The sequence below is a fragment of the Ziziphus jujuba genome, chromosome 6 (assembly GCF_031755915.1).
Source record: "Ziziphus jujuba cultivar Dongzao chromosome 6, ASM3175591v1".
NCBI classification, from domain to species: domain Eukaryota; kingdom Viridiplantae; phylum Streptophyta; class Magnoliopsida; order Rosales; family Rhamnaceae; genus Ziziphus; species Ziziphus jujuba.
Genome location: NC_083384.1, coordinates 17,044,976 through 17,117,064, shown reverse-complemented (window position 1 = coordinate 17,117,064; position 72,089 = coordinate 17,044,976). Strand labels below are relative to the sequence as shown.

At 31.5% G+C, this 72,089-nt stretch overlaps 4 protein-coding genes, 2 long non-coding RNA genes and 1 other non-coding gene across 14 annotated transcripts; 4 read left to right on the top strand and 3 right to left on the bottom strand.

Annotated features, from left to right (window-relative positions):
• Positions 1-27,813: 27,813 nt before the first annotated feature.
• LOC107407398 (GATA transcription factor 26) lies at positions 27,814-35,290 on the top strand. The gene is made up of 8 exons (XM_016014679.4): positions 27,814-28,368; positions 30,825-31,196; positions 31,845-32,268; positions 32,795-32,867; positions 33,152-33,255; positions 33,639-33,825; positions 33,917-34,028; positions 34,681-35,290. The coding sequence occupies exons 1-8, from the start codon at positions 28,329-28,331 to the stop codon at positions 34,989-34,991; spliced, it is 1,623 nt and encodes a 540-aa protein (XP_015870165.2). The 5' UTR covers positions 27,814-28,328; the 3' UTR covers positions 34,992-35,290.
• A 1,295-nt stretch (positions 35,291-36,585) lies between these two features.
• On the bottom strand, positions 36,586-38,465 carry LOC125419007 (uncharacterized). Its single transcript, XM_048463797.2, has one exon. The coding sequence runs from the start codon at positions 38,346-38,348 to the stop codon at positions 37,101-37,103; it is 1,248 nt and encodes a 415-aa protein (XP_048319754.1). The 5' UTR covers positions 38,349-38,465; the 3' UTR covers positions 36,586-37,100.
• A 234-nt stretch (positions 38,466-38,699) lies between these two features.
• On the top strand, positions 38,700-38,772 carry TRNAK-CUU (transfer RNA lysine (anticodon CUU)). The gene has a single exon. It is a non-coding gene; the product is annotated as a tRNA-Lys (tRNA).
• An 8,823-nt stretch (positions 38,773-47,595) lies between these two features.
• LOC125419159 (probable (S)-N-methylcoclaurine 3'-hydroxylase isozyme 2) lies at positions 47,596-48,354 on the top strand. Its single transcript, XM_048464537.1, has one exon. It carries the CDS (start codon positions 47,730-47,732, stop codon positions 48,099-48,101), a length of 372 nt encoding a protein of 123 aa, XP_048320494.1. The 5' UTR covers positions 47,596-47,729; the 3' UTR covers positions 48,102-48,354.
• A 2,081-nt stretch (positions 48,355-50,435) lies between these two features.
• On the bottom strand, positions 50,436-53,519 carry LOC125418989 (uncharacterized). 2 transcript variants are annotated; one of them, XR_007237898.2, is made up of 2 exons: positions 53,234-53,519; positions 50,436-51,695 (listed from the first exon to the last, which is right to left on the bottom strand). It is a non-coding gene; the product is annotated as an uncharacterized LOC125418989 (long non-coding RNA). The 2 variants fall into 2 exon arrangements; XR_007237899.2 differs by having other exon boundaries at positions 53,301-53,519.
• Positions 53,520-55,813: 2,294 nt separating this feature from the next.
• Positions 55,814-57,298, bottom strand: LOC125418841 (uncharacterized). Of its 2 annotated transcripts, none has more exons than XR_007237859.2 (2): positions 56,523-57,298; positions 55,814-56,418 (listed from the first exon to the last, which is right to left on the bottom strand). It is a non-coding gene; the product is annotated as an uncharacterized LOC125418841 (long non-coding RNA). The 2 variants fall into 2 exon arrangements; XR_007237858.2 differs by having other exon boundaries at positions 55,883-56,305.
• A 2,248-nt stretch (positions 57,299-59,546) lies between these two features.
• Positions 59,547-71,267, top strand: LOC107404291 (histone-lysine N-methyltransferase, H3 lysine-9 specific SUVH6). 6 transcript variants are annotated; one of them, XR_007238014.2, is made up of 4 exons: positions 59,547-59,779; positions 60,629-64,163; positions 66,313-66,404; positions 70,336-71,267. XR_007238014.2 is itself a non-coding variant. In XM_048464029.2 (2 exons), the coding sequence occupies exon 2, from the start codon at positions 60,653-60,655 to the stop codon at positions 64,109-64,111; it is 3,459 nt and encodes a 1,152-aa protein (XP_048319986.2). In that variant the 5' UTR covers positions 59,547-59,779; positions 60,629-60,652; the 3' UTR covers positions 64,112-64,282. The 6 variants fall into 6 exon arrangements, 1 of the variants encoding a protein (XP_048319986.2); XR_007238011.2 differs by having other exon boundaries at positions 66,260-66,404; positions 70,336-71,266; XR_007238013.2 differs by lacking the exon at positions 70,336-71,267 and having other exon boundaries at positions 66,313-66,732.
• The last annotated feature ends 822 nt before the right edge of the window (positions 71,268-72,089 follow it).

Sequence of the window (72,089 nt, the reverse complement as noted above, 5' to 3'; positions counted from 1 at the left end):
TATGTTTGCTGAATTTTACCTATCATTTTTAGGGTTTGATTTTTTGTAATTTTAGCCTCTATAAGGGCTTATTTTTCAATCGAATGGCAGCTTAGATTATTATTCAAAAATTATTTATGAGAAAAATTCTCTTTGTTCTCTTTGAACACTTAAAATTCCGAATAGAGATCGAATCGACTTATCAATAGGATATCCATAACCTATTATGGCGTCTTCATCATATACCAAGTTTTCTAATCATAAGTTGATTAGGGGTCAAGGTGACAATTAGAATCTGAACTTAATTTCGATCCGAGCTAGTATAATACAGGTTTAGGAGTAAGTCGACCTAGGTTAGTATCATTTGGTATCAGAGCCAAATTTTGTTTAGGTTTAATCTATCTTATTTGATTTGTTTTGTTTTTGTGTTACTGTGCAATTTTAACATTAGGTTAAGGTTGTTTCCTACTCATACACATTCTGCATAAAAATAAAAAATCATAGCCGAATCAGGTTTCTTTTGTTAGCCGAATTTTTGCTTTCTCGTTTGTTGGTTGGTTTTGCATATTAGTTCTTAGTAATTTGGTTTATTGTTGATTGTTATTTGCTGTTTTAATCTTAATTATTTGCATTCATATATTCAAAAAAAATAAGGGAAATTTGGAAAGCATATTGCATAATCATATTTTGCAATTTGTTTTTCTTGGAAGTCAGGAAAGGTTTTGAGAAGTTGTTTGTCATTGGAGTTGCAATTTTTGTTGTAAATGTGCTGCTGGAAATTGAGTGATATTATTTTGTTTGTAATATTTAAAAAAAAAAAAGAAGAAGAAGAAGAAAAAAAGCTAAATTTAAAAAAAAAATTATGTAAAAGGCAGAGTTTGAGAAGTTGGTTTGGATTTGGAAATTCAATTGTGTTTGTTGAAGTTGCTGTTTGATTATTCAATATTGGTTGCTGGACATTAGAATATTGTGTGCTAAATTGATTGGATTAAAATTGGTTTAAGGAATTGATACAAAGACTTAAATTACTAGAACTAAAACCAACAACTATCTCATATCTTTGTTCGAATTGAGTTCTTGTTAATTGTTGAATCCTTTTCTAAATTTATCCTTGAATTTTTGGTTTCTTAATATTCTAGTATATTCCTTTATTGAATCTGAAAATTGCTTTGTTATTTTTCCTTCTTTTTGGTTAGTAAAGCCGAGAATTAGGTATTAAAATTCACTCGGTATTTGCTTACTTTTGTTGCTATTTTATTGATAAGTTTAATTAGGACATACTTATGATCTAGCTACTATTTTAAATGTGTTTTAAAATAACTTTGAGATATTCTTTTGAGTTTAAAAAAAAAAAAAAAGGCAAGAGAGTGTGAGCTTAAAAAAGGGTCAAAAGCTGAAACTAGTATGTAAACATGAGTGAACGAGACCTTGTTTTAGTGATACACATAAGGGAGTGAATTTGGTAAGGTTTCCTTGTATTATTTCATTAACATGACGGTGACTCTTCAAGAGATCTTGGAGATGAATCTGTGGGATTCAAAGGAGAATCTAGAGCAGCGGGAAGTGGAGGAGAACCTACCGACATGTTGGCGATATTGGAGCAATTACAAAGGATGAATGCTTGCTTTGAACAACTTGATCAAAGAAATGACAGATTTGAAAATTCACAAGGAGGACCGAACCCAAAGATGGAATTACATGGAGGCCGTGGTCGAGGCCGAGGAGGCCGCAGACGCTTTAGGGAAGAAGTTCGAGGAGGTGACTTTAAAGATAACCTTGAGGAGGAGTACAAGGACATATTTGCACTCCAAGGAAGGCAAAACTGTGGAAGACAAGCCCGAGCTGAAGATGATGACCTTGGAAATATTAAGATCAACATACTACCATTTTTAGGAAAGAGTGATCTGGAGGCTTACTTAAAATGCAAAGAATGAATGGAGATGATCTTCGATTGTTATAACTATTCGGAGGCTAAACGGGTTACGTTGGCTACATTGGAATTTAGATATGCATTATAATGGTAGAATAATGAGCAAGGTACCTGAAAGAGAGTTGGTGATAAACCAATAACCACTTGGCGATAAATGAAATGAGCCATGAGGAAGAGATTTATGTCGAACCATTACCGTGGGATGTTGCATAAAAGACTACAATCTTTATTACAAGGAAGTAGGACCGTGGAGGACTACTGCAAGAAGATGGAGACGCTCATGATGAGGTTGAGCATGAATGAAGACCGTGAGGCAAAAATGGCACAGTTTTTTGGAGGCCTAAACCGAAAGATTACTAACCAAGTGGAGTTACAACAATATGTGGAGTTGGAAGAAATATTGCATTTTGCCATCAAAATTGAGAACTAATTCAAGAGGAGGGGTACTAGCTCATAGTTTGGAGGAGTTTCAAATAGCAAGAGGACTAGTTCAAGTGGTTGGAGAAGCAATCCCACATTGGTTAAAACCGAAACAAGATAAGGAAAACTCTAATCGGCCAAGGAGGGACAATCTGGCCAAATCCACACAAACACCAAAATCGAGTGGTAAGTTTTTTTTCTAAACCATCTTAACCCATGATATTGTGTGTTTAAGTGTCAGGGATGAGGACATGTTGCCAACCAATGTCCAAACCGAAGAATTATGGTGTTGAAGGACAATGGAGAGTTGGAGTCCGATAGTGATGAAGCCGAAGTTGAAACCGAACATGATGAAGGATAGTTCGAAGAGGAAGAACATGGTGAACCCGAGACACAAGAAACTCCAAGGGCCAAATTAAGTTTGATGGCAAGAAGGGTTTTGACCGTGTTTAAAGATAAAGATCAAGTCCAAAGAGAAAACAATTTCCATACTGGTTGTGACATTTAAGGTAATATTTGTAGTATTATTATTGATAATGGAAGTTGTGCCAATGTTATTAGTAATGTTGTGGTGGAGAAATTAGGTTTAACAACAATCAAACATCTTAAACCATATAGACTTCAATGGCCTAATGATAGTGGAGAGATGAAGGTAAATAAACAAGCCAAGGTAAAGTTTAGTATTGATAATTATGTGAATGTGGTTTTATGTGATGTTGTACCTATGCATGCTGGACATATTTTGTTGGGAAGATCATGGCAATTTGATAAGGATACCATACATTATGGTTGAGAAAATGTCATTGCATTCCAATTTAAAAACAAATTAAGCTTGAGCCATTGACACCAAAAGATGTATTCAGAGATCAATTATAAATGCAACAAAGGAGGGAGGCCAAACGGCAAAGGGAAAAGATTAGCATGCCACCGATGGCTTCAACTAGTAACCAAGTGAGGAAGCCTGAACAACATCACTCAGGTAAGTTTTCTAAACCCGAGAGTGAGAGGAAAAAGAAAGAGAAAACTGAGAGTGAAAAAAAGAAAGAAAAACCTGAAAGTGAAAGAGAAAAGAAAGAGAAGAAAGAGAAGAAAAAGAATAATTTTTTTCTTAGCCTAGGTAAGGTTCAAAAGGCATTTTTGAGTAATAAACCTATGCTGGTCATGATGTATAAAGATACTTATTTAAATCATCTAGCTAACCTTGAAGAGCTTGTATTGCCAAGTTCTATTGCTAATCCTTTACAGGAATTTGATGACATGTTTCTGGAAGAGAGTTCTAGTGGTTTACTATATATTCGAAGGATCGAACATCAAATAGATTTATTTCCGGAGCTGCAATTCCTAATAGACCTGCATATAGAAATAATCCCGAGGAAACAAAGGAACTACAAAGCCAGATAAGTGAATTGATTGAAAAAGGATACATTAGGGAAAGTATGAGTCCATGTACTATCCCTATTTTATGTGTATCTAAGAAATATGGTTTATGGTGCATGTGTGTAGATTGTAGGGCCATTAATAATATAATCATTAAGTATAGGCATCCTATTCCTAGATTAGATGATATGCTTGATAAATTATATGGTGTATTCATATTCTCTAAAATTAATCTTAGGAGTGGGTATCATCAAATTAGAATGAAAAAGGGAGATGAGTAAAAAACCACATTTAAAACTAAGTATGGTTTGTATGGGTGGTTAGTAATGCCTTTTGGCTTAACTAATACACCTAGTACTTTTATGAGGCTAATGAACCATGTCATGCATCAATTCATTTGAAAATTTATAGTTGTTTATTTTGATAATATTCTCGTATATAGCTGAAACATAGATGATCATGTAGAACACCTTAGGTTAGTTTCAGGAGTACTTAGGGAAGAAAGATTGTATGCTAATCCTAAAAAGTGTGCTTTTTTCCAAGATGAGCTTGTATTTCTAGGATTTCTTGTGAGTGCTGCAGGAATTAAAGTTGACCAATCCAAGGTCAAGGCAATTCAAGATGGCTGAAACATACTACCATTATCCAGGTAAGGAGTTTTCATGGTTTTCCTACCTTTTACAGGAGATTGATCAAAGCTTTTATTACCAGTGCACCACCATCGACTGAAATTGTCAAGAAGAATATGTGATTCCAACAGGGAGAAGTATAAGAGAAGTCATTTAATTTGTTGAAGGAAAAATTAATTAATACTCGTTTATTGGTTTTATCAAAATTTTCTAAAACTTTTGAAATTGAATATGATGCTTCAGGTATAGGTATTGGAGCTGTATTGATGCAAGAAGGAAGACCTATAGCATACTTTAGTGAGAAGTTGAATGGGGCTATATTGAATTATCCAACCTATGACAAAGAGATGTATGCTTTGGTTCGAGTTTTGAAGACATGGCAACATTATTTAATTCCAAAGGAATTTATGATTCACACAGATCATGAATCTTTAAAGCATATTAAAGGCCAAGGAAAGCTTAACCGAAGGAATGGACGGTGGATTAAATTGATCGAGACTTTTCCTTATGTCATCGGTTACAAGAAAGGTAAGGAAAACGTGGTTGCCAATATTTTATCCCAAAGGTATATTTTGTTTTCAACCTTAGATGCTAGATTGCTTAGTTTTGAACGATTAAAAGAAATTTATAAGCATGATAGTGACTTTGGTGAAATATATAGAAATTGTGCTAAGCATGGCTATAATAAATTCTATATCTTTGAGGGGTATTTGTTTCGGAAAAGTCAACTTTGTGTGCCTTGTTGGAGCATTAAGGAATTGTTAGTTAGGGAAGGTCATGATGGGGGCTTAATGGGACACTTTGGTGTTGCAAAGACTTTATCAATATTACAAAAACATTTCTATTGGCCAAATATGAGGAGAGAGTACAGAGGATTTGTGAGAGGTGTATTACGAGTCGGAAATCAAAGTCCAAGTATGCCATTACCTATTCCTTCTCATCCGTGGGTTGATTTGTCTATGGATTTTGTACTTGGTTTACTTATGTCTAGGATGGGAAAAGATTTAATTTTTGTGGTTGTTGATAGATTTTCTAAGATGGCACATTTCACTGTCCATCAAAACCGATGATGCATCTCATGTAGCTAACTTGTTATTTAAGGAAGTGATGAGAGTTCATGGTATGCTTAGGATTATTGTTTCTGATAGGGATGCTAAGTTCTTAAGCTATTTTTGGAAAACATTGTGGGCTAAGTTAGGCACTAAAATTTTATTTTCAACTACTTATTATCCACAAACAGATGGTCAAACTGAAGTAGTGAATAAAACTTTAGCTGCATTGTAAGAGCATTAATTAACAAAAATTTGAGAGCTGGGGAGGAATATTTGCTGCATGTTGAATTTTCTTATAATAGAACAATACATTCTGCTACTAAATATTCACCTTTTGAAATTATTTATCATTTTAATCCTCTAACTCCATTGGATTTAACACATTTTCCTTTAAGTGAACATGCTAATCTAGATTGGAAAACAAAAAGATGAATTTGTTAAGCAAATTCATGAGAAGACTAAAGCAAACATTGAAAGGCGAACTGAGCAATATGCAAAAGTTTCTAATCAAGGCTAAATTAAGGTTGTATTTGAACCCAGAGATTGGGTATAGTTGCATTTAAGAAATGAGAGGTTTCTGAAACAACATAACTCAAAACTTATGCCCTAAGGAGATGAACATTTTCATGCATTGGAGAGGGTCAATGAAAATGTCTACAAACTCGACTTAACAAGTGAGTATACCATGAGTGCTACATTTAGTATTGCTGATTTATCTTCTTTTTCAGCAGGTGATGATTTCAGTTTGAGGACAAATCCTTTTCAAGAGGATAAGAATGATGAGAACCCACCTACACCCATGAAAACTACAATTGCTAGTATGCTGATCCGGTGCAACTGAAGACGGAGCCAATTACAAGGGCACAAGTTAAGAGATTTAAAAACAATCTGGTTAGCTTCATTCAAGGTGTTATTAAATTTCTAGAAGGCATGATTATACTTGAAGATTCAAAGCCCGTACTGTGCATCCAAGTTATAAAGGCAAAAATGGATCCGAGAAGCTGTTTCGGTGCATCTATGGACTCCGGGCAGCAATAGATGGGTTTGTTAGCTTATAAATGAGATTGAGCTCACCAAGAGTCCAGAAATCATGCTAAGGTAGAAGAAAAGGTGTTCAAGCATGACCAAATGCACATAAGCTTCAACATGGCCGGTTTTGGTGGTTTTGGTGACTTTATTGGCATTTCAAGCAAGGTTTTATCATTCCAATCAATGACAACGTATGGGAACCAGTTGTAATCCTATTTTGAATCCTTCATGGCATATGAGATTTGATTTAGAGCTTAAAGTAGCTGGTGATTGGAAAAAGATAGCTTATTTAGAAAACTAATTAACTAGTTTTCTAATCTGAAATTTGAATTTTATTTTAGGAAATAATCTTTTAATTTAGTTTTTATTTAATTATTTGCTGGAAAAATTAATTTAGAAAGGTTGATATTTATTATTTTGATTGTAAATTAATTAATTTTTAATTCAAATTGGTTTAGGAAACTTGGAAAATTCAGCACTTTCCTTTTCTTTTTCTATGTTGGCTGAATTTTACCTATTACTTTTAAGGTTTTTTTTTTGTAACTTCAGTCTATCTAAGGGCTTATTTTTCAATGGAACGACATTTTAGATTATTATTCAAAAATTATTTGTGAGAACAATTCTTTTGTTCTCTTTGAACACCTAAAACACCGAATAAAGATCGAGTGTTTTAGATTGACTTATTAATAGGAAATCCATAATCTGATGTGGATCTTCATCATATATCAAAGTTTCTAATCACAAGTTGATTAGGGTCAAAGTGACCATTAGAATATGAACTTAATTTCGATCCGGCCTAGTAATACGGATTTAAGAGTAAGTCGATTTAGGCTCGTATCACTACCACGACCATCACCTCCTGTCTTAGACTCCAAAATTTTCAAATGCTAACAATTCAAATTCCAATCCAAAGAAACAACAATATCAACACTCTCAAGGCAAGGCACAACTAGCTTACTATAAAACAAAAATAGTAACAAGAACACAATTCCCCTCCATCTTCAATATAAAACCCCATTCAACAAAAAATTCCAAGCAAAGCATAGTTATATACCATAATCAACAATCTCACAAGATAAAGCAATCTAGCATTATCAATAAGCAAAATTAGTCAACAATAAAGCTAAATTGCTACCACTATAATTTCACATACCAAAACATTCATAATACATTATTAGCAAAATCACAAAACCTTAGCTCCAAAAATGGTAACTTCATAAATACCCACCCATAATTCTTAGACTAGGTACCAAGAGAAAGTTCATCAAACAAAGGATACAATACTGACTTTCATTAAACTTAATGTCATCAATGGTGGCCAAATTTCCCATCAAAAGCCGCTACCAAACTTGCTGCCTTCGTACACCATAAATGAGCTCTAATTAAGGTAAACAGAGGCCACCATCAGCTTTAAAAGGCTTGAATTAAAGGGAAAGGACTGAAAAATTGATTTAAAATGGCCAAAATCTGGCGAGTAGATGATGAGGTCATTGTCGGCTTCCATGGCCCCTTTTTTTATGCCTACTTGATCGTATCGGTGAACAGAAAAACCCAAGGTGCCACTTGTGTGATGGGTCATTAGTTGGAGGTGGCAATGAGGCTCTAGCTAGCCAATGATGCAACGATTTTCTATTGGAAGCCTCGACCATGCAAGGAGAAGGGGATGAAGTAGTGTCATGCCTGCTGAGGGGGGAGGAGAAAGAGAGAGAGAGAAAGAAAGGAAAGAAAAAGAAAAAGGAATTGAAATATAGTTTTTAAGTGCCATGTGGCCTTCACAGACTGTGACACATGGCACCTACCAATTAGTGACATATGGCACTTGTCAATGATCTCTTTAAATATTCTACTACCCAGTAAAATTAGTCTTTGAAAAATAAGCACAACTTTACAAAAAGCTTTTCAACCATAGATCCAAATTAAGCATGCTGTCTCGTGGTACATAAGTGAAAATCAAAATCCATACAAATAGAAGGTCATCCTCGAGCTTGCTCGATCAATTCAGACCATACTTTGTTACAACCATAACTTTCTAATTTCAGCTCTGATTTTGGTGTACTACTAATCTACGAACTCAAATCGTCAAGTACTTTACCATGATGCCTTGGTCAATATGTAATTCTTCTCACAGCAGAAAATCAACCTTGAAACCCACTTAGTTAACCTAGTCAACCCTAATCAAACTTGGTCAAAAGTTTAAATTCAAAGCATTTTCTTTAGTCATGGTGTTATAGCAATGGCAGAGCAAGCCTCGAGGTAGCTTGATGTGCAAAGGTCATTATTTTCCATTGGCACACGGCATTTGATATGTAGCAGCACTAGCCATTTTCATATATTTAACATTGGAGGCGGTTCTGGACAAACTTTTAGAATTTGTGGCAAACTACTCAGTGGGTCATATGAGTAGGATGGTGTATGCTTTCAGTGCGGACAAATCAGGCCATATAAAGAGAGACTGCTCCTATCTACATGGTGGTACCGGAGCACTAGGATCGGTCCACAAGCTTAACAGGCCATTGGTTACTAGGGTTAGAGTTCAAAAGCAAATCACATTCCAAATGGTTCATCTAGATCAGCACAACAGTTTACGGAACTTAGCACAGGCATATGATGGAGGCCACAACCAAGGGTCCAAACTAGGTGTTAACTATGATACAATAGGAAGTTTTAGCTACACCCGATATGGTAATAAGTACGTTGAATAATTTTTTATTATGATACACTTGTACTTATGATTCGGAGGCCATATACTCCATTATCTGAGTGTTTGTTGTCTAAGTTGGGATAACTCCAATTCCTTTAAGGTGTCAGTTAGAAATCGTCACCCCTGCAGAAAAGTTATTATGCCCTAGCCAAATGCTCAAAGGTCGTCTTTTCTATATTGAGGACCAAATGATTGAAGCAGACCTAATCTTATTGGATCTTTAGGGGTTAGATGTGATCTTAGGCATGGTTGGCTTGTTGTAAATCATGCCTCCATGGATTGCTACAGAAAAGAAGTGACAGTTAGGCAACTGGGCTTACCAAATGCTGAAGAATGAAAGAGACCTTCACTAGGTTTAATTTTCCCCCAACTGCTAGTCGTTTGCTTAAAAAAGTTTCAAGGTGTATTTTACTCATTTGATTTATACCCAAGTGGATAGAAAAAGGTTGAGCACATGCCATTGGTAGGAGACTTTCTAGATGTATTACTCGAAGAGTTACCAGGTTACCATTAGAGAGGGAAATTGATTTTGCTATTGATTTGGTCACGAGCACAGTTCTTATTTTCTTACCACCATATCAAATGGCACCCGTAGAATTAAAAGAGTTAAAAGTTCAATTGCCAAAATTGGTGGATAAAGATTTTGTCAGGCCTAGTGTATCACTTTAGGGAGCACCAGTCCTATATGTAAAGAAGAAAGATGGTACCTTGAGATTATGTATTGACTACATGTAACTTAACAAAGTTACTATTTCAAGCTGGTATCTGTTGCCTAAGATCGAAGATGTATTTGATCAATTCCAATGTGCAAAGGTGTTTTCACAGATTGATTTGAGGTCTGGATACAATCAGTTGAGGATCATGGAATATGATATTTCCAAGACTACCTTTAGAACTCGATACGAGTACTACAAGTTTATAATGTTGTCGTTCGGACTTAATAATGCTCCAACGACTTTTATGGATTTAATGAGCTGTGTATTTCATCCGTACTTAAACCATTTTGTCATTGTATTCATAGATGATATTTAGGTCTACTGAAAGAGCATAGAAGAGTACATGAGACATTTAAGAAGAGTACTACAAACCTTGAGGCTGGATTAACTATATGCCAAATTTAACAAGTATGAGTTTTAGCTAGACAAAGTGGGTTTTCTTGGGCATTTAATGTTAACATATGATATTTATGTGCATCCCGAGAAAGTAAAAGCCATGTTGAATTAGGAGGACCCTACCATAGAGAATGAAGTATGAAGTTTCCTTGGTTAGCAAGGTACTATCGTCGTTTTGTTAGGGAATTTTTTAAGATAGTAGGGCCCTTCTATTACCTAATCGAAAAGGGCTTAAGCGTGAATGGAGTTTCCAAGAACTACCCCTGCTCTAACCCTACTAGAAGGAAATGAAAGCTTCGAGATTTACTACAATGCATCCCATTAAGGTTTAGGTTATGTTTTGATGCAGAACTAAAAGGTAGTTGTTTATGCTTCAAGACAATTGAAAAAGCATGAGTTTAATTATCATACTCATGATTTAGAGCTTGTTGTAGTAGTTTTCACCTTAAAGACCTGGAGGAATTATCTGTATGGAGCTGCATGCCAAATCTACACTAACCACATAAGTTTCAAGTATATTTTTATGCGGAAGAAATTAAATATAAGGTAGAAGAGGTGGATGGAGCTATTAAAGGATTACGATTATATGATCGATTACCATCCAGGTAAGGCTAATGTGGTAGCTGATGCTTTAAGTAGGAAAGCTGCTGGATCCCTATCCTATATACAACCTATCTAACTTCTTCTAATGGTTGAGCTAAAAAAGATAGGATTGATGATGCATATGCATCCTTTTTGAGTACTCATAGTAAGTTTTCAAATGAAGCCATTATTAGTAGCTCGTATTTTGGAAGTTCAAATGGAAAACCCCAACTTAAGAATAATTAAATGTAAGATGAAAGAAGGACTTAACCCAATTTCTCTATCAGAAAGGATGGAGCCTTAGTGTATAGGGTAGGCTTTATGTTCCTAACATACTAGTGCTAAAAATGGGAGATTTAAGAGGAAGCTCATAGTTCGATATACGTGATACATCCAATTAGTACTAAGATGTATCAAACATTGATAAAGTACTACTAATGAATTGGCATGAAAAGGAAAGTTGTAAAGTTTGCATCAAAGTGCCTAATTTGTCAACAAGTAAAGGCAGAAAGATAGAAGCCTTCAGAACAACTTTAGCCCTTACCCATTCTCGTTTGGAAATGGCAACATATCACAATGGATTTTGTGTTTAAACTCCCTTCCACAATAAAAAGATATGATGGTATATGGGTGATCATCGATCAACTTACTAAATCAACATATTTTCTACCAGTGTGAGAGCGGTTCTCTCCAGAAAAGTTGACTAAGTTATTTGTGAACCATATAGTGAGTCTACATGGGGTACCAATGAGCATCGTATCCAATCAAAATTGGCATTTTACTTTGAGGTTGTGGCAAAATTTTGTAAATACACATGGAGCAAAGCTAAATTTTAGCATTACTTTCCATCCACAGATGGATGGACAGTCAGAGCGAACAATTCAGACTTTGAAGGATATGCCAAGATCTTGCATCATGCAATTTAAAGGAAGATGAGATGAGTAATTACCATTGGTGGAATCTGTTAACAACAATAATTACTGTGCGAGCATTGAGATATCTTCGTACAAGGCATTGTATGGGAAGCAGTGCAAGACCCCACACATTGGAGTGAGGTGGATGAAGAAAAGCTTATTAAATCGGAGGATTTGGTTAAGTCTAATTATTTGTAGATAACAATGGACAAGGTGAAAATCATCCAAGACAGACTAAAAGCTACACAAAATCGACAAAAAGTTATGTGGATGTATGGAGGAAGGATCTCGAATTTAAAGTAGGCGATTTGGTATTTTTAAAGTTGTCCCCATGGAAGGGAGTTGTGTGTTTTGGCCGACTAGGAAAGTTAAGTTCTCACTACATATGTGTAATGAAATAATTAAGCGGATTGATAGGTGGCGTGCAGGTTGGCTTTGCTACAAAAGTTGGCATGAGTGCATAATGTATTTCACGTCTCCATGTTATGGAAGTATATTTCTGATTTGTTGCTTATGAGAATCCATCTGTACTCGTACAACCGAATACTCACTGAGGTGCTGATCCTATACAATTGAAGATGGAGCCAATCACAAGGGCATAAATTAAGAGATTTTAAGGACAACTGGTTAGTTTTATTCAAGGTATCATTAAACCTCAAGAAGACATGATAATATCCAAAGATCCAAAGCCCATACTATGCATCCAAGTTATGAAGATCGAAATGGACCCAAAAAGCTGTTTTGGTGCATCTATGGACCATGGGCAGCAAGGGATGAATTTGTTGGCTTATGAACATGATTGAGAACTCCAAGGGGCCATAAAATCATGCCAAGGCAGAAGCAAGGCTGATCATTCAACACATTTGCGCATACACTTTCAATTTGGCCAAAATGCATGGTTTTGGCACTAAGGGGGTGTTGTCATATAATCCAAGCAAGATTTAATCATTCCAATCAAGGGCAATTTATGAACCAATTCTAATCTAATTTTGCATCCTACATGGCATATTGGAGCTGATTTGGAGCCTAAACTAGTTGGTGATTGGACAAAGACAACTTAATTGGAAAACTAGTCAACTAGTTTCATCATTTGAAATTCGACTTTATGTTTTAGAAAATAATCTTTTATTTTGGTTTTTATTTAATTATTTGCTGGAAAAATTAACTTAAAAAAATTAATACTTTATTATTTTGATTGTAAATTAATTAATTCCTATTTCAAATTAAGGAATTAATTAATCCAAACTGCTTTAGGAAAGGTTGGAAAATTTGGCCACATCTTAGTTTCCTTATCACTTGGCCGGTTTTAACCTAGTACTTTTAGGGTTTTATTTTATTCATTTAAGCATATATAAGGGTTTATTTTTCAATGAAAATATAGTTTAGATTATTATTCAAAAATTATTTATGAGACGAATTTTCTTTATTCTCTTTAAACACCTAAAACACCAAATAGAGATCGAATGTTTTAGTTTAACTTATCAATAGGACATCCATCACCTATTGTGACCTCTTCATCATATACCAAAGTTTCTAATCATAAGTTGATTAGGGATCAAGGTGACCATTAGAATCTGAACTTAATTTCGATCCGAGTTAGTATCATACGAGTTTAGGAGCAAGTCGACCTAAAATCGTATTAGTTGCATGTACTTGAGGCATCAGACATTAAGCTAAGAGAAGACTTATCTTACGTGGAGTAGCCATACAAATTTTGTACTGCAAAGGGCAAGTACTTCATAACAAGATTATGCCCTTAGTCAATGTCCTTTGGAGGAACCATTTGGTCGAAGGAAATGATGTGGGAACCTAAGGAGTAAATGCGAATCCAATACCCTTACTTGTTTCAATAAAGCATAAAATTTCATGGATGAAATTTTTGTAAGTGGAGTAGATTGTAACACCCTGTACCAGAGTGTACTGAAAATTTCAGTACTGTGACTGAAGTTGACTGGGGTTGACTAAGTTCACCATTAACTTCTTACCACAAGAGAAATTTTGCTTTAACTAAGGCACCATTGTGAAGTGCATGTCATCTCGAGTTCGGAAATTAGTAATATGCTAAAATCGAAACTGAGTCTAGAAAATTATGATCAGAACAAAATACGATCCAGACTAATAGAGCGAAGCTGATGTTGACTTTTTAGTTATATGGATTATGGTTCTGACTTGTATGCCATTATATAGTACTTGTCGGTACGAGTCTGAAAATTAGTGGCATGCTTAATTTTCAATTACGGTTGAAAAATTATGGACTTGTCAAATTTTAATTATTTTTCAAGAACTAGTTTTACTTGAATATTTTTGGGCAACATGTGAAAAATATGGGAAAATAACCTTCACCGACATGTGGCACATGTCAGCGGCCAAGCCCCTCCTGTGGGTGTATAGTGGCACCATAGTGGCTTTTATTTTATTGCCAACGTTTTCTTTGAGACAGATACAAACTCATAATTATTATACAGAGAAGCTACGACTTTACCATTATAATTGTTTCGTAAACAACTATACCTTTTCTTCCCTTTAATTTTTTAGATAAAATATTGACTTTATCACTTAGACTATTTGACAAAGAAAAATAGAGTAAAAAAGCCATAGTTATGGAGGAGAATTTACGCACATATTTTGTAATTATCCTATATGTTAATGCATAAATTAGTGCTTTAATTTAGTTAAAGTCATCAATGTTTTAGTTTCTTAATTTTTTATATTGTAAACCTAATATATTCTTGGCCCCATGTATCATGTGTGATATAAATTGCAAATCCTGATCAGAGCCCACCAGGCCACCATTGGATTTGCATAACTGGTATTGAGAAATTCTTATTTTTTTTTTTATGACTAATCCGCCTGACTTAATCGCCACGCATTTAGGCTTAATGAGTGGTTAGCTTGGTCTTGTCTTTGTCGGCTTGAACTTATTCCAAAACTTGGTAAGCACTTGGAATTTTGATAAAGATTATTCCCATAACTCTGTCGATTTCTTCCCCCCACTATGTGTGCGTTAGGAAGGTGGTTTTATATATATATATATATATATATATATATATATATATATATATATATATATATATATATATATAATGTGTTTATCATTTTTTATTTTTTTTATTTTTTTTATTTTTTTATTTTTTTTATTTTTTTTATTTTTTTTATTTTTTTATTTTTTTTTTGTCTATCAAGATATCAATTTGTTTGTCAAATTTGTAAACACAAACTGTGACGAACTTAGAAATCCGAGGGGGTACCATTACATAATGAAACATCGATTGCTTTTTAACATGTGGTTTGAAAAGATATAATGATATAGGCAAAAATGTGACAAATTTAGCTATATTAGAACCCAACTAATTAGGATATTGGTTTAAACAATTGTTTTTTAAAAAAAAAAATATATGATTTAAAAGCTAGCAAAACTATACATTTTGCAAATATTCAAACATGATCCTGATGATGAAATGAATATTTTATTTATTTATATGTATCCTTTCATAATTATTCCAAATTTAATATATATTTTAAATATATAAAACTAATTACAAAAATAAGTTAAAAGATGAAAATAATAAAAAAAAATTGTCATTTTTTTATTACAGAAAATTTTAGTTAAAACAAAAGGTTTACATAAATTTCTTTCATAAGTACAACAAAACAAAAAATAATTAAATAAATATTGTATTGCTCAAGAAGTATATTTCTAGTTTTAATTAAGATTTATTTTTCTAATAAATAGTAATCAACTAAACATATCAAGAATGTGCTATTAAATATTACAAGTGTAATATAATTTTAGATAAGGAAGATAGAAAAGATAAACTTAGTTAACTTTGAAAAGTAACAAAGATCTTTGCAAAAATAATAATAATAATGTAGATAAAAAGAACAAACTATTGAAAAAAAAAAAAAAAAGAGCAGCACTTAGCAGGCCTAGGCCCAGATGTAGTAAAATTACCAAAAAAGACGATATATGTAAAAAGGGAGAGAAGGCACAAGTATGTTAACTAGGGTAAATTAGTAAAATCGTGATAGATAATTAAGGAAAAAAATAAAATTAAAAAAATTCTGTTGGATACCAACTAATATGTTGAAAAGAAAAAAGTACCATCTAATATGATATTAATTTTTTATTGTCATAAATTTGAGTGTACTTATCAAAGTTTTATTTATGTATCCGTATAATTTAATTTGTATAAATTTTATAACTAATACAATATTTTTATGTTACTTGTTACATCAGTTGCTGAATAAGTTCATGAACAAAATGTATCAGTAGCACTAATAAAAGGTGAGATTAAATACAATATTGTTACACTTTAAGTGAGGTCAGTACTGTTGGTAAGCCATTGACATTTGCAACTGAAAAATTTTTAATTTGAAAAATCAAAATGAAAGAAAAAATTATTATTAATTATTAAAAAAAAAATACCTACACACGGTTATTAAAAATTTGATAAACAATTTGGTGAATGTAATAATATTGAAAAAAAATATATGAGTTTAAATCTAATCATCAAATTCAAATATAAAAATGTATTTAATTATTATGGATTAAATATATTTGGTTTCATCTTTTTAAATTATTATGATGCATATGATCTCTAAGGTGCTTGGAAACAGAATTATTCTTGTCTTAGACCTATAAAAGAAGAATCAATGAATAATATTCAAACACATTTTTCTTGAAGGAAAATGACTGGGTCAACAAGCTTGAATATATATCCAGTTGTTCCAACAAAAAAAAAAAAAAAAAAAAGCTTTAATATAAATCACCAGCATGCGTTTCTAATTCTTATTATTAATTTATTTGGGTAAATTATATCTCACCCCTAACACATTTGGCATTCATCCATCCTGAGTAATAAAACTCTCATATTGCCTTTTGGATGTTCTTTTCCCGTCAGTTATGTCTAATACTGAATCTTCACGATTGGATTTTGTGAAATTAATTATAAGCATCTCTACAATTTATGTAACATTGTTTAAAAATCAATTTATTTTATTTTTTGATTTTTTTTGTCAATAATTTATTTCAGAAATATGTATGACCAATTTTATCAAATTTATCAGCAAAATTGGATAACTAAACTAGTAGTCAATTTCCTATGAGAATGTTATGAAGAATTTTCTATTAAAAACATTAATTATTAGCTTTTAAATTGTTTTAAATGTTAAAATTTGAAAATATATTTGTGTTTATATGAGTATTAAAAATGCTAAGAAAGTAAAGCGAATCCTAAATACGAATCCTAAATACACTTTCAAATTTCAACCCTTGAAAAAATTTAATAAAAAATAAGAAAAAATGTCCATGGATTTTCAATCATCAAATCCTTACAGAATTATAAAATTAGCTAATAAAACTAAATTATAGCGAAAGAATAGTTCAAAAGGTGATATATGAGTTTTTTAATTTGAAAAACAAAATGCAAAATCATTCACATCACACATTAAATTATCAGTATTGTATGCTTGTAAAGAATAATTAAACAGGTAATCCAATCTTAAAATTATTGCTTCTATTATTTATTTTAATTAAACTGCAAAACTTGATCTATTTTGATGCATATTTGGAATACAACATGTACACTTATTACACTAAATTTTACACTTAGCTGGGAAAAGAAATTACAGAAATGTTTTTCCCAAATATCTTCAAGGTATTTTTGCACACATTAGATTATCATCCTTAAGCTTTGATGATCCAAAACACGAAATTGACCTTTCAACTTTTTCATAACCAAAAAATAATTGAAGACCTCGTCCTACCTCCTACATGCTTTTGAGCTGGTAAGTATCATCTATATGCAAAATTATACCATGTTTTGAGTTCAATATACAGATATCATATTTAATAAAATATATATATTTATATATATATTTAAATTTATTTTTGTTAATAAAACCAAAAAAGTTAATTCCTAGCTTGGGAGATGATGATCAATTACAGAATCAATTAAAATTAATAAATTATCCTATTTTTCTCATCAAAATTATTCTTCAAACTTAAGTGTCCAAATCTAAACAAAACCATGAATATTTCCAGCTAATATAAAAGGTGCTTTATTAAATAATTTTGATTTCTTAATAATTTATATCCTTTCCTTGCTCCTTAATTACAATATAAAAATGTTCAACTTGTCTTTTTCCTTTGAATAAATTTATTTATGTATAGAAAAAAGCTATGTGTGTGGTGACATGCTCATGGGTAGGTGTGGAGTGCCATGAACCATGATGCAACCAAGAGAACCATGAATGGCCTATGGTCGACTCCATAATCTCATACGGTTGGCCCCCTTTGGTCTACCAATTAAAACCTTCCACGTGTCAGTAATGTTCTGGTTAATTGTGGATTTTGGTAAAAGCACTTATGCATGAACCTGTTTGAAAACTTTGAAACTCCAAAAGCTATGAAAGATTTTGAGTCACGAGCCCACTTGATTGACACAGTAAAAGCCAACAGAGCGTGTTTAAATTCACCCAAAAGTTATCTTATCTCCATTTTTCATATCTAGTGCGCCATTGACGTACTATATATTGAGGTTTGGATTTGTTTGAGCAAATTTTCATATCTATGCGAACTATTTTTGGCCATTTATATATACACTACCTAAAAACTCTATTTTATATTGTTAATTTTATTCAATTGCCAGCATTTTCAGGTATAAGATGAGCTACACACTTCTTTATCACCTTTAGTGAAAGGTCCAAATTCTTCTTTTATTTCCCACCAATATTTGTGGGATGAATTTGTGGTACAACATCAGTTACACGACCACGGTAAATAGAAAACTCCTATTTATATTGTATTTGAATTTTGTTATATATATATATATATATATAATTTTTTAATTTGGAATGAATTTTAATAACAAATATTAAAATATTTATCAAATTTATTTACTAAATAATATTTATATATATATATATATATATATATATATATATATATATATATTATTGGTTGGCATATTTATATAACATTATATATGAAAAATAAATTTTTAAATTGATAAATAAATTAAAAAATAAAATAATTAAATATTATTATATTATTTGATAAATATTTTAGTAAGTTAAACATTTTTATTTTAATAAATTTTCTTATTTTTTTTATTTTTTAGAATAAAAGATATTTTCATCCGAAAGAAAGAGATCCATCATTACTTCTTACTTAGTTATATACATCAAGAGGTATAGCATGTATATGGTGCAAGTTAATTTCTTAATTCACAATGACTTCCATTTTTAATTTTCGAATTTTAGATTGGTTCAAACCCCCCATCGATGATGATGAAAGAAAAAAAATCTTCCCAATTAAACAAATGTCCCAAAAAAACAAAAAGAAAGCAGTAATTGAATCATGCTTCATTTCCAGCTATATATATAATTATTTGTCTGAAAAGCATTTTTTAGATAAATTAAAAGATATAATAATATGACTGTAATGCTCACAATTCTTTAAATAGATTATAGATTTAAGTATCCTAATAAGCCGTATAAAAGATGGTATTATAATATTACAACTTACAAGTACTATGGATAACAAATCATTAATTAACAAATCAAAAGGTAAACTACAAATATTAGCTACTTACAAATAACCCCCCTAGACTTGCAATTTACTCCCAAAACTATCAAAAACTTTCAATGTTTTTTTTTACGCATATATAATGTTTTTTTCCAAAAAACAAAATTGCAAATAAAATAATTAATTGTTCTAACAACAAGAATATTAATATTTTATGTTTCATTATTTTTTAATTATTCTAGTTTCTATAATTTTTTTGATTCATACTATTCAATATTTGTCTCAAAATATTAGGATAATATAATATTATAGAAAAAAATTTGTAAGGATTATTTATAATCTCTATCTTATTATATTACAATTTTTTTATTTAAAAATAATGTCATAAAATTTATCAATTTTAATTGATGTATATAAGCAATATACATGACATAAAAGTTGAGATAATAAATATATCAAGGGGGTAATATTGTCATACAAGTTTATTTTAGAAATTTTGTTATCTATAAATTCAGTAAGAGTGACTATGTCATATTTCACAAAAAAAAAAAAAAAAAAAAAAAAAAAAAAAAAGAAGCATATATAACATCTAAGTACAGTTTAGAGGTTTATTTGTTATTTTTACATAATTTGGAGAGTTATTTGGAATTATAGGGTAATTTAAGGAGTTTTAATGTATTTTTATCCTAATTTAAAACTAAAATACTAGTTAGAAAATTAGAAACCATCAACATTTGACAGATTACCACATCTTATTTAATAATATGAAGTATCGTCTCCAAAAAATCAAAACAATATATATATATATATATATATATATATAACAATAATACAAGAAACATCAAATAGTTTATCCAATAACATAATAAAATAATATGGTATTAACTAATTTATTTGTTTTGAGTTATATTTATACCTTTTGGAATGTTTTATTTTTATTTTTTGAAATAATTCCCGTAGGGTGTGTTTGGCAAGCTAGATAGGGATTGAGATTGAATTAAAATAATCTCCAACCCGCACTTGAAGACAATTATGCAAAGAGAAATCTTGAATTCCAAAATAATCTGCTTCCTAATGAGCTATCTATCTTACCCCACCTGATGGTGTAGATTATTTAATCCATTTCATGTGAAAGTAATAAGTATATTGTATTAATTTTTAATAAATAGGATTTTTTTCACATCAATAGATATGTATAAAAAATTGAAAAAAAAAAAAAAAGGAATTTGATAATGATCTAATATTTTGAAAGAGGTTAATATTTCATACAATTTTTGACAGTATCCTTTTATATTTTGCATTAAAAATGTAGGGATAAGTACCCCAATCAAATAATAAGTCATTGACTAATAATTCACTGGTTTAGAATTATTATTCCCAATTTACATAAAATATAAACACTCTAACACACAATCGAACATTAATTTTTTTACTCTTCGTTAAATATTACTCCCTTATATAGATCCATAATTGGATTGTGCTTTATCTTTTAAAAGCAATATATATTCAAATATTTACAAAATAATAATGTCCCGCACTGTGAATTTTTAAACAGTTGATCCATAATTAAGCTAATGGATTGTAAGACCATATCAATGCTGCTATATGAATCAAACGGTTTGCCAAAATATTTATTAAATAATATTGTATAAATGATATGATATTATTTAATTGGTTGACAAATAAACATAAATAGGTAAATTTTTGAGGATCTATTTGATATGCAAGATATAGTTAGATTGAGATCAAGATTTGGACAGAATGGGATAAATATTAATTCAATCTTATATTTCGTTTCAATATGATATAATTAACAATTTTTATAATAATTATTAAAATGAATATAAATTATTTATAACTTATTAATTTTTGAATTAAATAAGATGATTTAAATTAGATAAGTTCAATATAAAATAAATATATATATATATATATATAAATTATTTATAACTTATTAATTTTTGAATTAAATAAGATGATTTAAATTATATAAGTTCAATATAAAAAAAAATCCTCAATCTAATAATTCTTTAAAAAGTTAATCTAGTTAATTCATTTCTTTTACAATTTTTCATATTAACTCTTCTTTGTAAAATAAAAGAATTACAAAAACACTGTGTTTTAGACTCTTAAAACCAAATGAAAATAAATAATAAAATAAAAATTGAAATAAGAAAAGAGAAAATAATGAAATTAAAACATAAAAAATAAATAATGAGATAAAAAAGAAAAAATAAAGTGAAAAATTTAAATGAAATAAAAGAAAATCAAAAATGTAATAAAGAATCAAATTAAAATCCTAGAAAAAGAAAAAAGAAATTAAAAAATTAAAAACTATGGTTTCCAACTTTTCAAAAGTCAAAACAAAAATATAAATATAAATAAAGTTTCAAATATTAGGTTTATATTTAATTTCTTATGATGAAATAATTTTATGCATGTTCACAATTATTCTGTAACTGTCTAGAGTTTATTATGCACTTTGCAGATCAACTCCGTGAGAATTTACATGATAGTTGATATACATATTGTTAAATAAATCCCAATTCTAAAATTGTGTCTCGTATATATTAAATGTCAAAAAGCAAAAACATGTTTTATATATCACTAGTTTTTAAATGGAAACTATATACATAGTTTTTTTTTTTTTTTTAATAATATATTGTGTTTTATTTGACTCCATTTAATTAGAAGAAGAAACAGCACCATTGCAATACAAAACAGATTTAAGCCAAAAAGGACCTTCCTCCTTGCATCGATCACTACTCGCATCACAAATCTTCCTCCTAAATAAATTCCACTTACAAGAAAGGAAGTTAAGAAAGGCTGTTTAAAGAAAAAGTTTAATTATATTGAAATAGACAACTTTTATAAAGAGAATTCTAAATTCTAAATTATTACGGGAATAAACTTTATTATATTTATTTTAAAAAAATTTGGGACTTCATTTAATTAGTATAAAGTCGGTCAAAAAATTATTGTAATTCGTAACAAAATTAATCTATGTTACATTCCCAATATTTTATTATGATGTGAAGCTTGATTTCAGTGTTCATGTTTGATATAAAAAAATATGAACTTATAATCTTTTATGAAGAATTTCAATCTACCCCTTTTATTTGATTAAATAAAAAAAAAAATCCCTTGTATAGTCAATTAATTGACAAAATTCGAGACTCACATCATACAAAACCATGATTCAATGATTCACTAGTGTAGACCATTCATCCCCCTATAAGGCTATAGTACTTAATCAAAATATATTAACAATATTATAAAAAAAAAAAAAAGGCAATTCTCACTGTAAGTTATTAAATAAAGAAAAAATAAATAAATAAAGTGCCAAAGACTACTAACCACCTAATCCATATGGACTCCTTTTGACACTATAATTTAGCTTAATAAGTGCCAACACATATGAGATCTCAAAAACTCATCGTCTCTAGTATATCATTTAGTGTTACCGTCTAATTTTTCTAATTTGTTAAACCAAATGTTGCTTCTTTCAAAAACAAAATTATTTGCTATTTTTTTTCCTCCGAATATCTAAGTTTTTAGTAATCGTATTATATTACAACCATATGATTTGAGTATTCTCTTAAATCTTTGCCATTGAATGAAATTAAATTTACCCAAAGGAAGAGTAATTAAATTCACCAACTAGAAGGGTCAAGTTTATTCTATCATCAATTTTCATCCTTTCAAAAAAAAAAAAAAAAAAAAAAAAAACAATTTTCTTTATTGTGTCTGTACCAAAAAGAAAAATTACTTTTTCTTCCTTGTGTTGGGACTTGGAATTTTTAACAGCCTGTTTAGTGTTTAATTAAAGCTGAACCGTCATCATGTATGCTTTCTATAAAACAAAAAAGCATTTTTTTTATTTTTATTTTTTGATGAAAAAGAAACAAGCAATTTGAAAACTCAAAAACTATAAAGAATTTAGGCCAATTTTTTTTTTAAAATAGAAAATTATAATCCACATTATTTTTTATTAATTATTAATTAAATAGTTCATTTGCAGAAAGAAAAAAAGATTAAATAGTTTGTCAATTAAAAAATGCCAATAATAAATTGTTAATTAAGTTATTAAAATTACCTAATATGATATTGAAATAAATCCTGCATTGTATTATTATAAACCAACTATGTACTATAATACCAATAAAATGAATCATTTGCACTAAAAGAGACATTCTAACAGGTAAATTATTATAAATAAATTTAAAATGATCAAATTTTACTATCAAAATTTTAATATTCATAATTTAGTATATTTTTAGTGGTTTTTTTTTTAATAGATGACAGTATCAATTAAATAGTTATTAAAAAATTGTCATATAGTTAATTATCAAAATTTTAATAATTAATTTGACACCTATAATATTGTCTTTTTATTATTTTAGTTTGGATTTTTCTAATAAGAAAAAAAGGAATTCAGGTGAAGGTACAAATTTGATTTGTTTTCATAAATATGTAATTGATATCTAATAAATTTAAAAACGAAAAAAAAAAAACATTAAATAATGTTAATGACAATATTATTAGCATGGTTGCAACTTACAGACCCATAAAAAGAATATAAGAGAACATTGTAGGAATATTTTGGACAATTCCGGTAATTGAATTTCAGAAGTGCATTTTGGTCATTTCATAGTTTATCATCCTACGCAGTCGCACGTACATTTCCAGAAAATGTTGAAAAAAAATTTGGCCACCATTGGTTACACCGGAGGTTAGGTATTAAAGACGGCCTTTTTATTCTTTTTATTTTAGAAGTTTTCACAAGCTTAGTGTGGTTTTCTGTGTCTCAGCACATGGGTTCAATCATGCACCTTACGCATCTTTGCTGTACACGTTTCATCTGCTTTATAAAACTCACTGTGGTGGACCATCATGGTGAACGATCACCATCACAAAAGTCTTTAAGAAATTCGATACCTCCTAATAGAAAATACGGATAATGATCTTCAATCTCCCATTTTTTTTTTTTTCCCCCTTCCCATTTTTGTGTCCACTTATAATAGTATCCCATCTTATTTAAAAATATTAATAAATAAATAAATATGTAAAATGAAAAAAATTAACAATGTATTAATACTTTACGAGATTCGGTATTCATCAGGATAAAAAATAAAGTCACAAGGGTAAAAAGATTTCTATTCACCAAAAAAAAAAAAAAAACAAAAACAAAAAAAAGAAGAAGAAAGAAACAAAGAAAGAAAAAGCTAACGGGGGATGTTTGTGAAGTGTCAAAGTTGAAAGTGAAATTGATTTTCAGGATTTAGTTTCATAAAAATTATTTTTTTTCTTTATCTGTTTGGTAAGTAATAGTAAAATTGAGATTATAAGAATTAAATTTAATATTATATAATAAATTAAGGATAAATATGTATTTTTAAAAAAATTTAAAATTATTTTTTCTGAAATTTTCAAAATGACACCTATATTAATGAGAATAACTTTTCCACATATTTTTTAACATTGGTGGGAATCTAATTCTCTGGGTCCATACTTTTCCACTTCATAGTAAGCATCTAAACAAAAAAAAAATTATCACTTTTTCAAAAAAATTAGATTCCTACTAACTTTACATTTACCAAAACATACCGTAAAAGAATTTTTATTCACCAACCAAAGAAAAAGCCAAAAAGATTTCTATACATATATGATCAAAAAAACAAAACAATACTATTTATTATTATCGGTAACAATTATTAATAAAATTTATATATCATTTATCAATTTAAATAATTGTTTAAAATTATTTTTTAAAATAAAAATTATTATATAATTATATGCAACTAATGAGTAATAGTTATGTGAGCAATGATTCCACTGATGGTTATTATCGATAAATAACAAAACTCATATAACCATATATTATTTGATTTGATTTCAAAGTAATGCTTAGGATATTAAAGAAATTTACTAAAATATTTACCATATCATGATGCGCCATTATTAAAACAATGACACTTTAGTCATATTCTAAGGAAATTGCTTCGGGCTTTTAAAGCTAAAAAATGGCTTTAGAAGTATTTTGATAATTTTTTAAATGTGTTTTAAATATAAAAAGAGAATTTTATGAAAATCAGTAAAAAAAATAGTTTTTCAAAAAGCATTTTTTGACGAATCAAAAACTAAAGTAAAAGTTAATTCAAATAGAATTTTCATCATTTTAGTGATTTTTTAGCTCCTTCAACATTATTCTTATATAAATTAAGAGTGGCCATAAATCAATATGGACCAACCAAATTCACTCAATTGAACCTATTCGATTTAGTTTGCTCTTTTAAGTTAAATTAAACCAAAACTAGCTGACTATATATACATATGCAATTTTTTAATATTTTATTATAATTAATTATATTTTTAATATATTTTTGACTTTTAAATTTATTTAATTTAAGATTTAAACAATATTAAATTCAAATTACTAAAAGATAATAATGTATTTTAAAAAAATAAAAAATATTAAAAAACTACAGTATTGGGCCAAAACCCAAACCAACCAAACTGAATCAAATTGATGATAATAAGTTTGATTTGATTTGGTTTTTTCAATACTTTGATTTAGTTCAATATGTCAAAAAAAAAAAAATTGAAAAAGAAAAAGAAGGAAAAAACACTGAATTGAACCGGCATCCATCCTAACAAAAAAAACCGAGCTGAAGTGATGATGCTTGATGCAGATTGATTTGCTTTTTTAAAAAAAAAAAAACTGCAAAAAACCGATCGAATTGAACGGCATCCATCCTAACACAAAATCCCTTCAGGTTTGAATGTATCACATGCTATGAAAAACCCTTTAGAAAGGTAAAACTAAAGAAGGTGGGGAAACCAATCAAACGGTAGAGAATTGGTCCATCAAAGAACCAGTAGTTATGAGTTCAGAACGGGACCCACTTATGAGCCCAACTCCATTTTTTAATATATATATTTGAAAACAATAACTTAGGTATGGGGTAATAGAGCACCATTTTCAGCCCTGGTACGCTGAGTATCAATGGGACTGCTGATGAAATCAGTACAGACCGTTGATATTAAATGATTTTTTTGGTCATTCTTAGAAAATTTCTATAAATTTCTTGTATTATCATTTACATGTTATAAAATTATACCGTAGTGTTTGGGATACGCGGATGAGGTAAGCCCAAATGTATGTGGATGGGAAGGGTGAGAATTATTATATATTTTAGGGCATTATAATTTGATGAATTATTAAAGAGGAATGAACGGTCTAGATGCATTGATTTTAATTGATTAAAAAGTTGGTCATTATTCAAGGTCATGGTTTATCGACAGCAATTTCAAATGGTGAAGTCTTGAATTTTGAACCGTCCGATTTGCATATTTCAACACGATTGTGAGCCGCTGATAAGTTTGGTTACAGGTCAAAATCTCAGGTGGAAAGACCCAGCAAAATCAAATGGACGAAAATGCCCTTAGTTATGCTGACCATTGAAGTGCAGTTTCAGAAGTGTGGTGGGCCATTGGTGGCCAAACTCGGGGAAAAAAAAAATAGGAAAAGAGTATGACACGTGGCACCTAATGAGTCAGATTCATGGGATACCCACTATGTTAACATGGACATACACTACTTGTCCTCATTTTATTATTATTATTTTTTAATTTTTATTTGTAAAAATTAAAAAGAACAAAAATACTAAATCGGACAAAATTGACATTGCACAAGAAATTTAAAATTTCCCTTTCATGTGCTACTTTGCAATTTGTTCTACTAAAATTACTGTTTGTGAGAAAATAAAATGATGACAGACTCTTAAATCACCCTTAATAGTTAAAACCCAACTAAAAACGCATAGATTGATTACTAAATGGTTTCTAAATCATAATCATTTTTCTCCTATATCAACGGTAAATAATGCTTTTTGTGAGTAGGAGTGGTTACAAGGCCGGTGACTTTAGACTTTATTGGTATTAGAAAGGGCCACTAAATATATTTATCAATCCCATGTCACCACACACACCTAAAGAAAGAAGAATATAAAACATAAAAATATAATATAAAATAACTAAATTAAAATTAAATTTTAAAAAAATAAAAAGAAGAAGAAAACTAGAAAGAAAGCCAAACAAGCCCTCCTTGTTTCTTTCTCCCCTCCTTTTGGCTTTTTTTTTTTTTTTTTTTTTTTTTTTTTTGTGTGTTGGTTGGCTGTAGCCCATAGCTTATCTTTTTCCTATTTCAAGTTTTAAAATTTGGTCAATATATTTTCCCCTCAATTTCACTATTCTTCAAAACCAGAATTTATGATTTTATAATTTTATTTATTTTATTTATTTCAGTTTTGTATTGGGGGTTTGAAGATTTATATGTACCTAAAAGCAGAAAAGTCTACAGTCAACAAGGATATATGCCATAATATTCTTCTACCCTTTAACTTACAAAACATGTTAAAGAGAAATATATATATATTTTTTTCCATTGAAAATTTTTACATTTAGGATAGATTATAAATTAGAAAGGGGAATTGAAAATCTTTCAATTACATCAAAATAAAGCAAAGTAAGCTGACCATTTACTTCACATATACAAATATACAATACAACAAAGAGGTCATATACATACACTTACCTTCTCTCTCTCTCTCCTCTCTCTTTCTCTTTCTCTCTCCCATTTCACCTTCCTTTTTCACACCCATTTATGAGATTCCTCCAATGGTCTTTTCTCTTCCATTGGATTGTACAGATTCCCAGCTGAAAAAACCTATCTAAATCCCTTCATTTCTTGTTGATTTTAGACTGTATTTTGTATGATTTTTCTGGGACTGTAAAGACATAAAAAAAACTCTTCTGGGTCTCTTTGGCTTTTTTTGCTTTCTTTTGCAAACTCTATCTCTGGGTTTGCTCCAGAAAAGCGTTCTGTACTCTGTAGTATATGCCATATAAGAGTAGAAGAGAATAATCATATTTGCATAAATTAATTTTTATTTTTTGTTTTTCACTCTTTTTGTGAATAAATAAGTTTTTCTCAATATTTTTTCTTTCTTTTTTTCCTTTATCAAAAATTTCTTTTTCTATTTCTTTCTCTTCACCTGAGCAAAAAAGAGAGAGATGGGCAAGCAAGGACCTTGCTATCACTGTGGAGTTACAAGTGAGTTCTTGTTTCTCCAATTTTATTATTTATTTTTAATTTGTACAAAAAAAAAAAAAACTGGGTTCTTCATTCTGCTTCTTTTTGTTTTTGTTTTGTTTTTTTTTTTATTTTTTTTGGGGGAAATAATTCAATTGCAGAAGGCAAAAACTATGTGGAAAAGTGAAGAAATTACCTCGGAAAAAGTGAAATACAAAATCTAGAGTATATGCTGCTATTTATAATATTCTGTTTGTACATGAATTCCAAACTACATGTGTCTTTCTTCCTTTGAATTCTCAACTGGTTTGAGTTTGATTTTGCTCATGAATTCTGCCATTGGTTAAAAAATTTTATTCTTCTTTTTCTGATTTGGTGTTCAACCTTTACCTTTTCATTTTGTATTGCTCGGTGTTTTTGCCCTTTTGTCTCTCTCATTTAAGGCTAAAATCTGTCGCCAAATTGAAAATTGAGTTCCGACTTTCTCGTGTTCTGGGCAAACTGGAGAGACTATATATGATTGTATTGCTTTCCAATTGACTAATCCCAGAATTGAGTCAAACCCATGATTTTGGTTTGTAATCTTAGTCAATGATTCAATTGCAAACAAATGTACGTTTTGCAATGCTCATGTCCAATCCCTTCATCACTAAAATGGGCTTCCTTAGAGTGTCATCACTTCAAAGAGCTTCCTTAAAGTCTCTTGCAAAATTTTGTTCTGAACCATTTTTGCCATGCACCATGGCTTGTCATTTGACAGTGTTGCTACTAGTGTTTGCTCAGCATTCCCTTATTTGAATCAGAATTGGGTAAATAAAAAATTCCCATTAATTCATTCTTAATTTCTTATGTTTTATTCATGTGGAATTTTGTTCTAAAATCTCAAAAACCAATCTAATTGGATGGAATTTTGCTCCTTCTGCTCAAAGTCTAGTGCTGTTCAGTTCAGCTTCTGAAATGAAGCTTATATTCTATTCTTTTGTAGAATATTTCTGAATTTTAAATTCTTTATCCCTTTCCTTACTTTCCAAAAGAAGTTTGTTTGGAATGTCAAAATTTAGCGTGTGGTGCATTTGTTGCAATCCGAGTAGTTGTGTTGAAACTCTATGAACTTGCATTAGCTCATTGAGATACGATACTAATTATTTAGGGTCAGTACTAAAGTTGTTCCCTTTTCAGAGACTGTTTATTGTCTTTCAACATGTCAAAGTATTTTTCCCTTCAATCAGCTATATGATCGGTGGTGCAAGGAAGGACAAGAGCCTCTTTCATTTCACAGATGGACTTTAGTTTCATAGTACCTGCTCTCAACCATCGGAGCTTGAAATTAAGAAAATGAAGCATTGATATTGCCGAATGAGTTATGGAAGATGCTACTTGTTCCATATTCATAAGTAGTACTATGGAAATGAAATTCTCAAGGACAACACAAATTAATTTGGTTATCAGCCTGAGGGTCAAAACTCAACTACCAATATCCAAGAAGCTATTAGACATATATATATATATATATATATGAATTATGACCGTTACTCTACCCTTATTCTTCTGAACCCTCTTCTGTTAATCATGACATCTTGTTTGGAGTAGAGGAGGTTTTGTTGTCTCTTGTTAATAACCTCATTGTTATCATAGTTAGATTGGATTCATGTACTTGTTATGCCGAGAGGAGTGCCATGTTAAACCATCCTAACAATTCAAGTCTCCAGTGCTAGAAAGCCTTTCTAATCTTTACTTTCATACAATTAGCATTGGCAAAGAAACTCTTTTCCACCTATTGTAAACTAAGTTATACTTTAAAAGTTTATCCTGCTTTGCCTTTTCCGATTAGAAGCTGTGAACTTTATATCATACTGAGGAGTTGTAGCTGAATTTTCTGCTTTGTAGGTGCATCATGTTCTTGTTTCCCAGTTTTAGCTTATTCTCTAGCTTTGTTAAAAAAGCTTCACGAGCCTTATGAAATCCTCTGCAAGTGCCCAAAAATCTTTTAATAACTTGTTCTGAATGTGTCTCAAATTGCTCTATGCCATTGCTTTTAAAATGAAAATTTCATGTTAACTTGTATGGTGCTGGTTATAATGATTGTTTGCAACTTTATGCTAACATAATTGGCTTGGCTGTTAAGTAGGAGGCCTGCATTTTCACTTGTGTAATGCTACATTTCATAATATTGTAAGATGAAACATCTCTTGGAAAATATAGGTGCTCTTCATTATCAGAAGATCAAACTTTATAACAAAGATAACTTGAACAATTTCCTTGTTTATCCATTTGAAATATAAATTGACATGAGAACTTCGGTTGCTTTGAGAATATGTCTTGAATCTTGCAATGTAAATATGACATTTTGAAATCTTTTATTCCAAATATTTGAGTTACCGATTCATCCAAGCTTTGTAAGGTTTGTAAAAGTCATATTAATATCCTTGCAAGTAAAGATTTTAGCATTGATTGCTAACAACCAAGTATTGCAACAGGCACCCCTCTTTGGCGCAATGGGCCTCCAGACAAGCCAGTACTTTGCAATGCTTGTGGTTCACGATGGAGGACAAAGGGAACACTGGCAAATTATACTCCTCTTCATGCTCGAGCAGAACCTGATGATTTTGAAGAACACAGAGTTTCCAAAGTGAAAAGCATTTCTATTAATAAGAACAAAGAAGTGAAGCTCCTTAAAAGAAAGCAGAATCATGATGGTGTGGTGATTGGTGGGGTGACCACTGATTACAACCAGGGTTTCCGGAAAGTGATAGATGAAGATGCGAGTAACAGATCAAGTTCTGGTTCTGCCATATCCAACTCTGAGAGCTGTGCACAATTTGGCAGTGCAGATGCAAGTGATTTGACAGGTTGGATGCTCACAATGGTTAATATTTATCAAGGGATAGTTCAAGTTGTTTGCCTGCTTATTTATCTTTGTCACTGTTGTTTCTAATTGATTGAAACAGTTGTTTAGGAATTGGTTTTTACTCTAAAGGAAATAATGAAGAAGAATGAATCATAAGGAAAATGAAATTGATGGTTTTGTTGGATAGATGTGAATTGTTATCCAGAATGAAGAGAATTTAATGCTATTTCCCAATTATATATCAAACCATGGTTGTTATACAGTATATGATTAAAAGTTTTAATCCAGCGGTATTGAGTTACCCCATTTCTGTGAAGTTATTTGTTATTGAATCAAATGAAGTTGAAAGGAATTATGTCTTAGTTTTTTTTCTAGTCAAAGTTCTAGCTGTAACTTACATTAGTTTTGGATGCATGTTTTTGCCATTGATATGAGTATTCATTTCCAGTATTGATCATTTTCTTTTAGGTTGTCTTCATCACAATTAGTTTTTATTATTGCTTATATGCTATGATAACCTTTCAGCTCAAAATCATCAAATTGACTTATAGAAAATACTTATATTAAGAGTCGTATATATGAATCTACAACTCATAAAAGTAGTGAACTTTATCTTACAATAAATAACTGCTCAATTGGTCCTTTTCAGGCCCAGCTCAGTCAATGGTGTGGGACACAATGGTACCTTCTAGGAAAAGGACCTGCGTTAATCGTCCAAAACCATCTTCTGTTGAAAAGCTCACAAAGGATCTTTATACCATTTTACATGAACAACAATCTTCATACTTCTCTGGATCTTCTGAAGAAGATCTGCTTTTTGAGAGTGAAACACCTATGGTCTCTGTTGAGATAGGACATGGAAGTGTCCTCATTAGGCATCCCAGCTCAATAACTCGAGAAGAGGAATCTGAAGCTAGCTCCCTTTCAGTTGATAACAAACACTATATTAATGAGATTTATTCCCATTCTGCAAGCATACACACCAATAACAAAGGTGCCAATCTTACCGGTCCAGGAATTGAAAAGATTAAGTACCCTGCTGGACAAGGGATGCAACAAGAACAACTTAGAAGGCAATATTCCTGCCTCTTTTCTTTTCTTTTTCGTTTTCCTTTTTTTTTTTTTTTTTTTAATAATTTTGAGAACATTTAAACATATTTGACCTCCAAAGAATTTGGCCATTAGCTCAATGCATACATTTGTATCTAAAATAGATACCAGCATTTGCAACATGGCTAATAATTGAAAACTGGACTCAATATTTGCATAAGTTTCCTAGTCACTGCATATCTGTGTTCTTGTTACTCGATAATCTGTATAATGAGCTTATAAGAAGAAAAAAAAAAAAAAAAAAAATTTTTTTTTTTTTAATAAAAGGAAGAGAGGGAGGGGGGAAGAAGAAACTAAAATGGAACATAGAGGGTTATATATAATTGGCTAGTAGGAGGATGGAACTGCATCATCTAGGATATATTTGTGAGTTATGGACTGCGGGTAAAGTAATAGAGTTGCTATTAGAGAAACTATTATTTTAAACGGTTGGAGAAGTAGAAAATATTGCTCTTACTATAACTAATATTCCTGTTATTTGGCTTTCAGGGACAAGTCTCAGCATGAATACCTCCAAATCTTGGGAAACCATAGTTCCCCTATATGTAATATAGATTTGAATGTAAGTTACTTTCTTGTGGTCTTAGAAATTTTAAGGCAATTTCTTCAAATTTAATGTCATTATTTTTGAAATTACACTGAGCATACTTGGCTTTACTTTAAAGAAATGGAAACTAGCAAACTTGTAGGACATTGTAATTATTACATGAATGATGCAAACAAGGTGACAATTTGTGAAAATTCCTAAACTAATTTAGAGTTTCTTTGATGAAGCCCAGTTGTGTATTCACTATGTATATTTAATTATTGAGTAATTTTCATAATTGTAATTTGTGTTTTATGTAGGATATTCTGAATTTTGAGGAGTTTACTAGACACTTGACAGATGAGGAGCAGCAACAATTACTGACGTATCTATCTCCAGTTGATACTGTCAAATTTCCGGATAGGTTGGAATCATTGTTATTTCTTGCTTTGCTTGATCTTTTCTTTTGATTGACCAAATAATATTATGCACAAAAATATATATGAACTCCTGATAGTGAATGTTGTTTGATCTAAAGAATGCAAGGCATTGGATATGCAGTTTTTGACATGATATTCTGTCTCCAACCTTGCGTGCTTGATATATTAAATTCATGTCCGGGATGTTTAGGATCCTTGTAACCATCTCATTCTATGCATCATTGTATTATTTTACAAACGACCCCTCCGTAAAGTATTGAAATTTGCAACATAAATTCTTATAATTTGTTATGTATAAATAAATAAGGAGATAAGAGGTTGGATGCATAATCCAAAATTCACGGTGGTTTACTTGTTGCTTATGCAGCCTCAAAAGTTTGTTTGATAGCCCTCAGTTCAACGAGAACTTAACTTCCTTTCAGCAACTGCTTGCGGAAGGTGTCTTCGACATCTCCTTCTCAGGGGCAAAAGCTGAAGACTGTAAAACTTTGAAAAGACTTGCACTTTCCAGCTTGTCAAAATCTAAATGGGTTGAGCGCTATCATCTTCTTAAGGTTTGAGCTAGTTTAAATCTTTGTTAGATTTTGAAGGAAACGAAGTAACTGTTTGCCACAGCAACTCATTATAATCTTGTTTTTGCTGCAGAATTATAAAACTAGCTGTGGAGGGCCAGTTGCTTGTGGACCTAACGCCACAGTATCTAGTAATATCATAAATGTCAAGAGACTGCGAGACAGCCAAAATCAAAATTTTCCAGGTTAGCTGAAAATGTTTTCTTTTGCGGATATAATATTAGTTTGCCAATTGAGTTTTTTCAGCTCACTTCATATTGGAAAATGGTGGCGAGTTTTCAGATACGAAAATCAAACTTAGCTTTGCCTTCTTGCCCTTCAATAACATATTCTATATCCCTTTGAGTCCTTTCCCAATGTCCTCTTGTTTTGTTTGTCTAAGAAAACCAGACTTATCTTTCTTTACCTAGAATCTTGAAGCCCAGGTATAATCACCTCTTGTGTGCATATAGTACTGCTCATGAACTTACCTAATTTTGGTCTGATTCAATAAGGAAAATTCAGAATACAAAATAAATAGGCACATCTCTCTTCTCTCTCTCCCTCTCTCTCTCTCAAACACACCACAAACACACGTGCACGTGCGCGCACACACACACACACACACACACACACACACACACATATACATTGATATCCAGGCACAAAACAGACCTCAATTCTTCTTTATACAAGTTTAATATAAAGGCTTAAAGTGGATAATCTGATTTGTAAACCCTAAGGACAGGCTACGGAACCATATCACACTTCCACGTGGAGATGTTAATGTTGTGAACAATAAACTTCTATAAAAAATTATAATGCAACTGTTTTTAAGAGGTATCTTGCATCTTTCAGAAGTAAAGATTATGATGAAGAGCCCCAAAAGGGTGATCATGAAGAATAGCTACGAAAACAAGGAAGTCGTAGACAATGATGGTTCTTGCTTTAGTCCAAGAAGTCTATTTGCTTTGCCTACTGATGGTAGCTCTTTCTTGCTGGATTCTATCAATTTTGTTGAAGAAAGTTCTGATCAGGATTTGCTGCTGGATGTGCCATCCCACGGCTCTTTTGCTCAAGCAGAGCTTCTTCACCCAGCGACAAGTTTTGGTTCACAGCAGGCGAGCACTAGTAGTAGCTCCATATACCCACATCTTGTCCATCCCTGACGATGTTGTATGCAACATTGAACGATAGGACTACATAGGTATGCCTTCTTCCAGAAGCCATGACTGGGATTCACATATTGTGCATGGTAGACACATAAAAAAAAAAAAAAAAAAAAAAAAGGAAAAAAAAAAAAATAGTCTGTGAATGAGGTTTGATGGTTGCACTTCTTTTTGCCTAACCTCTCTGAACTTGGAATTCTAAGGGGATGAATTTGGGTGGGTTTTTTTGTATAGGTTGACAACAGTTGTAATATATAGCTCATAATGCACAAGTGATAAATTCTAGAGTTTTGTATGAATTGCAGTTTAGCTTTTTTCGCATAATAAGTTTGAGATAGTGGCTTGTTTTCACGCTCATTATCGATGCTGATGGAAATAAAGGCGGAAATTGAAGATGCATATAACTTTCTGGTGGAAGTGGACATTTAGCTGCCTTAATGCTCTCTGGAGATGGCACGATTATCGGTTTTTTGATTTATCAACATACCTCTTGATAGAAAGATGCATTTCTTTATGAGTGATACTCTGATTTGAGAGGATAATTAAAGAAAATATTGGTTGTTTCCTAGAACTTGTCCAAAAGGCGCAACAGTTTTTTCAACCAATTTTGATAATGGTTTTGCCAGAATGGCCAATGACTTGTAAAAAATACTTTACTTTGGTCAGTGTTTTTTGTGTCTCATGGATGTCCTTTTAATCAGCAATGTTGAATTTGGTCACTGAGAGTTTGATGGAATTGGCTAAGTTTGGAAATTTCCTTCCTTTAACAGTGCGTTTAACACGGCAAATTTTAAGTCATAATGTCAAAGAAAAACAGCAAATGTAAGGCAAATTTGATGAGATAGCTTTTGGAAGTGAATGTAGATTGCATGTTACGCAATAATTCACATTAGTATAGGCAACTTTAGATGGTAATTTGAAAAGAAATATATTAGGAACACAAATCAAATCAAAATATTGATTGATTAATTTTTCTATTCAATAATATTTATAATTTGATTTTGATAAGTTTTTCCATATGCTATTGAAAATAATCTAACTAGCAATATCTATGAAAAATATATTTTTCTTATGTGTTATTTGATGTTAGGCATGCATGTAATGGTATATATCATATCAGGTACGCACCATTAGATAAATTATATATATACATATATATTAAACTGAAATCTGAATGATACTTCCCATTTAATGTGGCTAATAAGAAGCTACGCGCAAAACCATTCGTATCCGAAAAAGAAAAGACTGAAATTCATAAAGAATTAGCATACATAAAATCATTGTGGATTTTTTTTTTTCTCCCTTTTCTGGACATTATTTAAATTGTGGACATTAATGGTTCAGAAAAAAAAGAAATAAATTCGCATATTCCAGTGGTATCCAGCAATGCTGCTGAAGTGAATAAGCAGCATAAAATAAGATTGCTTCAAACTATTGGTAAAGCTCCGCACGGCACATTGAGCAATCTGCTTTTTCTTTTCCCTTCTTTACTTTGAGAGTTTAGATAGTTTTATGTGCCCAAATCAGGGGAAAAGTTATAAAAAACAGAAAAAAAGAACATAAAGCAGAAAATTTGTCATACACATTATAGAGATGCTGAAACAATAAGGCTTTGAAACTATCATATATAACATTCACATTAATAAATATGTAACATAGAATATCAACATTCCCCACAAAAAAATGTAACATAGAATCAACAGCTACCTTCTTCAGTTTAATCTAACTTCTTCTAGCTTTCCACCTTCCAGTGACTATGGAAACATACTTAATTGTTTGCAAAAACCAGAAACAGAAGCTGTAAAATGTGGAAGCAAAACCTATCATGGCTATGGCCTATTTTACCATTACCCCTGGTCTGGCCTAAGCTACTTTGTTCCTCCAAATTTAACAATTTAATCAGTAAAGCAACAAACTTTCTAAGGTATATAATAGCCCTTTGATCAAAATCTACTGAAACAGTGATGACAGTAGATTTAGAATGCAAAATCTACATTAACAAAAACATGACCAGGTCTAGCAATTCATATGTATGGTTACCACAAGCCCATCTTAACTCAACATGCTAAAAAACAAAGCAAAACCTCAATTTGTGAACGGGCCTCATCTTCACTCATCATTGTAGTCGTTGTTGTCGATGAGATTAAAGCCCCGTTCAGGCCACCAGCTCGGCCGGGGAAAAATTATCCCTTGCTGCTTACAAATTTCAACAAAACCATCTCCTGGAAAGCTATCATCGCCAAGTTTATCATCGAGTTCTTTAAGCAATTTCAATGCATGCAAAAATGGAAAATTTTCGACAACCCTACTCAATTGCACTTTCCTAACCTTGTTCTCATTTTTTGTCATTGCTTTCCTAACCTCATTCTCATTCTTTTCAACACCGTGAATCCAATTTGGCAGCAATCGACCCTGGCATTTTCCACGTTCAGCCTCCATGAACTCTCCGGCAGGTTCCTTTTCCTGACCGCTGCTCTGTAATTCATTCAATCCCAAAACCCCTTCGTTGTTCACACCTTCCTTTACACCTACCTTGGCATTTCCCCCCTCCAATACGCGGCCGTTTGGTTCAATCTCTAACTGAACGACTTCGAACTCCAATTTCCTCTTGGCCGAGCTTTCTTCCCCAAACCCTGCATCGCCGCCTCCGCCGTTGAATTCCACATTTTGGCAGGAACGAGATCGGTGGTCGTGCCGATTGACCGTCTCGGACTCCAATCCTCCCGCGGATTTCCCCGAATTTTGCGGTGGAATCTTCGATTTTTTCAACGGTGGCTGCTCGTCCAAACCCTCCTCTTCTTCTTCTTCTTCTTCCGCACTCAAAACCCTAAATCCCAACGATTCAGACTGGGAGTTGACCCTCTGTACCTCCTGGATCTCCGAAAACCCTAACTCCGAATCCAACCCCAACTCCACGGTCCCTGTACCGCTATCGTCCACACACCCCAAATCGACAACCACAGTTTCACTCCCACCATCAACGGCCACGTCACCATCAGAACCTTCGTGTTTCCCGCCTTCCATGGCCGCCGGTGGCGGATTCTGCTCCTCGGAGCTAAACATGGTGGAATCCTCCGGCGGGGTCTGGAAGACATCGTGAGAGGTGCTATTGTTGTTGTTGTTGTTGTTGTTGTCCCTGAACTCCAAACTGTCTGGAGGCGAGACCATCATAATTCCAGTGGACTCGACGGGAATAGCGTCGGGGTCGGAGTCGGAATCAGAGGAGGAGGGTCTGGCGTCGTAAGGCTCTGGAGCAAAAGGGCAGCGACGCAGATGGTCTTCCTGGGAAGCGGACACGTGGCAAAGAGGCACGAGGCCGCCGAAGATATCGCCGCCGATGAGGGTGTTTTCGTCCATTGCGAATTTTGAAAAGCAGCGTTGGTTTTGGATATGTTTGTTTTAAGAGAGAGAGAGAGAGAGAGAGAGAAAGAGAGAGAGAGAACAGCGCGGGTATTCAACACATTTTGCTTTCTGGTTTGTATTATTATTTATTATTTTTCTTTTGTTTTTGTTTTTGATTTTTTCGGGTTTATTTGAGGAAAATTTTTATTTGATTGATTGATCTGTTAAAAATTTCCCGCCTTTTTTTTTTTTTGGGGCACTTTACAGTTATAAACGGTAAATATTTGAATTACCGACAATAAGTTGGTTTTTTTATTTTTTTATTATTTTGGGTTAGTAGTGTTTTATTTTTAAGTATAATACCAAGCCCGTCTAGCTCAGTCGGTAGAGCGCAAGGCTCTTAACCTTGTGGTCGTGGGTTCGAGCCCCACGGTGGGCGTTTTGTTGTTCCCCTTTTTCTTTTTCAATCTCTACTCATTAAAGACTATTTGAGAACAAGTGAAACACTTTTGAGGAGCTGGTTGTTTAGCTTTGAGTAAGTTTGCGGCTCTTCTGAATGATGTTATTATCTCCTACAAAAAAGCATGAAAGGTACTCAAAGAGGTAACGATCCCATTTTAAGAATAATTGGTTGGTTTTTTTAACTCTTCTAGTATTTTGCAATTCAACCTGTCCTGCAAGACAGCTCGCAGTATAATAAATGAGCTTTGAACGAAGAAAAGAAATGCACGGGTTTAGAGTCTAATTTGTTGGCTTTGTTAAAGAATACAATGACCCAGTAGGTTAACTCATACTAGGACTTCAAAATTGATCTCTAAGTGGGTTAAGCTTATAAATAGGCTAGACATTTTTCCTGGCTTTGATATGGAGGCTTGTTATGGTGGACCACATTATTCAACTTGTAATTTTAATTGATGTTGAACATGGTAACAACTAACAACCTATACATAAACCACAATAGCACGTCCAATGTAAACTAGGAGATGTCGCTCACCATAGAAAAGAAATTAAATTTATTGTCCAATTCATTTCCTTATGTAGTCTTTGATTCCATTTTGGCTATATTTTTCCTTTCATTTGTATACGGAAAACTCCTACTTTCACTACTAAGTTCTTTTTAAAACTATCAAAATTTTTGTTTTATTTTCTTTGACAATATATGGTCGAACATTACATGTATAATTTTAGAAACTGTTTGATATTCTGTGATTGAACATCTTTTAAGTTACTTCATCATATGACTAAAAACAATATTAGATTCTTCTCCCGACTCCAGCTGAACAGATTTTTGGTTGTGGAAAAAGATATTTTTTTAATTGTGTGGGAAAAAAGAAGAAGAAGAAGAGATTTTTGAGTATGTTCAGGAAAAGAATTTGGAGTATGCATCCACTTACGTGGACTTGAATCTTATTGAACTCATGTCCCACATCTTTCTTGTGCCTTTACTAGTCTAAAATACTCCCTAAACATTCACTTTAGTTTCAAGTTACTCGTTGATTAATACAACTAGAGTCACCGAATTTATTTACTAAACATTGTTTACCAAATAATATTGCAAAGTGTTATTGGGTTCACTTTCCATACATTTTTAGATTATTGTTATTTTTAGTCAACCGTTACTATATTAACACATTATTTAACAAACAAAATTGAATATTAATTGGTCAATTTCATAAAAATCTTTTAAAAAAAAATTAAAACAGAGGTAAAATGACATTATGGCAAAGTTACTTTTAAAAAAAAAAAAATAGAAAGTAAATTGAAACTTGATTGCATATTTAGAAGATTTATATTATGTAATTTTTCCTTAGATTCTGTTTGAAAAGTGTTGAAATTTTGAAGGAAACTAATTTTAACGAATTAGTTTTTTGGCAATCAGTTTCCTATAAATTATTTTTCAGAATATTTGTTTTGTATCAAAATATTTAAATCTTACAAATAATTAATTAATTTGTGTTTTAAAAATTAAGAATAAAATTGTTTTTTAATAAAATATATAAAAAATAGTTTTCAAAAGAATTTTTAATTGACACCTTTTGGGAGGATTTATAATTCATCTTATTATCCCACTCTGAGATTTAATTTCCTTTACAGCTTGTTTGGATAGAGGTAAAGTTAGTGAAAATCTAATTTTTTTAAAAAAGTGATAATTTTTTTTTGTTTGAATATTTATTGTAAGATGGAAAAACTATGAATTTAGAAAATTAGATTTCCACCGATATAATACATCATGGGGCATCGACAGGTGGGTGGGCGTAAACCCTCTGACCAAGTGAATAACAAACCAAGCTCGTTTTTCTCGATTGATTCCAGCTGAGTAAGAACAATACCATTTTAGAAGGAAAAAGCGCTAGAAAGATCAAACTCGAGAGTTTTTATAAGAGGCGGAGGAGATGGATTTGCGACATGTGTTACCTAGTCTGCGATAGGTAGGCCAACTCTCAACCTTTCTGGAGTTGATAGTGACAATCTTTGCTAGCTTTGTCATTTGGTGATACGTAATTGATTCCAAACTGTTAGATTGCCCATCTTGACTCATCTAGTGAGCTTGGTTCAACTTGTGAGGTATGTCTTCCTTTGATTGGTTATCCTTGGAGAAGGTTATGTGCGCATCCTCATTATGGCATGCACTCATTGTTGTAGAGCCTTCTTGGGCTCCAATTTAACTTCCAACTGAGTATATACTTGCTTGGGTACTTTGTCAATGATGTCTACTTTTCTAGAGAGTTCCTTAATGTGTTTGCGTGGGACGAATGAGGATTTTATCTGGGCAAGGAATTTAACCATAATTAAGGGTATGCAATGGTTGGTTTCGGTTGGTTTTTTCACACTGGAGAAATTTTGATCAGTCCGTCAATTAATGGATCAAAATTCATTTTTCAGCTTCAAAAACCAATTGCTTTCCCCTTATTTACAGCCATATAAAAATCAAATGGGGCACATTATTTTAAAAAAAGAAAAGTTTAAATTTTTATGGCTTATCATGGTTTAATTTTTTTCCTTTTATTTTTTTTTTAAATATCCTTTTAATTCTCTAAAGAAATATATTTCTATAAAGAAGATTAGCATGGTAGAAAGTTATATATTATTTTAGGATAAAAATTTACAATTTTTTGATTAATCAAATTTTATTTATGCAAAATAGAAAAAACTAAACGACCTAAAAGGAACATAAACAAAAAATACTGAAGAACTCTGTTCTTTTTATTTTTTATTTATTGTCTTTTGTAATTTCTTTTTGATAATTAGCAAGAAAAAAGTGTATTAACGAAGCATAAAATCAGAAGCTCTGCGTATAAATCACAACCAAAATCATGTGCATCTTTCACACCATCAGATCTAATTACTATATATATCTATATTTTTGAACATCCATCATCATATTTTTTTGTGTGTGTGTACTTCCATCATCATATTAACATTTTATTTTTACACAACCATTGCCTAAAATCGAAACTCACACACAATCTGACCCAAAAAAAAAAAAAAAAAAAAAAAACAGTCTTATTTACGGTTGTGAGAGATAAAAGATTTTAGAACGAGAGACGAATGATTCTAGCAGCATAGAAAAGGTTTTAGAGTAAGAAAGAGAGAGCCAATAAAAGACAGAGAAAGGGACAGATAGAAAGAGAGAGAGGGAGCACTTGCTAGTGGAGAGGTAGTTGGTAAAGAGAGATCAGATTGAAATAGAAGAGATGAGATCACGCAGACTGCAGAGTGCGTGAGGGAATGAGATCGTGCATGTACTAGATCAAGAGAGAGAGAAATCAAATCGCTAAAATGGATGAAATCTTAGTGATTTTCAAAAATAAATTATAGAAAATATATATATATATATATATATATATATATATATACACATACGGAAATTTATAGTGAAGACGGTCCGCATAAGAATCACAGTATTTGTGACGGTTTTTCATAATATTAACGACGGTTTTTTAGAAAATCGTCATCAATATTATAAAAACCCGTTACCAATACTGTGGTCCGCATGAGGACCGTCCGCACCATAAATGAACTGTATACACATATATAAGCCAAAAAATACCTGTAGACATATATTTGGTTGGTTTTGGTCATCGACGGCTTTCGAACCATGGAAATTGCTACCGATCGAGTGACCTTGGTCGGTGCCGGTTTACCGACTGACTAGCTGTTGGTCATCGGTCGATTGATGGGGTATGGTTGGTCAGCTATTTCGGTTACTCCGGTTTCCTGCACACCCTTACCCACAGCGTTTCTTTTATTTTAATGAAAACTATTAATATATTATTTTGTAGACAATGATTAATGCTTAATTTCAATTTGCAATAAAATCCAAAGCATAAAATCAATAATTAGGGATGATAAAATGCTCCACGTTTGTGGTTTTCGAGCCAATATGGACCCATCATTCTGAGAAATTATTTGATATGTATATATATATATATCATGTACTGACATAAAATACTAGTTGGTACACTCAGCCAATTAGATGATACTATGTGTACACAATTAATAAATAATTAGATTATGACCTAATTTATGCTTTAATGTTGTTCTAACCATTGGACATAGGTTTTCATCCATCATCTTCAACCTCAAGAATGATGTAAAAAGGGGTCTTGTCTTAGTGGGGCTTTTGCTTTTTGAATTGTTTAGGCTAAGAATAAAGAATGTTGACCCATTCAACCTTATGAAATCTTGAATACAAGGAAATCAAACATTAGTTTTCAGATACATATCCATCATTTTACCTTCTTATTTTGCTTAATCATCATAGTTTAAGATAGAAAAGCATGAATTATAAATTTAATATTGAAATTTCCACCTTCTTTCCATATGTTTGCATAATAGAAAAAAAAAAAAACAAAACCATAGAAAGAGGACTCCAGAACAAATAAAGAAACATAAAAAGGAAGTTTAGATGGACGCTTATGATTAATTACGTGGGCTATGACCATGATAGAGACAAAGCAAATGTGAGTGAAGCGTCACAAGGCCATTGCTATATTTTGGTTCTATCATTCAACAAGCCTCGCTTGTCTTCACTTCGACGTCGAGTAGAAACTTTGTAATCGTATTTGTTGTTTAAAAATCCTCGCAGATATATAATTTGTTTAACAAGTAATAAAAGTGATGAGAAAAGGGGTCGCACCTAAGATAATAGAAATTAAATTTTAGTTAAATTGTTGTATTACTTAACCTTAGAAAATTCAATGATGGTTTTCTAGAAAATAAATTGAGACTAAGAAATAAAGTAATCAAACTCTTAAGAAAATAATTCCTAAGCAAGAGAGTAAATTAAGATCAAATTCCATTGATAACGCAATAAAGAGAGTATGAAATCATTACTAATTATTTAAGTTTAACATAGATGTGCAAGGGATTTAAAAGATAAGTTTATGATGCTTGATTCCAAATTATTCAAGAATATCTTTCACATAAACATGAAGTTAATCACAAAGACAAATTATAACTATCGCATACTAGTTCGATCTAATTAAGAACTAAAAGGGCTGTGAAATTTCATTTAGATCTAGGTTAAGGTTCTAACCTGGCATATTAAATTGACTAGCTTTCATATAATCAATTTAACATGTAACGCATCATAAGTCTATAATATAACTTATCTTTCACATAAAATTATATTTCACAAATCAATTATAAAAGAGTTAAACTATAAAGCTTTAACATAAAGATGAATTCAAAACTTTTATTAAATAATTAAAATAAAATTCCATAACAAGTATTAAACCTTTGTAACCAGGGCTATTTCATAGTCCTAATTATGAGAATTAGTTAATAACAATTAAACACAAAACTGTGAGAGATTTCAAGGGTTTGGAGAAGAAAAAGGTGTGGCAATCATATGGAGTTTTTCCATTCATTGTTGCAGCCAAGGACTTGCTTCACCTTTGGAGGTGTGAGAAACAAGCTTAGACTAAAAAGGAAGCAAAGAAATCTTGGCAGCCACTAAATCCATCAAGCCGGTGGCTTACATAATTGGTTTTTTTTTTTTTTTTTAATCCTTTTCTTTAATTCTATTTTTAAACATGTCTTTTAATTTAATGATGTTGAGTTTTTTTCTTAATTATGAACTAAATCATAATTAGGGCTATGAAAGTAGTCTTAAGTTACAAAGATTTAATATATTATCATGATTTAATTTTTATGGATTGAATATTTGTGTTTTAAGTGATATAAAAAATCAAATAGTTAATAATGCTTCATGATTGACCTCTTTTATAACTGATTTAAGCAATACAATTGTAGATAAATCTATATTATATTGTAGTTTAATGGTTGATTTACATGTTTGTGCCCTTCATACTAATTAAGTGTGCCAAGATTACTTAATCATGTTTTTAATAGAAATGCATGACTTCAGGGTCTTAATTAGGGTCTTGTCATAATATGATAATCTACTAATCTCCTAATGTGTTTACATTCAATTACTTGGGAAATCAATTTTTGATGATAATAGGATTAGGTTTGGCTAAATGATTAGTTATTCAATTCCATTTAACAAATTAGATTAACTAGTGGTGAATTTCATAGCCCTTATCTAAACATTATTGAATTAAATCTCAATTTAATTTGCTTCTTTGTTGTCTTGTCTTTTAATTTATTTAGCTAAATAATTCAATTTAATTGTGACTTTTCATCAAATTTGGAGTGTTCAATTTAATATTATAATTTAATTAAAATTAATAATCCATTATTCTTTTGGGTTTGACAATCTAGTTTACTTAAAGCCATGTTATTACTTAATTTGTGCACTTGGAAGCATTTTACACAACAATCTACCTCACAACTTCTCCAAAACTTCTCTCAAAACTCAAAGTAAAATTACTCTTTAGGTCGAATTAAGGGGTTAAAATATAACCTATGGAATGCTTGTAGAAAAAGTGATCATCTCTTGTAGGTTGGTAAGATTTCAGAACCTTCAATTGACCTTGGAGGAGCTTCCCTGATGCTCAAACATAAAGAAAAAGAGAGTTTTTAGTTACTTGATCAATATGTAACAGGTCGCACATGTTTAATTCTCAAAACTTTCTAAAAATCAAGCATTTTCTTTCACACCCCTATTTTGGCCCAATTTTATTAAAGAAAAGGAAATTTAATTGTTTGCAAGTTGTTTTGCAAATTGACAAAACATTTTCATTAAATAATTGTGTGCCACCTAAGCATGTGCTCTTCAACATTGAATTTTACCTGTCTTCTCTCAAAAATTAAGCTCCACCATTGATTTTCAAGGCATTAATTTAGGAAACCTTCACTAGATTGCATGGATTGCCACCACTTCTTTTTGCGTTGACCTTTGAATCTTTATTTAGGCTTACTTTGATGGATGGTGAGGAATTAAAAAAAAAAAAATCAATTCATCTAGAATATTCTTTAAGTATTCAAAAGAGAATCTTTACATATCTTGAGTTGTTGGGTTTTGGAATATGTGGGGATTGGATTCAGGATTAACAAAGAATCTTTGGCATGGAAATAGTATAAGAAATCGTCAAAAAATCTATTTTGGAATCTTTTAGAATATTGATGTTTTGATGCTTAATTTTTGGTTCTCACCATAATTTGAGCCAAAAAATTTATTTTTGATGTTATTTTTTAAAAATTATTTAGTTTTACTATTTATCACTATTATGATGATCATCATTTTATTTAGCAAATTTTGATTGGAATACTTAATTTTATTGTTTTTATATTAAAATTCTAAAAGTGAATCATTTAATGGTAACCGTTTAAATTGATATATAACATTTAAATATGATAGATGAATGATCATCAATGATGATAAATAATATTTTTTAATTATTTATATTCCATCTAAATTTAGAACAACACTTAAATAAGCAACTTTTCATAATATTTAAATATAAATTAACAAATTTTAAGCTCTAAATAAGACAAAAAAGTAAGTATATTTTATGTTAGTGGTCTCGGTTGAAACCCTCTCCTTGTTGATGTAATTTCCAAATTCTTCATCTGCATTATTTTTAAAGGGCGACTCATAAACATCTAGTTTCACAACATGAAATAGGATCTTGATACGGCAATTGGACATGTGGTATTATCTAACCAAGCTTAATGTACCAATTAGGATTTAGATACACATTTATTGAATAATTTTTCCTCTCAACGAATAGGATTTTCCATTTTTTAGGTTGGAAAATTTTTTACCACCCTACTTTAAAATAAATGCAGAATGAGGTAGTGATGGGAAAAATTTAGATCCTTTGTTTGTTTGGTTTTTTTATATATATATATTTTTATTTACTCATGTATGCCTTTTTTTTTAAGAAAAAAAAAAGAAGAAGCTAGAAATGCATATTTGCTCATGTTTTATTAAAATTCAATCATCTTTTATAAATTTGTGTTTACAAAGTTGTTACATTTCACTTAGGATTGATAAATTACGGCTAATATTGAAAAACAAAATTATGTTTATAAAGTGGTTACATTTTATTTATTGGATTGACAAATTACAAATGAGATTAAAAAATGATAATTAAAAAAAAAACAATTAGAGGACATTGATTCAAAGCATAAAATCACTAATTAAAGGTATCAAGATCCTTTGTTTGTTTGGTTTTTATTTTTATTTTTTTTATTTAATCATGTATGCCTTTAAAAAAAAAAAAAAGCTAGAAATGCATATTTGCTCATGTTTTATTAAAATTCAATCATCTTTTATAAATTTGTGTTTATAAAGTGGTTACATTTCACCTAGGATTCATAATTACACCTAATATTGAAAAATAAATTTATGTTTATAAAGTGGTTATATTTTATTTATTGGATTGACAAATTACAAATGAGATTAAAAAACAAAAATAGATATGCAAAAATAATAATAAAAAAAAAACAATTAGAGGACATTGATTCTAATTAAAGATGCTAAAAAAACACTCTTTTTGTGTCTGAGCTGGCATGAACCCACCCTTAACAGGCAATATAAAATCAATAATTAGGATGACAAAATGTTCCATCGTTATTGAGCCACTGGGGACCTATACTTAACGGAATTCTTCGAGTTTTTAATTTTATTTATTTATTTATTTTAGTGGAATGAAGTAGAGATGAGAAAAAATTAGGGAAATTTGGTCCATTGCTCCTGTTAGCAGGAAATTGAGGATAACTACCCACCAATTCGTGAAAATTTTTATTTTGCCCTCTTTTTCTTAAATATTCCTAAAGTATCCTTGATATCAAAACAAGGGTTTACTCTTTTTTTTTTTTTTTTTTTTTTTTTTTCAAGTCCAAAACCTTCTCTTCTCCTTCATCAACCTTCCCCAAAAAGCCCTCTCTTCTCTATCCTCACCTACCCAATTAGCCAAACACTATGGCCCTCTAATATCTCTAAGGCTAGGCACTCAACTCCTTGTTATTGGGTCTTCCCCAATGGCTGCCACAGAAATCCTCAAGACCAATGGCCGTTTATTCTCGACTAGGTATGCTCCTCAAGCAACTCCTTGTAAACACGATGTTCTTGACCGTTTATCACTTGTTTGGGCTAGTGGAAGCACAGATAATTGGAAGTTCTTGAGAGCCTTATGCAGAAACCAACTGTTCTCCGCCAAGGCCATAGAGCTACAGGCCATTTTGAGGGAAAAGAAAGTGAATGAAATGGTTGAGATTTTGAGGACCAAAGAAGGGAAAGTGGTAGATATTAGAGAGGTTGTGTTTACCACTATTTTTGATACACTCGCTAACCTTTTTTTCTCGAGGGATTTCATTCGGTTTCTAAACCAAGGAATTGCAAGTGAATTGTAGGGACTAATTTGGAAGATGATGGAATTGGGGACTACTCCAAATATTGCTGATTTTTATCCTCTACTTCCAAGGTTGGACGTCCAAGGTCTAAGAAAAAAAGCCTTAGGTTGTCTAAATGAAATCTTTGGTGTTTGGGAATTTCTTATCAAGGAAAGAAGAGAAAGTAGTCACGGACATAGCAATACAAAACATGGGGATTTTCTTGATGTTTTTCTTGCAAATGGGTTCACTGATGAACAGATCAATGCCTTGTTTCTGGTATGTAAAATTTCACATACTTTTCGAGAAGCAAAAATTTCAACACTTTTGCTTCTAAAAAGCATAAAAAAAAAAATTACTTAAAAAATTGTTACTAAATTGTTGCAGGAACTATTCACTGCAGGGACAGACACTACCACTTCAACAATAGGGTGGGCAATGGCAAAGCTCCTTCGGAGTAGAAAAACAATGAAAAGGGTACTCGAAGAACTCAGAAGAGAAATCAAAGGAGACTTCATGGAATAATCAAATATCTCTCTGCTTCCTTATTTGCAAGCATGTATTAAGGAAACACTAAGATTACACCCACCAGTACCATTCCTTCTTCCACGTAGAGCTACGGAGAGCTACGAAGTTATGAGCTACAGAATTTCGAAGAACTCTTAGATATTTGTGAATGTTTGGGCAATTGGATGCGATCCCAAAATCTGGGAATAATCATTTATTCTTGGCGCAAATACACATTATCAAAATAGATGAATTGAATTATAATGATTTAAAGTGAAAAATAAAAGAATTGAATATTACCGACAGTACAAAATCGATAATACGGATAGTCCATCAATAATCAAGTAAATTAGGATTTTTTGCTTTATTTGCACACTTTTTATGTTATCTAATCTTAATAATTATATTAAACTTTACATAAAGTTGTATTAAGCATTTTTTTCATCCACATTCACATTACCATTGTATTTGTATTTAAGTGTGGTGATTTGAGCTGAAAAATTTGAGAATCAACAATTATCAATGGGTCATTGGTATTACCGATGAAGACTGTTGGTAACCTAATATAAGTCTCTATGTAGTCGATGGAAAAATTACCGATGAAAACTATCGGTAATACCGATGGTTCATCGGTAATCTATATTTGTCCTACTTTTTCAAAGCAAATCACCACAATTCAATCTACCAATGTCGATAATATATGTTTCCGACAAGAACATATTAAATATAACTTTATTAATGATGGTGAATAAAAAAAATCCACAAAAGGTATGGAAAAAGTGAGAAAATTACAAACAAAGTTGATTATTGATGACCCATCGATAATTATCGATGAAAATCATCTGTATGCTGGAAAAATTATTGACGGTTTTCATCGACAATTACTGATGGACTATCGGCAATTTACATTTATCCAATTTTTTCAAAATAAGTCACCATAATTCAATCCGACAACTTTGATAATATGTGCTTCCATCAAGAACATGCTAATTATAATTTTATTAATGATCCTGAACAAAAAAATCCACAGAAAGTTTGGAAAAAGATATAAAATTACAAACAAAGTTTATTACCTATTATCCATCGGTAATTATCGATGAAAACCTTCACTAATCCAATATAGGTTTTCATGTACTTGCTGGAAAAATTACTGACGGTTTTCATCACTAATTACCGAATAAGCCTTCGGTAATTTACATTTGTCCAATTTTTTTCAAAGCAAGTCACCACAATTCAATCCGAAAACTTTGATAATATATACTTCCATCAAGAACATGCTAAATATAACTTTATTAATGATCTTGAATAAAAGAATTCATATACGGTTTGGAAAAAGTGAGAAAATTACAAACAAAGTTGATTACGGACTGTCCATTGGGAATTATTGATGAAAACCTGCGGTAATTATCGATGAAAACCTTCGGTGTAATAACGAGACAAACTTGATTACCGACGGCACATTGGTAATTACCGATGAATATCATCGATAATTTTTCCAACAACTACATGCAGACCTATATTGAATTATCGACGATTTTCATTGGTAATATCGATGGACCATCAGTAATAAACTTTCTTTGTAATTTTCTTACTTTTTCCAAATTTTTTGTAGATTTTTTTATTTAGGATCATTAATAAAGTTATATTTTGTATGTTCTTGGTGGAAACACGCATTATCAAAGTTGTCAGATTGAATTATGATGATTTGCATTGAAAAATTGAAGAATTTGCAATTATTGATGGACCATTGGTATTATCGATGGTTTCTAGTGGTAAATTTTTCAGAGATGAGGTCACAACTTTTTTTGGAATACCACAATTATTTTGTGTCATTCATGATGTGCAACATAACATAAATTATAGCTACTTGATTGTAAGATAACAAAATAGAATGTCATAATGTAGTTGGATGTCAAAGTAAAAAACGTATGGTCTAAATTGAAAATCTATTAAAATACAACTCAACAACATATTTCTTTCTAAACCAATTAATGTCTTCCTGGCCAAAAAATGTCCTCATCACTGCTTCTGTACTCAATAAACTTTGAAGCGAAGACACCAGAAAGGAAAATAAAATACAAAAATGTTATGAAACTTATAATCAGAAATTTTATCATTTCGCATTACAGCTTCCCGTGACCCTGCGATTTCTCTATCATGTCCATTCGTAGTTAATGATGTCTAGGATTAGTGCTATTCACATCGTTTGCATCATCAAGTTTTAAGAAGTCTACAAAGGCATGCCAACTCAAAAGATAAGGCAAGATAAACTGCAATTGCAAGGTAAAACTATATCAAAAATTAGAAGTACCAAGAAATCTGAAAACTAAGTTACAGAAAGGACAAGAGCAAATGGAAAAGGGAGAATAATATGAATATCAAACCAAGTATCAGGCTAAAGCAAGTGAAAAAGGGCCCCAATTTTGAACTTACATTGCACTCTTTGATTATGGCCCTTCTCAAACTCTCTCTCTCTCTCTCTCTCTCTCTTTTTTTTTTTTTTTTTTAAACTATTAATTCTTAAGAGACTAGAAAATCAATGAATCTTGAAAAAAATGTACTCAGACGAGAATATAGATCTCCAATGACATCTGAATGTCAAAAGGGCATTTACTTACTCTTTTATGCTTATCCCTATATGACTCATTAAAAGATATAGGGATTGGATGCTACACTTTATAAAAATGATTTTCTAGAAGGAAAATGCCCCACCTTTAAATCAATAAAGAGAAGACAAGTGTGAGTCACAGTCAAACATCAATAATAACTCCATATTCCTAAGACTGACAATAGAAAATAGAATTGTTTCAATTGGACGAGCAAATAAACACCACCCAATGTGCTATGCATAATGACCAAGGTGCCAACGTTGACAACCTCCATTTCTCAATATTATAAGTGAAATTTTAATAAAGCTTAAGACATTAATGAGATTAAAGGAAAATATGCCTCTCAACCTAGCAATATAACAAAAGGATAATATAGGCCTAACACTGGGTAAGTACATGCTTGGGGCAAATGTAATGCAAGTCCTTGACGATAACTCTTTTTACTCCTGAAAAGTGTAAGTAGTGCAGATGTACCACCACGAAGCGAATTCCCAATGACCTGGAAATGCAAATTTCAAATTAAGTTAAAAGAACATCTTAATCAAGACTAATATTTTTTAGACCATGCAATTATATTAAATGACTTGGGAATTTACATGAATGCATTGTATAGCAAGTATTATGTCCTAAGTGACAACAGGTATTAATGTGAAAAAAAAAAAAAAACATAATGCAAGTAATCAAGAAACTAAATTAAAAATAAAATATATAAATGAAACCAATAATTAAAAAAAAAAAGGAAAAAAAAATTTCCCTCCCACTTCAAAAGCAGTAGAGATGAAATAGTGAAGGATGGTTTAAAGCAAACCAAGCATAGCATAAAATGTTTCCTACATAACCGGAGCATAACCTTAATGGATATGTTCTAAACAAAATCTAGATGGTGTATAGATAGCTAAAATAAACAACAATGGAACAAATTTTGCTCAATGTGATTTTACCCTTTTGCATAACATTCTGGTCATATTATTAAATTGGACACACCCAAAACCAAATGGATGTCAACAGGGAAATCATGTACCGGTCAGTACTTTTTGGATTATAAGACTCTTCCACATGAAACTTCACCCAACTACAGCATGTCACCATACCAGGTATGCAAGGGACTAAAATTGTTATAAAATCCCACATTAACATAAAAGGTTTTAGGCCCTCATTAAGACTTAATAGGCAAGGGGATCTGTGATACATAAGGAAGCCTTAGTGTTACCGCTAACACACACCATTTCCATCTTTATTGCATGGCTAGGAATGGGATGATCATCTAGTTGGGCTAAAACTTCCTAATGCAATTACCATTTAATTAATTCTTATGGTTAAAAAACAATTGCCAGAATAACAAAGATCTTCATGTGATAGAGATGCCAAAATCCATTTCCAACTCAAACTACGTAAAATGCTGATTGCCAAGTCTATCAACATTATTGGCAATGCAATTGCAATTATATGGTCAAGACAACATGAAATTGTTAACTTAACATGAGAACCATTTAAAGCTAAAACAAACAAACTTAAACATCAATAAGAGGTTGACTACCATCTGTTACTCTATGACAGGTAACTATACCCATAATAATTATGAATTCAAACAACTTCCACAACTAACATTTATAACTTTTGTTCCGACTATATATGACAATCATAACAACGTAATCAATTATCCATCTATTCCTCCATATATATTCAGATTATTCATAAAACAAATTTATGCTATTAGGCCAATAATTTGCCACGAACCAACTTCAGAAATGGTTATTCAAAATCATATTGAAGGCTTGTATAGCTTTCAAACTAAATAACATTGACAAAGTCATGAAATTAACATAAACTTCATTTCTTATGCGTCATGAAAACACCACATAGAAAACAAAAGTATATGATAAATTTAGTAAAATCAGATTGCATAATCTAAAGAAACAAACAAATTTTTTTTTTATATCAAAAACTTAAATAACAAAATTTAACTAATTCAAGAAGACCCAATAGGTCAAAAAAGACAAAAACCATAGATTGAGTCATAAAAGGTTGTTCATGGACCTGATGAACCATTAAGCAATTTTTCCTTAATCTTTCATATGCTTACAAGTGGAGAGTTAAGGGATACCTCTTCACGGAGGAAGGGAAAGCAGAGGTGGAGCAGATATTTTCTTTTTTTTTTTAAAAAAGGAAAGGATTGTGTGTGGGTCTTCTAGAAGGAGAAGGGAAAAAGGAAAAGCAAAGGTACAGAGATTGAAGGCCTTTCGAGAAGGAGCAAAGGAAAATAAAGTACTTTTTTAGTTTTGTTGAGGGTAAAATAGAGAATAGAGGGTAGATAAAAAAGATCGAAGAAAAGAGGGGTAAATATCCTTAGTCCCTTATTTGGGAGGGTATTAGGCCAAATTCCCCTAAAAATTAGGTAAAATTGTTGTATGGGATGATTTCATTTCCATTAAACAAACACGTAGCCCAAAATTAATAAGTCCAAGGGAAGTAAAATGCTAAACGCTACCAAGCCCATCACTATCATTGTGTAAACCGAAGCATAAGTATTTCAGGTATGTCATAACCCATATCTCATTTGAGCCTTTTATGCTGTTAATTAATAGACATTAAGCCCAAACAATCTAGGCTATTCAATTATGATATTGAATTGGGCTAATACCACACCAGCTTAGTAACTTTCTTTGTTTCTCTTTTAGAAGTTCAATCACAATAAAGTATAGGTTTTTTTTTTTTTTTTTTTGAAAATTAGCCATCCAACTAATCCATTTTTGGAAAATAGTAAAAAAAACTAGCCAACTGTAGATAAAAATGCCTTTAAACTAAATTGAAAATTACAAAATGCTGTTTCTTTTACCCTTTCCTTTTTCTTCCTTCTTAAATAAGCATTGATTTTGTTTTGAAAGAACACATTTTCACTTGTGAGACCGATCCCCTTGGTATTTCATTTACTTTCACTCTCTTTTTCTTGTATTGTCTTACCTTTGAAGCGCTTTCCATGTCTTGTATTTGTTCTTCTTGGCATCTCTTATATTTTCTCACTTTCTTTAAGATTTTTTTGATATGAGTAGGTAATAAACTAGTATATGAACTATAATATTTGAATTTAAAGATATTTAGGTGATATATGGTGTGAAAATAGTGAAAAAATTATATAGATATGAAAATCAAAAAATCTTGTAAAAGCGGAGGAAAATTGACGAAAAAAATGAACTTCCGCCATTTTCTGCTAGTTTGTCAATTTTCGTTAGTTATCTACTAGTTTTCCGCTAATTTTCCGTCAGTAGAAAACAGTAATATTTGGCCCAAAAAAAAAAAATAGAAATGATTTTTTTGGGATAGTTAATATGTTTATTCAGTGTTATTCATATTTTTATATATTTATTAATTTAGTTTAACGTTATTTATTTAATTTTGTAGTAAAATAGAAGATGATGACATTGTAATTACTATTTTTCGACAGGAGGAAATGATTTCTGCTTGGAGGAAAAAAAATTTGACAGGCGGAAAATTATCCAGAAACTTGAATTGAGCTACATATAAGGGATTTGTGCAAAATGGAATTCTAATAAACATGCCACATTTTGTAGACAGTAAATTAGTTATCTTTATGTCAAAATCTATCATTATCTTTGATAAATGAACATCAAAATAATCCATCATTATCTTACATTTAAATGTTAACATAGGAAAAACGATGCATCTTTAGTTTATTTCCCAAACTCATACACTTAGTTCATTGTTGTAAGCCTCATGAATATATTTTCTCCTAGGAACAATATGTCATCTTGTGTGAAACTCAATAGTAATCTAGCATATAAAAATTCCATAGACTTAGAACACAAAAATGCTACAGTCATCATTGCAACAAAACAATAACATAATTACAATCATATTCAATAATTAAAATTTATTCAACAAACATGTAAATGTTAAGGGGCTTTACCCATTGGTTTGCGGAGGTCAATTTCTTGCTAAGGGCAATTTTTTGCCAATGCACAATTAAACTCATCAACAGATTTTACAAGATCCGTCCGCTTTTTATAGAAGCATGCAGCTCGCAATAAATAAAGCAACATAACACATAATGACTTAAAATACGTATCTACCCTGTTTTGGTTGCCAACTTTAGTGTTCGTTATACATTGGGCAACATATCCACCATTTTTATCCACTTTGACATTTCGGTGGACAAATCTAAACCTACCCTGCATATGTCTTCTTCTTTTTTTTTCTTTTTTTTTTTTTTTTTAAATATCTCTATAAGCTCCATCTCCTGCTACTCCTAACAATTTTTTTGTGTTGCTTCACAGACTCGGTTGACGTGAGAACTACGTAAAACTCATACCTTTTTCAAGTGCTATTTCTTTATATTTTTCCATCGACTATCTTTCTACTTGTCCTTAATTAGCTGAATACCAAATTTAAACACTAGAAAATAAAATGTAAGTGTAATGCAATCTTTTTTTACCTTTTTCTTTATTTTTTTTAATGGAATCCTAGGTTGACTTTCAAATATATAATACAAGATCAATTATGCTTGTTTAAACTTCTTTAATGTGTTTTCGTTTTTCACTTAGCAGCTGCCTCCTTCCAAATAGATATTTGTATTTTTTTTTTACTAAATAAAAAAAAAAATACCAACTTAATGTCCTCATAATTTTATAACAAAATAATAAAGCCTACAATACATATAGAGAAGTATAGTGATCAATAAAAAAAATTCAATTTATTAATACGCTGGGCGGTGGCAAAAAGCATTGAGAATATACCAACCTGGGTAAGATCCCCTCTCCACAGATGTAGTAATAATAAGTTTCATGTTGACCAAAAAAAAAAAAAGATAAAATAAATGAAAACATTTCAAAATACATTTTTTTTTCCCGATAAAACCTAGCCACACGGGTCAACTTCTAGCCAGGATTGATAATAAGCTGCTTGATTCGTCTCCCTCGGACTATAAGAGCATACAACATTCCAAACAGAATTCAAAAAAGACTTAATCTCTTCAACCAAAATGACTTTTTTTTGCTTATGGTTCTTCACTTTTTCCTCATCAATCTCATCGTCATCCATAAGCAACTCAACAGATTCTACATTTCGTTCAAACCAGCTTTTCTGTGCATTTTTCTTTCAAAAACAAAAACAAAATTTTAGTTTTTAATTTTTAAACATCAATGGAGCATCATGATACTGCAGAAATAACATTCACAAAGCCCATGAAACCCATAGAACCCATGATACTGCAGAAATTGAACAATTTGAAAGAAACAAAATTCACAATTCAGTAGAAATTGAACAATTTGAAAGAAACAAAATTCACAATTTTGTTACTAAACAGACTTACACACAAGATTGGGAGTTGGGCAATTTCGTTCGATTCTTCTTAGTTGGGGTGGGTGTGTTCGACCAGAAACACTATGCTTACACACAGGACCACCCCTCTTCCTGAAAATCCCAAAAGCTTTAGGGGGGCTGCTTTACGACGACGAACAATCGCTGGTAGGGGGTTCATTGCACGAGGCCCTTGCAGAGGAAAAGTTTTATCCCAACAATTCAATAAGAAGACCTTAGATACAAAATTGGTGGTTGTGGCGGTACCTACGGCTGCTGCAATGACTGGAGAGGTCGGAGTATAGCGATCGACGATTATAATGGTGTGCGCTCCTCTGCCTCTGGGTGGTGACCATGATTGTGATTTTTGAAAAGGAAACTAGAAAGGAAACCCTAGTTGCATTTTGAAAGCCAAGAGAGCCAAAAAAAAAAAATAATAATAAATAAATAAATAAAACAAAAACGAAAAGAACAGAAAGAAAAAAAATGTGTTTTGATAGAGAACAAAAATAAAAAATAAAAGAAAAAAAAAACTTAATAAAGGATATTTTGGACCAAATATGTTAAAAGTGGGTTTTTATTTTTATTTTTTTTATTTTGTTATTTTTCAAAAATGGATTTGTAAGGTGATTACTTTTCAAAAAACCTCTAAATATACCCATGAACGAGAGATCGATCTACGAAGAGGACACTCCAAAAATTGAAGCCGTATTGTTTTTGTGCTCAAATAATGGCCTTCCTATCTCTTGTCCTACACTACTATTCCCAGCATTAATATATAATACTTTATTTTTTTTGAACGCAAACTATTAATATATTGCCATAACAAGAACTAAATTTCTAGAATATTATTATTTATCATTGTTGATATTTATCTATAGTAGAGTCTACGTTGATATGACAAGTATTGATTTATTGTATTTAATTTTTTTTAAGTTTTAAATTAAAAATCTAATAAGAGAAAATGAACATTTTTAACCATCAATTATAATGATAAATAGTATTTTAACAAATATATTTTGTAATTTTTCCTTAATTCAAAGCTTGAAATCATTAATCGGAGAATATGCTCCAAAGTCCACCTGCCAACGTGAACCCATCTTTAATGGGCAATGTAAGAGTATCTCAAATATCAAATTACATTTTACTATTTTTAAATTTTAATATTGATATATTTTTTCCAATGATAAATACTAATACCAATGTTAAATTTTAATGTTACTTCTCTAATGGCATGTGATAAAAAATAATATTTAATCGTATTATTTTATTTTATCTACTAAAATAAATTTAGATTATATCCTACTTCTTTTAACTTTAACAATTAAAAAAAATTAAAAATTAAAAATTAAAAATTCTATTATTTAATATTGTGAACCCCACAAATTTCATTGTAGTTTTTTCTAAACTTCAACGCATAAATTTTAATTTTGTGGGGTTCACAATATGTATAAAAAACATATAAAAAAATATTAAAATGCAATGAAAAAATGCAATGCTATTAAAGATATTCTCATTAATTAGGATAACTTACCAAAACTAAAAAACAATCAATTAAGATGACAAAATATCCCGCCGACTTGATAGTTTTTCTTTACTTCAAAGCATAAAAATTGATGCTATATCATTTCTGAGCTCAAATAATGGCCTTCTTAAATCTTGCCTTACTCTACTATTGTTCCTATCATTAATACATAATACTTTTTTTTTTTAATGAAAACTATTAATATATTATTCAGTAGGCTATAATTAAAGCTAAATTTCCATAATTTACTATTTATCACTGGTGTTTATTAATAGTAGATTTTATGTTGAAATGATAAGTAGTGATTGGTTTCATTTAATTTTCTTTTGTCTTTTTAAATGAAAAACCATGCAAGCGAAAGTGAATCCTTTTGATACCAAATTATAATGTAGTATATGCAATATGGGTCTCACTGATAATGAGCATTTGATGGTGATAAATAAAATTTTGCAAATTTGAACTTGTTAACTAAAATATTTTGTAATTTTTCTTTAGTTTAAAGCATGAAATCATTAATTTGGAATGCCAAAATTCTCCTAAGTCCCTGGGCCAATTCAACCCATCTTTGATGGGCAACATAAAATCATTAATGAGGGTCATTTATTAAAAAAAAAAAAAAATCATAAAACTCAGAGTGGAATCATCTTAATGGGTGGAATTCCAAATCTGTTTGTTTGCTGGTTTTGTAGTACAAAGTCCGCATCCTACCTCTTTAAAATAAATGCAAACTAAGGAAGAGATGGGGGAAAAAAAAAAAAAAATTAGGCAAAAATGGTCTTCCCGTATCTTTCTCATCGATCATTCATAATGTTAACATATTATACTACTTTTTAGTTAAAGCTTAATTTTAATCTGCAATGAAAAAATATTTTGTAATTTTTCATTAATTCAAAGCATAAAATATTATTTAGAGATGCCAAAAACTGTTGGTGATTCCAGAGCCCATATGGACTCATCTTCAATGGTTGGATTCCCGTTTTTACAATTTGGAAAATCTCCAACCCACATTGTTATGAAATAAATGCATACTGAGAAGGAAATGAGAAAAAATTAAGATCATTTTAAATAGTAAATATAAATTTATTATATATTTTAAAAAATTGATAATGTTAATATACAAATTTCATATATATATATATATAATTAAATTAAAAATTATTCTATAAATGACAACGTATAAAATAATCATTAATATTGATTACTGATATTAATTAATTATATATTCTATCAACTTGTTTTACTTAATTTTTTTTTTTAAATTTAATTTCCATGGAAAATAGAAAACCCCTCGTGGAATAAAAAATATAATTAAAACTTACTCTCAATCTGCCAAAAAAAAAAAAAAAATTAAAACAGAACCAAAAAAGAAAAAGAAAATTACACCTGGCAATTATTGTATTACCGAGAATGCCCTTCCCGAGATCAACCGCGCTATTTTTTTGGAAGCCAGCAAGCGATCTTTTTATTTTTTATTTATTTAATGTTTTGTGCTCAGTTTAAATTGGGTTTTGCATTTATATATAATGACTGGAGCGAAGAGTGCCTTCTGAGAAGAAGAGGGAAAAAAATAAAAAAAGAAAAAAGAAAAGAAAGGAAAGTGTGGTTTGCGGCACTCTTCTTCATAGCCTGCTCATGCTACTTTGCAATTGCAATCTCCATTGCGACCTCGAAATCTTACTGTATTTGCGATTATACCCACTGGGTCTCGACCATTATGGGCGTTTGATATCTAGGCAACAAACCAGGTCCGAGCTTTACTTCATCTTTTATTTATTTTTCGTCATTTTTCTTGGTTTCGTCTATTGAATGTGCATTCGTTTTGCTTAATCTGACAATGCTCGAGTTTTTCTTATTTTCTCGCTTCAGTAATTTTAGGCATTTAATTTTTTTTGGGTATTTTATTTTTTGTGTCAAATTTAGGAATTGATAGAAATAGCAGTGTCTTCTCTCTCTCTCTCTCTCTTTTTTTTTTTTTTTTTTTTTTGTGGTTTACGGCGAAAACTAGGTCATGCTGATAAGTTTTGAATTTGGTTTTTCTAGAAAATAAATACTTGAATATTGTGTAAAGGAACCGTAATTAATTGTTCTAAAAGACTGCAAAATTGGTCGGGTTTTGTTGTTTGAAATGTGTCAGGGTATGTTGTGGTAAGAATTGTTTATTAAACGAAGAATAAAAGAAGGGGAAAAAAAACCGTTTTCTGGGTTATTTTGTTCGTGTTTTTTGATGAATGATTGAAGTTTTCACTGCGTGGTTTTGATATTTTGCTGTGTGCAATCCATTCTAATAATTGATTTTCCTTTCCCTTTCTTTGCTTTGCTGAATTTTGTTGGTTAGATCTTTTACTTTCTGTGATTTTGAAGCTTAGAAGCCAAAAGCACTACTAAACCAACATATAATTCTCATTATTTTTTTGGGGTATCTTTTATATATAAATGGTGGGTTTGGTTATGTTTGATTTATTCGAATAAAGGTTGATGTTTCTGTTTAAGATAACAAGCTTTTAATAATAGGATTCCTTGTTAATATAGTTTTGTTTGTTCTTGTTCCTTGGGAATAATTATAGAAGTCTAATGATATGTATCCTTGTTTTTAGACTTTCTTATGCTGGAGAGGTGGAATGGGAGTCATGGAGGCTATGCTTCATTCTGATCCTTTGAGAACTATTACATTGGTTAATGGTAGTCATTCTGAGGAAAGAACAAGAAGTTTTACAATGGAAAATGGTGATTGTTCTTTACATGATTCACCTAAGTACAAGAGGCGTAAAATTTCTGCTGTTCGTGATTTTCCGCCAGGATGTGGACGTGTTGCTCAACGTACTTGCTTGAGACCAACAGAAGACTCAACTTGTACAGGTACTGTTGAGAATTCAATTTGTAAGGGTGGAAGCGCTGACAGACTAAATAATGAAAGTCCTGATTTGCCCAAGGATTTGCATCCATTGGGTGTTTCTACACCAAGAGCAGGGATGGTTAGGGTTGCTGAGAATTTTTTCTCACCACCGGAAAGATTAACAGCTTCTTTTGATGGAAGTGGTTTGAAGAAGAGTGATAGACTAAAGAATGAAAGCCTTGGTTTGCCTGAGGATTTGCATCCATTGGGTGTTTCTACACCACCAAACGAGACGGTTTCACTTGCGACTGAGAATTTGTTCTCACCACCGGAAAGGTCAATTACTGCTTTTGATGTAAGTGGTTTGAAGAAAAGTGATAGACTAAAGATTGCAAGCCCTGATTTGCCCAAGGATTTGCATCCTGTGGATATTTCTGTACAAAAAGAAGATAAGGTTCCTGTTTTGAAAGATGATTTGTTTTCACCACCTGAAAGGCTAATCTCTGTTTTAGATGGAAGTGGTCTGAAGAGCAGTAAGGCTAGAAAGTATTGTCCTCCTCAAAGAAGAAAGGTTTCTGCTATCCGAACTTTCCCTCCTTTATGTGGACCAAATGCTCCTCATGTCAGTAAGGAAGAGTCTTCTACTCCGACGAATAACGATTTTGTAGAAGAGAAGTCAGAATGCAGAATGGCCGATAAAATGTCAGCTGATACAGTGAATAACAATGTAAAACAAACAGCAGAGGATGTCCAAGGTGGAGATTCTTACAAGACAGAACTAGGAGAAAAGGATTCTGAAGTAATTGGGGACAAAGTTCAACCTGAATTTGATGGCCATAATGCAGAAGAAATGGGGAATCAAGTTGACCATGGAATGTTATCTGCGAGAACGGTGGAACGAGAACATAAGAAAGAAGACTGCACTGAACCTCCTTTTGATAGCAAGTTATTCTGGTGGGACCATGAATTTGAGACTGTTGTTGAAAACAGCAATGACGATGAGTGTCCGAAAGAAAACTTGGGTAAGGAGATTGTTGTGTACTCTGAGGAAAAAGCTTTGGATGAAAATGTTGATGTATCTGGTTATCAGAACCAATTACAAGCAGTAGATTATGAGAATTTGGAACTTAAGGAAAAATGTGTGAACCGAAAAATTTCAGATTTGTCTGGTCAGAACCAATTGCAAGTAGTAGATACTGAGGATTTGGAACTTCAGGACAAAATTCTAAATGAAAAAATTTCAGACATGTCTGGTTGTCATAATCAATTGCAAGTAGTAGATTTTGGCGGACTGGAATGTTCATCAGGCAGGGTTGTTGTGCACGGTTTGATGGCTGCATCTAATTGTCCATGGAGGCTGGGGAAGGTGGCATACAAGTCTAAACAAGCTGCTGGTATAAGTGGAAATGAAGGGAAAAAACTTGATCACATTAGTCAGGTAGAAAGGCCTAAAACTTCTACCCGGAAAAAGGATGATAAAAATGGCTTTCTCGAAAAGTCTTTGAAGAAGATTCCAACTGTAACAGAAAAGGATGCTTTTCAACACACTGGCCAGCTAGTAGTTTGGGATATGAAGGATTCTCTTCAGCATGATGATGAATATAAAAATATTCATGTGGCTAAAAGATCTTGTGGTTTTGATGTTTGTGTTCCTCCTGTTGCCCCTGGTAGTTCGAGGAGTAAAGGTCATGGCATTGATTCTATTGTTACCCGAAATAAGGTAAGGGAGACACTGCGGCTGTTCCAAGCTATTTGTCGAAAGCTCTTGCAAGATGAGGAATCCAAGTCAAAGGAAGGACGAGATGGTAAAAATATCAAGAGAGTTGATTGTGGGGCTGCAAAGATCCTCAAGGATAAAAATAAATATCTAAACACAGGCAAACAAATCGTAGGAGCTGTACCTGGAGTGGAAGTTGGTGATGAGTTCCAGTACAGGGTGGAGCTTAATATTATTGGTCTTCATCGCCAAAATCAGGGTGGAATCGATTATTTTAAGCAGGGTGGAAAGGTCCTTGCAACTAGTGTTGTTGCATCGGGAGGCTATGATGATGATTTGGATAACTCAGATGTCTTGATTTATACGGGTCAGGGTGGTAACGTGATGAATTCAGATAAAAAGCCTGAAGATCAGAAGCTTGAACGTGGAAACCTTGCTTTGAAGAATAGTGTGCTTGAAAAGAATCCAGTCAGGGTGATCCGTCGGTCTGAGTCGTTGGATGGAAAGTCTAAGACATATGTATATGATGGGCTATATTTAGTTGAAAAATGTTGGCAGGACCTCGGTCCACATGGTAAGCTGGTTTTCAAGTTTCAACTTGAAAGAATTCCTGGTCAACCAGAGCTTGCTTGGAAGGAAGTAAAGAAGTCCAAAAAATATAGAATACGAGAGGGTCTTTGTGTAGATGATATATCAGGAGGGAAAGAACGTATTCCAATATGTGCTGTGAATACTCTAGATGATGAGAAACCTCCAGCATTTGTTTACATAACCAGCATTATATATCCTACTTGGTACCGCCCTGTTCCTCCCAGGGGTTGTGACTGTGTTGCTAAATGCACAGACTCTGAGAGATGTTCTTGTGCAGTAAGGAATGGAGGCGAGATCCCATATAACTATAATGGGGCTATTGTTGAAGCAAAGTCCCTTGTTTATGAGTGCGGTCCTTCATGCAAGTGCCCTCCTTCATGCCATAATAGAGTCAGTCAACATGGTATCAAATTTCAGCTTGAAATTTTTAAAACTGAGACTCGGGGATGGGGTGTCAGATCCTTAAACTCCATTTCTTCAGGAAGTTTTATATGTGAATATATAGGAGAGCTCCTTGAAGAGAAGGATGCTGATGCAAAAACGAGCAATGATGAGTATTTGTTTGATATTGGGAATAACTACAATGACTGTTCACTTTGGGGTGAACTTTCAAGTTTTGGACCTGATGCACAGCCAAGTCCTTGTGAATTAGTGGAGGATGGAAGCTTCACAATTGATGCGGCACAGTTTGGTAATGTGGGGAGATTTATAAACCATAGTTGTACACCTAACCTTTATGCCCAAAACGTCCTATATGACCATGATGACAAGAGGATTCCTCATATAATGCTCTTTGCTGCTGAAAACATACCTCCGTTGCAAGAGCTGACATATCATTACAATTATATGATAGATCAGGTTCGTGATTCAAATGGAAATATAAAGAAGAAGAGTTGTTATTGTGGTTCTCTAGAATGCACTGGTAGGATGTATTGAGGTGGAATAGCACTTAGCAGGAGAAGTTTGGTTTTGTTATCTTTGAACAGAGGTGATTTCTTTCTCTAACTGTGCAGTCCTATTATAGCACACATATGTTATGAATTGTTTTGTTCCACTGTGTGCAGCATGTGGGATTGAATCTTCAAAATGAATTATTGTCGTTGCTGTTGTGGCTTTTGTTTTTTTTTGTTTTTTGTTTTTTTTTTTTTTTTCCGTAGGTTATATCCTGTACAGAAAGCTGGTTATTATTCATGCTCTTTCTTTCTTTTTTCTTTACATATTTTTCTTAAACTTGACATTAAAAGGAAAAATTTCTAGGCTTTGGCTTGTACAACCTTAGTTGCTATGGTTTTTTCTATTCTTTCATGTGACATGTAACATAAATTGTTCCAAGGACAAAATGGTGAAGGATTATTGTATTTCAAAGTGAGAGCATCATTGACTTAATTAGAGCAGGAACTTTACCTTTAGGATAGACGATTTACCTGGGGTATTTGTTTGGTAGCTAGGATATGCTGTTTCAACCGAAAATTGATTGCAGCTCACAACTGATTTAGATAATATAGATAATGACTTTCCATGTTTCATATAGTTTGACCTAATGCCCTTCTCAGTAAGCAAAAACAAAGTTTTGAAGTGATTATTTCAAAGTACTGCTAATGGTAATGAAGATGGATTTTCCTGTAATTGCCTGTTGATGATTAGCTGGTTACTGCTTTTTATTTGAGGAAATCTTCCCTTGGAATGGATTTTGTACTGACTTGCATAGATTTAGAAGTGGTTTTATTGAAGGGCAGTTCTGTCAAAGTCTATTCATCTTGGTATCTGCAAACTCTTAATAGAGTTGGACATGGGGTATTATCTTCTCCCTTGTATATATTCTGAAATTGTGCTTGTGGAGGAAAGAAGTTCAGCAGTGGTGAAGTTATATAACTTAGCATTCTTACCAAGAATAGAATTGCACTATAGGTTACAATTCTATTTGCCTTGTTTACTTGATCTCTGTACGGTATTTTATAAGTGGCTCTTAGTTGTAAAACAGCATAAAGTTCCTCCCTGACAAAATGTGCTCAGCCCCAAATAATTATTTGGGCAATTGGCCCCTTATAATAGGTGAACTGCCATGTGATATAAAAATCTTTGGTTTTAATACACTTCACAGTCTTCAAGTTTCATTAGGTTCTGACCTTCCTAAAACTTTTTAAATCAATGAATACATTCTATTTCAAATTTGTTGCAATGGAAAATAAAATCTCAAATTTCTAATAGTAGTGGAACCCTATTGGTAGTGCACGTTGGCACCTTTTCCATGGTGTCGATCATGAAACATAATGAGCTGGGTACTAATGGACTCAAAATTGGATAAAGAGTTGATTGGTTTCTGTTTCTGAAACTGACTTCAATATCAATATTTCTGTTGTAAACCACCTAAGTGCTACCCCATTAGAGTTCTGTTAGGAAATTGAGATTTGTCCTACATTGCAATAAATTGGAAAGTACAGACTTAGGATGAAAAATTAGATAAGTAGATTTGGCCTGCCCTATTGAGCTTTCTAGCGACCTTGGATAAACAGTTTTGGCAAACTCTACATATCAAAATTTGCCAAATGAAATTTTGGTGAATGAAAATACACTTAATTTTGGAAAATGTTGATGCTCTAAATTTTGGTGAATGTATATACAAAATTTTGTGAATAGAGATCACCAAATTTTGATGAATGGAGATATACATATTTTGGTAAATAGACCCTGAAAATTTTTTCTGAACACCAAAACTTGTTCTAGAATGCCAGCTTTCCATGGGGGATAATGACTGATCAAAGAACGAAATTAAAGACTTTTTGGAGCCTTAGCTTGTCATACCTTTCATTGCCCTTCTATTTTAACAGGAGTAGGACTTTTACTTTTTCCACTGATAGCAAAAAAGATTTACTTTTTCAGGTGTTTTACTATTGAATATTGTTATTAATTTCTTAGCCCATCCATAATCGAAATAAATAACAGTTCTATCTGTTTGTACGGTCTTTGGACTTGTTATCAATCATGATTTTTCTTTAGAATTTGGCTTCGTGATCGATCCACCTCTCCTATGTTAATATCAATCACTGCTTATGTTGTTGTGACAATTATATGTTTCATGATCAGCAAAGATTTGAGCCTGATGGTTTACATGGGTATGCATGAGATGTGGTTTTCAGAGCATACAACTTTTCTTCTTGAGATTGAGATTGAAGATTGTTATTGAGCTTGAACGAGATTTAACATGTGAGTCAGCTAAAGAATGGTCAAGGTATGTTGAAAGTTCCAACTTTAAGTCTACTGTTAACTATATGATATCAATATGGTTCATCGTAGATTGGTTTACAATGAATTTTTTTTTGCCGTCTCTTCCTATGGATATAGGCCAAACTTTCTTGAGTAAGTCATATTTTTTTGGTGTCGTATGTTGTTTTCTATTGGTTTATATTACTTTATCTAGCTGTAGTTCTTTGTGTAAAATTTTGAGGTCATTTGGATTTGCTTTTTAGAGTTTGATCTGAGCGTTTTGGCTCCAATGTTTTTTGGTTGTGAACTAGCTATTTTTAAATTTTTATGATTATTATTTTTTTATATCAAAATGATTGCTAAAGAACTTGAAAAGCATGGGGGCTTTGCCATCAAAGTCATTTGGAGATGAGAAAGACAACATTTGGATTTGAGTATGAAATAAAATACTGATCACGTTGGAATAGGTACTTTGCATGGTTATGGCTCAACTTCGATAATTTCTATGCTAGCAAATTACTTAGAATCAATTATTTTTGTAGTATTTGTGTTTGAGCTATAACTTTTGGCCAAATAAAATATAGCAGTCACGCAAGTAAGTATGGCATTGACCTTGGCTCGTTTTTCCAATGTAGACGAAGTTTAGAGACAATCTTGATTTTGGATGGTATGGAAAGGGTAACTAATTTTGGTTAGCAAATAACAAATGTGTTGCTAGATTCATTAAATTGTACTGGGACTCGCGAGGAGTAGAACTCACTAGCTCATTGCGAGAAAGAGCATGTAAATCACTAATATGGTCGATATTATCGACTATTTGTTGGAAGAAATGGAGATGCAACACTGATAAGGTGAAGGAATATCCTTTTCTAGCATTTGGCATCGATGGCGTATTGTCGAAATTTTTAACTATTATTGCTGCCTTAAATCAGAGAAAAATTGTTGATTTTAATTGAGATTTGCCAATGATTGAAAATATTTTGGAAGTACCAGGAAAAATTGACATTGCACGACTGAGAAGCTTTGATAGATGTTGAATCATGGAAGATGAAAAATTCAGTGGTGTAGGGTTGAATTATAAGTTGTTAATGTTAATGCAGCGAATGAATTGAAGGCTTTGTTTTTTATGACAAAGGAGAAGTTCTACTTGCAATACCAAAAGTACTATCATCCCCATTTTTGAAAAATTCCTCTACCTTTAAGCCTTTTCATCCATTTTTTTTTTCTTTTCGTATAAACACTTTTCTCCTTCTTTATCGATGCTTATGCATCAATGGTGGTTATTATTGTTATTATTTTTCTAAAACTAAAATGTTTATTAAAAAATTTTTTTTTGAGAGACTTTACATGTTTTAATATTTTTTTGGGTCTCCGCTATCACCCAACAGCCATTGGCAATAGGAGGTGTGATAGCGGTAGCAGACTTGAAGTCCTTTTTTGTTGGTGGTGGTTGGATATATTGGAAGAACCACACAATGAGAAAGAAGTTTTAAAAAAAGAAAAAGGGAAAGGATTCGAAGATGAACTTGGTGGACATTTGTTGTGAGATTGCAAATGGTTTCCTCAGTTGGTAGTGTCGGTCAACGATGCTATTAGTGGAGAAAACCTATGGATTCTTCTACAATTTGACCTAGATTATATTTGAATTTTTCGGCTTTGAGCAATTGATTGATAAGGAAGGGGTTGCTTGCTGGGCCATTACATAACTATTCCTCGATTGAGAAAACTTGCCTAACCTTGATCTTCACTATTAAAAAGCCAAGGCACTTTCTCTTGGTTTAAAAAGTTTGTCTAATCTCTAAAGTTGATCCACTCAAATTCTTGATGATGCAAAAAGTTTTGAATCAATGAATCATTCCTTTTAGGTCAAGTTAAGTACAACAAGATTATATAATATATTTAAAAAACATATGATATTTATTATACATATTTGGTAGGTTTAGAACAGGGACTATGCTTGGGCTATTTTCCATTTCAACGGGGAATCCTTGCCTCGATCAGGTTGTTGTGCCACATGGATGAGACTAACAGGCCAAATTACAATTCTTAAACACAATCTAGGTTTATTATTGTCCAAGTAGCATTTGGATGTAGATCACTTAGAAGATACTAAAATTAGAGATCTTGTGTCATTTGGGTGGTACCATGTTTGGTGTTGTTTGGGGGATCCTGGACTGGTCCTGCACTGGCAATCTTGGTTTGTGTTCAAGCCATTTTGGATCCTAGTGTCGTTTGGGCGATCTTGGATCCAACATTGTTTAAGCCCATCTTGCATCTCCTTGTTTAGGCGATCATGGGTTTCCATTTAGTTCGATCAATCTTAGGCAATTTTAAATTGTGCATTTTGAGTAAATTTTAGTTTAAGGGTGTGTATTCAATTTAGAATTTGATGGATTTAAAACGAGTTATAGACTTTAAAGGATTTGATGGATTGTTATGAAATTTCATAGATTTTATAAAGAATTTATAAGAATCCAATGAAATCTTTGAGGTAAAAGTTGGATTTCATTTTGACAATTTTCTTCATAATTTTACTTTAAAAATTGTTTTAAATCCATTAAAATTCATCATTTTTAAAATCCTTTAAAATTAATGATTTTTTGAATATCTATAGATTTTAAAAGAATTTTACAAAATTTTAATTGAATATATTTAGATTTTAATAGATTTTTATAAAATCTATTAAAATCTGAATTAAATATCATTAGACGTGTATAAAATCCTTTAAAATCATAATCGAATACCTTTGAACTTCTAAGGATATTTAAAATCCTTCAAATTCTAAATTGAATATACTCCTCTTAATTTTTTTTGGGCGACTTGGATCTTGGTGATGTTTGGGCAATTCAGATCTCGGCATCTTTGTTTAAGTTTGAGCCTTTCAAGCCTACCTAAAACATTATCTTACATTAGTACCTTATTTGAGCCGTTAGGATGCATAAAGATGTATTAGAGCCTTTTGTTCATTAAACCATATTTACTTATCCTTTTTGAGCCATAAATTTTTTTTTCTACCTTGAACATACTATAAAGAGAGCTTTAATTGAACCGATATGAATATATGCTTGTGAGCTTGTTTGAGTGTTGAAAAACAACCAAAAAAAAAAAAAAAAAACAAAAAAAAATGAAAAGTGAAGTTCGGAGGTTAAGTATTTGGTGAATTTGGCTTTAGCATATATTCTTGTGTAAATTGGAGGTTTGAATGTGCAATAAGAAGAAAAATAAATTTGGGGGTTTAGTGGAAAAGAAAGATGAAAAAAAAAGATAAAGAAAGAATATGTGTGATATGAAGAAAACAACACAATAAAAAGGAGAAATAGGAGATTTGTGAGTTTATATTGAAGTTAAAAGAAGAAAAGTAGTTCTAAGAAAGAAACAAATTTTTCAAGTAATTTATTAATTGATATTTATTTTTAGCTTTTTTTTTTTGATTTATTATATCCTATCCTTTTATTTCTTTAGCCATATCTATTAGCCTTGATAATAGAAACCATGAAGTCCTAATGATTCAAGGTGGTGCAATAGCATACATTAGTGGAGAGTGATAATTAAGTTAAGCATATGGTAGTTCATATTTTATTATCAATATCTAATTCTTGTAAATTTATTTAAATGCATGATATTAAGTGTATAAATTGATTTCTACACACACACATTGGAAGTATCATATATGTTAGATAGAAGATAAGGTATTGAGTTACATAATTACTTTGAAACGATTTGAAAATTCATATGTTATACAATCTTTGAGGCACCTCATTAAAATATCTTATGTTCTTTAAAAGATTGACTTTTTTATTCTTCTTCTTTGTTAAGGACTAGCAAATCTTAAGTTTGGGGGTATTTGTTACGTCTAAAATATTGATGATTTTATGTCATATTTATAGTTTAATATTTGTTAGTTTGTGTTAATTTGTTATGGAAAGATACTTAATTATGTATTTTTCTTAATATAGGTAAGAGAGGAAGAATTTTAAGAAAACAACCATAAAAATGGATTCCTTGGATCGAATTATGATAGGAAGCAAGATTAAGCTCGAACGGATCAAGCATTGAAAAGATTCCAAAAATATTCTTTATAGATTTCATAAAGATTCTGTCGGAAATTTCATGATGGAAGTGGATGTCATATGAATCCTCATAATCTGACAATTTCAAATATCACATTAGTTTTGGATTTCGAGGTGCGAGTAAAAAGATATCATCATTTAAAGTTTAGAATTTATAAAAAGGAATATTTCTAGTTAAATATCCACCATGGATTAACAGAGGGAATCAAGGCAATTTGAGGGCCAAGGTTAGGACAAGTGGAGATAATTGGTTAATTTATCATTAATGAGGCATATGTCATGTCATATGCTTCAGTAAGGGTAAATTAAACTAATTAACTATTTTTTTAGAAAGAATTAGAAAAGTATTGGAGAGCAAATAATATCAAGTTTCTTTTTTACAGATAAAATTCGTCCAACCCTCTTGATGGTCTAAAAAAAGTATCTTCCAAGACTCCCACATTGAAAATAAAGAGAGAAAAAGATTTCCAAGGTTCTATATATATAGCCCCCACCACATTGAAGGGATACAAGCTTAGAAAGTTATTTAAGAGCTTTTAGGAGGCTTTAATAGAAACAAATCAAATTTTATGAGTTTTTTAGGTTCTCTTAAGGGTTTTAGGGTTTTAAATTTTTAGAGTTTTAGAAGATCAATTGGAGAGTTTAGAGGAGGCATAGAGACATGGGTTTGCTTGGAGAAGAAGGCTACGACTTGGAGAGCTTTTGGAGGAGGATTTCTTCAATAGTTTTTATTCTCTTCTCTTTCTTTTAATCGTGAACATTATTGTTTTTTTCTTTATAATCATAGATGTTGAAATTATTTTTGCCATGAACTAATTTCATAGCTAGGGTTATGATGTAGCGTTAACTATGAAGGTTTAATTATTTTAATATATGTTGAGTTTTATTTAATTAGTAATATGTTTTGTTAATAAATCATTGGTATGCTTAATATTTTCATAGGCCAGAAAGAATGAATGATTTTAATAATATTTGAGCTTGGAAAAGGATAATATTATGGATGTCCAATGATTTACATGAATGTATAATTGATTGAAAAATAATTATGTTTCATGCCATATTATTTGCTTAATCTATGCTCGATGAATTTGCATGATTTAATTTATAGGCGGAAGGAATAAATTAGGTTATGTGAATATTATCAATTGTGAGTGAAAACTACTTTTGATTAATTTTTTGATTAAGTGTGGCTAACAAAATTACTAGTTAATTAAATTCACATATTTAAGTAATTAAATTAGAATAGTTAGTGGTGAAATCAAATGCCTAGTATTCATAATTATTAAACTCACTCTCTTACTTGAAATTAATCTAATTTTAATTTCTTGTTTTTGTTTAATTTAGTTTATTTAATTTTTAATTGTCATCTTAATTGCTAGTTCAAATATTACTAAAACCTAATTATCTTTGGTACTTAATTCTTAATCCCTTGGGTACGACAATCTTATTTTTCCACTTTATTACTTGAAGATGATTCGTGCACTTGCGAGTTGATTTTATACATCAGTCGCCTTCGGCTTCCTCGACCTTGACCTCGGTCACCATGTGCATCAAACCTTGTATTCAAGCCACCTTGAGAATTTTCCACTCTGTCCAATCTTTGATCTAGGTGATCAAAGTGAGTATTTATCCGTTGGAGT

What these genes read in the sequence shown, in the direction of transcription:
- LOC107407398 (XM_016014679.4), top strand. Translation starts at nt 28,329, where the DNA reads ATGGGCAAGCAAGGACCTTGCTATCACTGTGGAGTTACAA. An exon ending in CAACAAGAACAACTTAGAAG is followed by an intron (nt 32,269 to 32,794) that starts GCAATATTCCTG and finishes TTTGGCTTTCAG; the next exon opens with GGACAAGTCTCAGCATGAAT. An exon ending in CCAAAATCAAAATTTTCCAG is followed by an intron (nt 34,029 to 34,680) that starts GTTAGCTGAAAA and finishes TGCATCTTTCAG; the next exon opens with AAGTAAAGATTATGATGAAG.
- LOC125419007 (XM_048463797.2), bottom strand. Translation starts at nt 38,348, where the DNA reads ATGGACGAAAACACCCTCATCGGCGGCGATATCTTCGGCGGCCTCGTG.
- LOC125419159 (XM_048464537.1), top strand. Translation starts at nt 47,730, where the DNA reads ATGGCTGCCACAGAAATCCTCAAGACCAATGGCCGTTTATTCTCGACT.
- LOC107404291 (XM_048464029.2), top strand. Translation starts at nt 60,653, where the DNA reads ATGGGAGTCATGGAGGCTATGCTTCATTCTGATCCTTTGAGAACTATT.